This window comes from Nelumbo nucifera, chromosome 1 (genome assembly GCF_055504915.1).
Source record: "Nelumbo nucifera cultivar China Antique chromosome 1, China Antique-T2T, whole genome shotgun sequence".
In the NCBI taxonomy this organism is placed as follows: Eukaryota; Viridiplantae; Streptophyta; class Magnoliopsida; order Proteales; family Nelumbonaceae; genus Nelumbo; species Nelumbo nucifera.
In genome coordinates, this window is record NC_142649.1 from 187,810,080 (window position 1) to 187,882,168 (window position 72,089).

Sequence of the window (72,089 nt, forward strand, 5' to 3'; positions counted from 1 at the left end):
TGAGATTAATGGTAAATACTAAAATCTTTCCTCATTTTTTAAATTGGAGTTAGGCGTCCCCTATGATTGTTATGTTTAATAGGATCATAAAAAAAGCCTTTTTTGCCCTTATTAAAGTGCCATTTGATTGCTCTTTTTAGAGGCCTGAATCTGAAAATGCTACTTTTCAGACCTCACCCCTTGTTTGGTTATATCTCTTAAATGGGTCTGAAACTGATTTTAAGATTTGAAAATCATAGACCTTGGGCCGGTTCTTAATGCGCTCAGACGCGTTTCAGAGCCGGCCCAATGTCCAAAATATCCTTACAATTTTTTGTAAATGACCCAAGTTAACCTAAATATTCAACCTCTCTCTCTCTCTCTCCCGCTCTCTCTCTCTCTCTCTCCCTCCCTCCCTTGTCTTCCCACCAACCCCATTGCCGCTGTAGTAGTGGTGGTTCAGTACTTCGGTGAATAATAATAATGCTTTTATTAATTATTAATTATTTTTATTACTTATTTTAATATTTTTAATTAAATTTACTTATGTTATTTATTAATTATTTTTATTAACTTGTAATTTTTAAAATTTTCATTAATTTTTAAAAATTATTTGTGTAAATTATTAATTATTTTAATATTTTTATAATGATTAATTATTTTTTTAATTTAATCGTTTCATTTATTAATTAATAATTAATAATTTATTATTTTTTATTTGTATTGTTTCAATATTATTTTTAGGTTGAAAATTATTTTTTATGAGATAATGTAAATTGAATTCAACATTTCCAAATTGTATGTTTTAGGGGTAAAATAGTAAAATCAGTAAATTTCAGATGGTAAAGGGCTGATCCAAAACAAACAAATTTATGGATTCAGATCCTCTAAAAGGTAGAAAAGCAACTATGCCTCTTTTCAGAATTCAGACATTTAATATCCTTTTAACTTTTCAAAACTGAATTTTCAGATTTATCAAACACCACCTAAGTTTTTAAGTTTTCAAAATAGTGGAATCTAATGGCAGTGATTGTTGACTCCTCTCAGAAAAAAACAAAGTGATTGATTGTTTATTTGTTTCCATGAAAAAGGTATCCAAAACACATAACCTCTACTTATAGACCTACCATGTTCTCAGCAAAACCGAAAGAGAGAAGGAAATATTAAAGAAAAATAAAGAAAAATAGAACAATCCAAAATAAAAATGAAAACAAAAAAGTTATCAGCTACTTTGGCTATATTTGGTTTGAAAGAAAAGGTAGGGAAACCCATGCAAGGTTTGTAAAGATTTCCCTACCTTTCCTTTCCGTTCTCTACTTTTTCCTTCAAACCAAACAAAGCCTTTATAAATACTTTCAAATCCTCCACCAACACACGATCTGGCGTGAAACTCTCTGTTATTATCTTTAGCTCATCGTAAGAAAATGCAATTAATGGATTAATTTATAACAAAATCACAACGTAGGTCCTCAACAAGGAATAAGAAACATTATTCATTGCTTTTCTATTAAAAAGAAAAGTAAACAGAAAAAAATAATAGAGAAAGGTAAAAAAAAAAATATCTCCATCTAGAATAAGTATCAAAATTATATCCACTTTAAATATGATAAAAATCCAGATTCAAAACCAGGTCTAAGCAATTCCCTCTTATAGATTAAACTTTTAAGTTTTAGAAAGTGAAAATAAAGGAATCCGACGGTCACAGAGAAACAATAAAAGAATAATAAAAAAACCTAGTTTAATTCTGCAAAGAAAACTAAGAGCAGGACTGAGAGAGGAACAACGAAAACAAATACCAAGTATGGAAAGGTTATGAATTCACTTCAATCTAGTGAAAAACGAAACATAAAACATATTGAAATTTCTTCTGGAAAATAGACAGATCATATTGAAATTTCTCAGTTATTTTCTGAGTCATGGTCAAGGGAAAATAAATGGGCAAATTTGGGTTTTTGAAAACTAATTAGCAACATGTGATATCACAAGCTAATTGATCTGGAAGGATTGTGAGAGGAGGGGGAGTTTTTGTTTGATGACATTATCCCATAGGGGATGTCTTAGTCCAATTTTAAAAAAAAATGAATTGAAAGGAAGGTTTCAATTTTTATGAGAAAACTCAAGAGAGGTTTAAGTCTTTTACCCAATTAGTTTTGTGATTCTTAGGTGGCGTTTGATTGAACTATTCAGACGTCTGAAATCTGAAATAGTTGCTTTTCAGACGCTACAGCCGTTTGGATGTGCCTCTTAATATTAGGTCTGAAATGCATTTTCAGATCTTAAAATGAAAGTGTTTGGGCGAGTGCTTAATACGCTTAGAGGCCATTCAGACCTCGGTAAATGATGATATTATCCTCATAAAAATTAAAAATGACAACAATTTGTCTTTCAAATAAAACCCAAAAAATTAGGTCATTCACCCTATTTTCGAATTGAGAAGAAGCTCACCGCCATCCTCTCTGCAAGCAAGCTCCACTGCCATTCTCTGTGAATCTACACTTCGAAACGAATATGCTCTCTTCTTGCTTCAAACTGAAGAACCTTCTCTTCGAACTTTGTCTTTGAACTGAATCTGAAGAAGCTCCCTAAAAAACCCTCACAATCTTTAGTTTTTTCTTTTTTATTGCCATGCTTATTGGATAAACAGGAAAGTTTTATGCTATTCAACCATTCGGATTCCTTTTCTTTGTGGTATATGGATAAATAGGAATGATTTTCGTTTGATTTGCTTTACCCAAATTCCCTGTAAGATTTATCATTAACCAAATGTATGTTGGGGAGAAGAACTAACCCGGATTCGTTTTCTTTGGAGTTTTTTTTTTCTTTTAATTTTGTAGTTTTCTTCAATTTATCGAATATGGGGAACAACCCATCTTTAGATTCCTTGAAGTATGTTGGTCCATCTGGTATAATATTGCAGTGTGAATTGGAATCATCTTCCTCTTGTCTAGATTTGGTGGGAGTGTTCTTGCTGCCCTTTTCCTTCAAAATGGTATATCTGTTGGTCCATCTGGTGCTTTGTTTAGACTTGTTGAAGCAATGCTTTCAGACTTATCACAAACTGGTCTATCTAGGGGTGAGCATTCGGTTTATTCGGTTAAAAACCAAATTGAATAAACCAAAATTTTTAAAATTGAAATAAAAAAATGAAAACCGAATCAAAACTGAATTACAATAAAACTAAAATAACCAAACCAAAATTTTCGGTTTGATTTTTGGTTAAAAACCTAATTTAATTAATATATATATATAATATTATATATTATAACATATAATATATATTGATGTTGCGTGATCTGACTGCTCCCTGTTGGAGGATGATCTAGCTTCCAGTTGGATGGCGAGATAGGTAAATCTGCAAAATAAGACAAGAGAACCCAGGGTGGCTAGCCCGGTGAGGTCGCTCCGATGCTTAAGTTAGTAAGTGGTTGCGAGTTGAAATAGCTTTGAGAATGTAGAGAGCTAGAGAGCTAGAGAGTAGAGAAATCACGCGTACCTCATGCCATCGGGGTTGAAACCTTTATATAGTTGAGTATTCGTGGGGCACACGAAAGAGTTCTGGGATATCCGGGATGTGGAGATGGAGTTTGCTCTGCTTTCGAAGGAACAACATACATGTAAGGCTTATCTCGTTCCTCCTCCGATTCCGGCGGAGTGAGGATAAGTGCTTATTGTGATCCCAGAAAGGTCGGGGTCTGTTAACTTATCGTGATCTCGAGGGATTCGGGAGTCGTTGGAGAGACCTTTGGATTTGGTTACGCGGGAGTCGGTTACGTGTCAATTTGAGTTGTTGGTTCCGAATTGGTACTTTGGCCTTTTAGTTTCGAACTGGCTTGATTACTGAGGTGCCTCGATGCCGAGGTGAAACCTGCATCGAGGTGGCTTTGCTTCGAGGTGATCATTAAGCCGGTGGCCTTAACACCGAGGTGACTGAATACGCGAGTTCCATGGTTGTGAACTGAACTTGTCAAGTTGAGTTGTCATCTCTTGATCAGGTCTTTGTCCACGTGTCCCCTTTTTACTAGGTCGAGCCAAATCACCCTTCATCAATTGCCTCTCACTCCCCAAGCCAAGGGTCCCAACCCGGTGCGGGGAGTTCATGACGAGTCCAGGTGGATTTGGCTCGAGGTCCAGGCGGCTTGTCGGGCGAATTGCTGGTCGGACCTGTTCGGCCACCTGGCTCAACCAGGAATAACCCAGGTTGCGTCTAGTGTACATGCAGACGTCACACGATCTATAAACTCCGCGGACATCAAAACACGCGCTAAACCGATTTCAACCTCGGGGGTCACGCTACCGGTTTTCCTAGGAGCCGTTGGATCACTTCAATCTCGACCGTTGATTCTTGGACACAGTAGCTATAAATAGGGGCCCGAGACTCATTTGCTTCGCCACAAATTTGCTAGCCTTTGGTCTGAGGTCACGCTCAAGTTCCTTAGCTCGGTCTCTTCAGTTCGGTGTCTGCCCGAGGTCGTCTTCCTTCAGTTTGGTTTCTCTTTGGTGAGTCTTCCCTAGCTCTCCTTTTCGATTCCGTGTCTTTTCCATGTATAGCTTTAGTTTCGATAGTCTTTTAGATGGGAGCAGTGGATCCGCTGGGGCCGAGGTGGGTACCTCGGCTCAAGTCGTAGATCTTCATACCGAAGAAGTTACTTTGGGTAAAGATGCGGTCCGCGATCCTCCTGAGGTGGAATCACCCCGGGAGGCGTGAGAGGCCTCAGGTGATCTGACGTCCACCTCACATCGATTTCGGCAGCCAGATAACTTTGGCCCGTTGACAATGACGGCGGACAGGCTCCTGTCCCTAATAGCTCGGTATAGGCTTCTGGGCATCTTAGTCTATAGTATTCCCCTAGGTAACTTTTCTTGGGAGCACGGTCACGACAAAATTGTGATCTTCGAGGAGCAGCTCGTAGCTGGTCTTCGTCTTCCACTTCACCCCATGATTGTCGAAGTCATAAAACTTTTTAACATTACCATAGATCAGCTGCACCCGAACTCCATTCGTAACGTAGTAGGAACCATCTCCCTTTTCCACGACTACAACCTTCCCCTCGATCTTGATATATTCTCTTCTATTCTCTCTATCAAGAAGAACTCCTCCTGTGTTCTGCCCAAACACAGGTGAACTTACTACCTATCTCCTCGTCCGAGCTACAAATTCTTGCACGAGCTCCCAAATAAGGTTCCGACTTGGAAAATGCGCTACTTTGTGGTCCGTAACACTGAGGGTTGGCCTTTCCCGATCCACTGGAGGGCGGCCATCCAAGATCCCAGTGTCAGGCTGGACCTAAAGACAAGGGAAGCGCTCCGATCTTGGGCAGAGTTCGGTCTCAAGTTCGTGGACTACGTGACCGAAGACAAGCTTGTGCAGGCCGGTCTGAGTCCTTGTAGGTTGTCACTTGTTGTGTTATCTTTGTTTATTTCGGTGTTGTTTCTGATCGTTTGCTTTTGTTGCAGCAACCATGAAAATCCCTACGATCGAACTCTTCGGTAGCATGAAGAAGGGAAAGAAGAAGCGAGCTTCCAAAAGAAATCATATTGAGTCTCCGCAGGCTGCCGTTCCAGAGCCTAAGCAACCTCCCATGATCAATCTAGTCGAGGAGGAATCCGACAAGGTCTCCCCGTCCAGCGCGCCCTAGGAGGCAACGTCTTCGGAGCCTGCCCCTGCAGTTGCCGCTTCTTCAGGCGGCGATGAAGTAGATCGGAGCATTCTGACTCTGAAATATAGCCTTCTCAAGAGCCAAAGTGCAGTATACGTCGAGGAGGTTGCTAGCTGGATCGAACAGCCGGTCTCTCAGCTCGGAGCATGAGCGGCTATCCATTGCATGGTGGTAAGTTTTCTGTCTTGATTTCTTCAATTTTGTACTTAACTTCTCTTGTACTAACTCTTGTTCTCTTCTCTTGGTAGGTGGACTCCGCTATACATGCCCTGACTTACCAGTCCGAGGTGCACTTGAAGTGAGCTCTTGCAGCTGAGTCTTCTTCTTGCGAGGCTCACGCCGAGCTAAATTTGGCCCGCAACAAAGTTAACCAGTTAAAGAAGGATGCGCGGGCTAAAAAGGAGTTGATCACACTGCTAATGTCCAAGAAGGAAGAGCTCACGGGGCAGAAAACGGCGCTGAAGAGGGAAGTGGAGAACCTCAAGGCCCACGTAAAGGAGTGGACTGAGATACTCCTTCAAGCTGTCGAGGCGGCCAAAGTCAAGGCCATCAAGGAATACAAGGCCTCAGAGGAGTACCGGAGGGAAATGATCGAGGTGGGGACTGAGAGCTACCGCAAAGGCTTCAAGCTTAGTAGGTGGCTGACCCGACGTGAATTTCCTCAGCTCGACCTTAGTGCCATTACTACTTCGAGGGTCACAGAGGAAATGGCTGCCTAAGTTGCTGAAGATCCGGACTTCGAAGCAGAAAGTGACAACGAGCTGCTCGGTGATTTCGAGGAGACCGGTGCTGATGAGTGTATGGATCCTCTTGCTGAAGCCTCAGACAAGGGTGAAGAGCATCGAGATAAATAGAGGCTTATCTTCTATATTGTATACCCCGGGCCTCTGAGCTCGGTCTATAGTGAATTTCTTCTTTTTTCCTCTTGTACTCGAAGTTTTATATCATTGAAATACACATTTTGACTTATGTTTGTTCAAAAATGTTCCGAGTGTAAATAATTCCCGAACTGACGAAGTAAACCAAGTAGGAGTAGAAATGTATAGGTTACCCCGAACTGTCGAACTGACGAAGTAAATCCACATGTCCCTTTTTTACTAGGTCGGGCCAAATCACTTTTCATCATATATTCCTTATGTGTGGTTGGATGGTGTATTATTGGAGTGTACAAACAATTTTTGTTTTCAGTAAACCCCATCCCATAGATTGTAGTTCAAGGAAAGAAATCAAAACACTTACAGGTATTCCACTTGATGGTTGACTCCACACATCCTCAACCCACACCACTCTCTGTCGGTCCTTCTGAAACTCTAGACTCGGCAGATACAATTCCAGGTATTCCACTTGAGCCTTAGCCTGTTATGTTTTCTGATGATAATGTTTCTGTCCCTAACACCATTGTTGCAGCTGATCTCACTGACCTTGATCTTCCCATTGTACTTCATATGGGGAAGAGAAAGTGTACAACCCACTGCATTTCACACCATCTTTCCTACAGTGCCTTATCACCCTCCTACTGTGCTTTTCTTTCTTCCTTGGATCCTGTGTCTATACCCAGGAATGTTACTGAGGCTCTCTCCAAACCTAAGTGAAAAACAACCATGCAAGATGAGATGGATGTTTTGGTAAAAAACCAAACTTCGGAAATAGTTGATCTTTCCCTAGACAAGGAGACAATCGGATGTTGATGGGTATTCACAGTGAAGTATAAGACTGATGGCAAGATAGAGAGGTACAAGGCAAGGTTGGTAGCAAAAGGGTATACTCAGACCTATGGTGTTGATTATCTGAAAACCTTTACACCAGTAGCCAAGATGAGTTCAGTTTATATCCTTTTATCTCTAGCAGCCACCTATTCATGGCCCTTGTTCTATCTTGATGTCAAAAATGCTTTCCTCAATGGTAACTTACAGGAGGAGGTATATATGAACATTCCAGTAGGCTTTTATGAAAATCTTGGTGAAGGAAAGGTGTGTAGACTCAAAAATTCTCTGTATGGACTGAAACAGTCACCTAGGGCTTGGTTTGACAGGTTCAGAGGGGCACTTATCCGTTTTGGATACACATAGACACTGTCTGATCACACTCTCTTTGTGAAGAGGAGACATTCTTTGGTGTCAATTCTGATTGTGTATGTGGATGATATAGTGGTGACAGGAAATGATCTGAAGGAGATTGATGATCTCAAAAAATCATTGCAGCAAGAATTTGAGATCAAAGATCTTGGTAAGCTCAAATAATTCTTAGGGATTGAAGTTGCATGATCCAAGCATGGGATCTTCATTTCACAGAGAAAGTATGTACTTGACCTACTGCGAGAGACTGGGAAGCTGAGAACCAAACTAGCATACACTCCTATTGATCCAAATCACAAAATTAATGGTGTGAATGGTGAATTGGTAAAGGATGTGGGGAGATATCAAAGAATGGTGGGGTGACTGTTGTATTTGTGTATGACACGACTAGATATTTCTTATGCTGTCAGTGTTGTGAGTCAGTACATGCATGCACCTCGGGTTTAGTAGTAGGAAGCTATTGAGAGAATACTTGCATATCTGAAAAAGCACCCTGGTAGAGACATTCTTTTCTCAAATCATGAGAATCTGAAGCTAGAATCCTATACAGATGTAGACTGGGCAAGAAGCAAGCGGTTGTGGCAAGGTCAAGTGTAGAGGCTGAGTATAGATCCATGGTTCATGGTGTCTCAGAACTTCTTTGGGTTAGATCTCTTTTGAGTGAGATTGGGGTGAAAACTGAGGAACCTATGATGTTATACTGTGACAATCAGGCTGCAATCAATAATGCCCACAATCCAATTCAGCATGATAGGACAAAACACATTGAAGTTGATAAACACTTTATAAGAGAAAGGGTAACAACCGGAGAAGTTTGTTTGCCTTATGTCTCTTCAGAGTTGCAACTGGCTGATGTTCTCGCTAAAGGAGTGGCAAGGAACAAGCTTGAACATGATCTACGCAAGTTGGGAATGTGTGACATTTACTCCCAACTTGAGGGGGAGTGTTGGAGATTAATTCGTTTTATGATGTTTTTCTGAGTAGATGTTTTATGTTAGTTGTTAGATAGGAGGTGAGGACCACAATAGTTATGTGAGTCCAAATTTTATTATGTTTTTGAGTGTTATATATGCTGTTTTATGTTTTGCCGCTCTATAAGGGCATAGTTGTCTTTGTACTGTTCTATTATTTTAGTATAAATAATAAGTGAAGGGGTGGCCAGATTATTGCTCTCTTTTCTTTTCAACTTCTCTTCTTCTCTTCTTCTCCTTCTCTCTTCCTTTTCTCTTCAAGAAACTATTTTCTTCCTTTTCTCTTCTTCTCTGCTAGAGAAGAGCGATTGCATAGCTTCTCTTTGGTTGTACAGGACTTACGATCGATTAATGCTTCACCTCTCCAAACAGTTCTATGAGCTCCCTCTATTGGGCTTCCCAGAGTACCCGTTGTGGGCTCTGAAGGGTTCGAACCCAGGACATTGAGTACTTCCCAATGGCTTATCGTCGCTATCGAGGAGAAGCCTATAATTCTTGAAATTTCAGGGATTGACAAGTTTTGTGGCCCTGTTATGCATTCAGGGATTGACAAGTTTCGTTGAAGAGGAAGTTGAAGGTAGAGGTTTGATTTCATGAAAATTTGAGGGATTTCGCAGCATTCACCTGAATGCATAACAGGGCATCATTTGAAAAATTTTTGTGAGCATCAACTGAAAATTTTTGACCCTTAACTCAAATCCCTCAAAAACCCTTAGTCGCAACATCCACCTGTGAGGGTTCTCTCCACTTCCTCTTCACTGAGCCGATTGATGCTATTCTTGACATGAAGCTTCCCCCCCCCTCTACCGGGGATGCTTCCCCCCTAAACAATTTTCAGCTGATGCTCATGAAAATTGAAGGTAGAGGTTTGATGGGTTCGAGCGGTTCAGGGCCTTGATCATTGGAACATCAGAATCGGAGTCATGGAGCATGAGAATAGTGAATCTCTTGAATGCAGAGAGGGGAACAAAAAAATGAAAATGAAAATGGAGTAGAGAGATGGGGCATCATCGGCAAGTGGTTGCCGATGGGGTTATGGCATGGAGAGAGAGAGAGAGATGGGGTATCATTAGTAGGTATTCTTCCAACGACCGAGAGAACTGATGCCTGAAATCTCCATCAAACTGTCGCTGGCCTTCGATCATCGAGAGGGCTGATTCTTACGTAGATTACAAAAAATATATCTAAAGGGTAAAATAGTATTTTAATATTAAAGGATGTAGGGTACACTTAGTCAATTATGTAAACCTTAAGGGTAGTTTAAGAAATTTACCCTTTTAATAATTGACATTAATTGGTCCACTAAGCCATCCATTACATTTCCCAACCCAAAAGAGCATCAACAACATTCTTTGCATCTGAATACACAATTATCACTCTCTATATTTATTGCTTTGTAAAAATTGATGCCTTGGTTATTTATACACTAAAAATTCATGGTTATTTATACTATATAAAATATATACTTCCATTGGTTTTGCTATACTTTTACTCTTTAGGTTCATATTAGAAGATTACAAATACAAGGTTTTTGTACCATACATATTTATATGTGTATTCTTTGTAAACCAAGCATGAGAAGGGTACAAATATAAATATATACAGTGCAAATACAACCTTTAGAAATACCATTTACAATGTTTTGTAATGAATATATTTGTATTTATATTCTTCCCAAACGGAGACTTACTTGAACACACGCGTAGAATGTGTCCTTACATTAGTTATTATGAAAAGTTGCTTTACCTTAATGGTCGACTCCACCATCACACTACACAACATAGCCTTCCTTAATTTCTAGTCTCTCTCTCTCTCTTTATATATATATATATATATATATATAATATTGAAACCCTAATCTAATATTGAAACCCTACCCATGAATTCGGAGGCATGGGACCAGACCTGTGGAATTGTAGGCACTTTGTGGTATGGGTTAGTGGACCTTTTGTTTGTTCACCTTGCTTTATCCTCACCATTAATCTCCCTATAATGTGTAATATGTAAAACACAAAAAAGAAAATGACTCTTTGATTGTCTTTGATTGTTGGCACCTATTTTAGATTTCTCCTCATTGAGATGGTATTTGGTTTAGTGTCTATTTATTTGAAAAAATGATGCCAATTCATTGCCACATAGGTATTTATTCCAAAATGCTATTAGGTAAGAGTGTTTATAAACAAATGTTTTATTGGTTTGTGTGAGAGCCAATTGTTGGGGAAACACAATTTTTAATATTTCCCTCAACAACCAGTCATTTATTTACTATTCAACTTTTGTGGCTCCTAATGCAATCTAATGGTGCCTAGTTATCAAACAACACCATATAAATGTGTATCAACCACTTCTTGTATTTCAAGGTAAATTCATCTAATTATCAAACAACACTATATAAAATGTTTATCAACCACTTTCCTGTATTTCAAGGTAAATTCATTATAAAATATTTATTAAATAAACAACTATAGTCCCAAACAAAGCCTAAATAACAATCCATCTTGAGCACTATATCATTGAGAATAAACCTCATAGAGACAAAGCTCTAATGTGCCAAATGCCTGAAATCTCCATTCTAAATCTTCAAAGCTTCTAGATAAAAGTTTTCTTGGGCCATATCAAATTATCAATTGTTGTAAAAATAATAAAGATGTAGAATAGAACTTATCGCTAATCGCTTTCCAAATTGAACTTGAAGTGCTATGATGTTGTTGCAGAAACTCGGAATTGGGAATTGCAGGGAGAAGGAGGGTTGAGTCGTGCCACTTGGTCACTCTCCTTAAAACCACATTTACCCCCCTACGGTGCAGTCAGGTGATCGCAAATCGGTCGCTAAGATAAAACAGCCCACAGGCTTCTGGTAGGCGTGCACTCGCTTACTAGACCTCCACGAACCACAGAAGATTGATGCTCAGATTTTAGGGAAGACAGAGAAGAAGATTGTCGGAAATGCTATGTGTAAATTAGGTCGACCAACATCCCTTTTATAGATTGGTCTCAGATCCGAATGGATACAATTGTGTCGTTTCAGACAGGAGTCTCTTCAGAACAGTGCACCTGTTCGAAGAGACACAAGGAGGAGGAAGAGACACGAAAAAAGAAAACATTTAAGTTTAAAACTAAATTTGAAATTGAAGAGACACATGTACATGTACCTACGCCCTGACCCAACCCGTGCGTACACGTACACTAGATCACTAAGGAAGTGGTAACAAACATGATGAAACTGTCATTTAAGACAAATCTAAGATCTCTATAATCTGCTCTTGAGTGGAGCTGATTTAGATCTGATTCCGCTACATCCATATCCAATCCAATTATTGAAATTTCAAATAGAATATCTTATTTAAATTTGATATTCTGAATTTTGGATTAGACTCGTATTTAAACTTGCTTCATTTTATTTTGGATTTCTAAGCCTTGAATTTGCACTCTTCCTAAACTGAGGGATGGAGGTTGTGATTAAAGTTGTTACCATACAAAGGCATCTGCCACGGGTCCAAGTGGTTTGTTGAGTGAAAGAATTGATGCAATAGTTTTGGGTTTAGTATGACTAAAGACTGGAAGAGTACTGATATAGAGCACCAATAAGTATGTAACTATTTTAAAATCCACCATTGATTGTTGATCAATGACTTCTTTGAATTTGACTAAATCTGAATTTCTTACCATTTGGTTTTTTAGTGAATAAGAAATAAAGTTGATCAAACCCATGCATGGGTTTCTTATTCTTTAGTGAATAATTTTGGTTCCCATTGACCAAGAAATCCATGTTCTTTTTTTCAGATTTATGTGGAAGCAGGAAAAGTTTATTATTTTTTTGGGTAGCACTTATGGATAAGTGATATCCATCTCCCAGGCGGGTAAATAACTTTCTGACATGGGGAAAGTTGCCAAAAGTTGAATGGGACAAAAAGGCCCTTTTTAATAATGGACTTTTATCGCTAAAACAGTTATTGTCTTATTTACTTGTGAAATAAAAATGCATGGGCTATCCTGGTAAGTAACTTATCGAAAAGTGAATGTATTTGGGTGGGTTAGGAAGGAGAGTTTTAATGTTTATATTTTCAGGTTCTAGGCAAGGCGGGCTATGTTCTCTTATATTATTTTAATAAAATTTTAAGGTGGTTGCTCCTCTACCTTAAATAAAGATTTTTTCACCCATAACTTTCCCTTTACGCCTTTTTTTCCCTTAAAGTGCTGGTTATAGGACTTGATTCCGCATCAATACTAGAACAACCCAGCTAACACACCAACGAGCCAGCCCTTGGTTGGTTTGAGGCTAGAAAGAAAAATATTATTAAGAAGAAGTATCACCCCTATGTGCAAGATATGTAGAAATTGTGTATCAAATAGTGTAGTTTAACATTGCTTATATTAAAGCTGAAAAAATGTAAATGGTATGATCTTGCCGGTAATGAAAGTTCTACCAAGTAGGGATTTTGTTGCAGCTCTTTATTATTGAAAAAGGAGCTTTCAAATACTTAGACCTATGCACATGAATGGAGTTATTTCATATTTGCCGCTATTTATGGTGGTCTATCATTAAACACATGAATAGATTAAACCGACATAAAACTCATAATAGCTTGTCATGATTTTTCATTTAAAGCATGAAAAGACTTAAGAGCAACTCAAGCATTTTTAATTGTTTTCTAATGGTGTCGGGGTCAAGGTTCTCATCTAACCACTTCCATGGAAAGCATTTAAATAGCGTATGTTTGGTTACTGGGTAGCTGGTTCCACAAATATCTTCAAGTATATTATACTGGCGTATAAATGATTTCATTTACTCAATTGACAAACGACACATGAACCACTTATGCCTACAGGGTGTTCGAGTAATTGCTCAAATTGCATGAAATACAATACTATAATTGCTCAAATAATTTAAAATAGTTAAAAGTGTTTTTAAATTATTTGCCTAATTATACATATTCATGCATGCATACAAATCACTTCTGTTAGGATATGGTTTTGGCCCTAGGCCGAAACCAAGAAATCTCAGTCTTCGATGTATTGTTATGGCTTCATCTTGAATTAAATGAAAGAGAAGTTAAGGTCGGGCCACAACAATAGATCAAAGCCCATGATTCATGGTTTTATCTCAGGGTTAAAACCATATTGGAGCTAAAATAAACTCACATCATACATGTATATGCATATAATATATAAATATTTCTACATGAGGACAATTGCATGGATGCAATCATAATAGAGATGTGTGGTTGCAATTCACGACGGGTGGAGGGTGGATAGGAAAAGTGAGTAAGAAATCCCGTTTGGTTTAGATGGACACTCCACAAAGTGTGCCCCTATATGTACATTTCACCATGCATATTGGAAACATGTCTTGTATGTGGCATGGGTAGATGTTCTTAGTACACGGTTGGGATGTGTTGCGGGGCATGCATTGTGGGGTGCTGATGCAAATTCAATGAGAGGATGGAGCAGGAGTTCGTAAGTGAGCTTCATTAATAATGGGCGATGAAGTAGGTGAAGACTTTGGAGCCAGCAAAACTCCCTCCTATCCCCTACGGGCTCTACCTTCTCCCCTCTAAAATGTATTGTTTGCTTCAAGTTTTGCCTCACTTTGTTGGGATACTGGGATGAGATCCTTGGGGAAAATTGTGAAATCATGGCTTTCAATGTATTGAATAGCCTCACTTAATAGGCCACAATATAGGGCAGTGATTCACGGATTTAACCAAAGGCCAGAGATGTCCAAGATTTTTTTTTTTAATTTTTATTTTTTGTGAAAATGGCTAATCATGAAATATGCGAGATATTCAATAATGGATGATAATATATAAATCAAAAGGACTTAAAAATTGTTTCTCTAAAATACAACTATTTTATTTATTTATTTTTTTTGCAAACTTCCTTTATAAATTAGAGTCCAAAATTGGGGAGTGTTGTTTGATCCAATTCTTTGGACTTTGGACCTGTTGTATTACTTATTTATTTATTTATTTTGTTTTTTTTTGACCAATTGGAAAGACTTAGAACTTGAATAACGGTTTATTGATATTCTTTTTCTTCTTATGATTTGCATCCATAAATTAGCAATTGAATACAATTTATGGTCGTTTGTCCAGATAATATTTACAAATAAGAAACAAATCAATAATGAGCATATTTGTATTGTGATTTGCCTTCAGAAGAATAAATTCGTCAAAGAAGCCAATTTCAAGCATTTGCTGGCCAGGCCAATCGGATCAGAGACCCATACATAAAGAACAATGGACTTAAGAGGCCGTTTGACAAATTTTTTTGGGAAGATCTTTTGGTAGTTCTAACAATCAAAAGACACATTGAATTTTTGTATGAAGATTTGAACAGTACAGAGTTAGTTTTTGCTACTGTGCGTCTTTTTGTGTCTTTCCGAGTGAGAATAAAGCAAGAAAGACACGAAGCTTTTCAAAATCAGCCAATCTTTTTGGTGCACTGACTTTTGGCAGATAGTTCTGTTACAAATCAAACAGAAAAAGACCGTGGCACGGTCTGCCCGACTTGTAAACAGCCAAAAACCGGACGGAAAGACACACCAAAGGGTCCAATCAACAACCAATAAGCCTGAACGGTAGAACCATCGATTCATCAAACCCATTAAAATGGTTTTTTTTAACACTGATTTTTGAAAACTTTATCATATTGGCATCACGGGTTGACTTTTTAAGCTTGATGGATTCTTGTCGTGTTGAACTGGTGAAAAACAATACAATCTTTGGGCCAGGTTTTAAAACAATGAAGCCATTGACACAATAGCAAATGCAGTTAGTAAGATGAGATAAAGGAAAAAACGAAGGGAGTAATGCAAAGATGAAAAGAAAAAAGAAAAGGAGTGTTAATTTCTGACCTTATTGCATAGGATTTCTTGTGTCAAGGAGGGATGGAAGGTATTAAAAGTTCAAAGGTGAAGTACGCTCGAATTGGAAGAAGAGTTCGACTATGGTACTATAAAGACATGATACCGGAAAACTTATAGCCAATCAACCAGTATTATAATAGAGGTGATCAATCAGGTGGTATTTATCAAAATTCATAAGATGCTTTAATTGGTGAAGTTCTTGTACCATATCTTTCTGTTTTCATAGATTTTTCCTTGAAAGAAATATGCATTCACCCCAAATATAAATCAAATGCACATGCACCCTAAAATCCTTAAAAAATAATATGTATCTATAGGTAAAGCTGATGCAAATGTTGTATGCATACGGATTTCTAAATTATAATGTTTTACAATTGAAGTTATTTTATTTATAAGCAATTTGTCAATTGGTTAGTTGGTAAGATCTCCTACTGATTGTAACAACAACTTGGGTTTGAATCTCACATGCACAAGCTGGATTGGGGGGTTTGGATTTCCTCTTCACACCCTCCTTACAGCACTTGCAGCCATGCAGTGGAACTATTCCATGAGGAGGAAATTCAGATTGCTAATATTATATAAGTATTTTGATCATTTTATTTCATTATTAGCAGTAATGCAATATTTTGAGCAACCCACCCAAGAGTAGGGATGTTAATGGACTGGTTTTGGATTGGACCCCATCCAAACCAAAACCAATTTGGACGGATTGGATATATATATATATATATATGCCGTTAACTTTCTATCATACTATTTCTAACAATTGTCTAAAGCCTCCCTTGCCATTAACTTTCCATCATACTTCGTTCTCATGTGACATCACGTGATTGGTATTTTTTTTAAAATTCCTAAACTACCCTTTTACTTCCCATTCCTCTCTGTCCTCTCAATGTCTCCATCTTTCCCTTTCTCTCCTCTCCTCTTTCCTTCCATCTTCCTTTCTCGTCGTAAGGCCTATGTTAATGGATTCCGAGAAATCAATTGCAAATCGACGCTGTGTCGTTCTCAGACTGCCTATTCTCCTCACTTTTCATAAGAAGGAGATGGTTGTGAATTAGGGAGGTCGTTGAAGAGTTCCACCCAGATGGAGAGAGAGAGAGATGGTTGTAAATTAGGGAGACCGCTGAAGAATTTCACCCATAAATACCCAGAAATCCGTATGATATGCGGATGAAATCGCTAATCACTGAGTGAGGATAGGGGAAGCAAAAAAAAAAACGATTTTGTTGCTAATTAATTTCAGGTAAGAAACACAAAAAATGACGTTATCCCTCTCTTTCCCTCACTTGGTTGTGGTATATGATTGGGTGATGTTACATCTCTGCTAGATCTAGCACGGAAAAATCTATTTGTCTTCCGGTTTTGTGATGGCCTCTCACCGATTGGATCTCAATGGGAAACTGTAGCTAGAGCCATCCACGGTGGAGGTTTGCTTCTAATTGTGTTGAGCATTATTGGAGATGTGAAGGCATTGGGCCGTTGTTGCATTGTGTCATGTTAGTTCCATTTTGTGAACAGACTGACGGGGAAAGGGTGCAGATTTAACTACATTGGCAATGACATGTTGGATGGAGGGGTTTTGTTTTTGTCAATACTCTACATTTTACTCACTAAAATTGAGGTTGTGTGTTCGACGACAAGTTATGATCAAATAGTTGGAAATAAAGGGAAGGTAGAGAAGATTTTTGCTCCACGGAAGCTTAGATTCAACTAAGATATGAATCGGGGGGCAGTTCGTGGCTTACTGGTCACGTAATTGGTTTGTTCGTAGAGGCATCGGTCTTTATGCTCCCTAGAGTCCCATTCTCGATTGAACCAAGAGCATGATCGTTGCATATTCATCTCCTCTGCCCCCTCTACAGTCCACAGCTCCAAGCCCATGTGCTCTCCTCCTCCAACAAGTACAAGGGCTCTTTCGACCTCGTCAAACTCCGCTACCACATGGATCGGAGGGGTTGCTGTTGCTGCAAATCTTTTTCGTGATTGAGAATAGGCGGTTTGAGAAATGACACGAATAGGGGGAAGAGAGGAAGAAGAAGGAGAAGAGAGAGAGAGAGAGAGAGAGAGAGAGAGAGAGAGAGAGAGAGAGAGAGAGAGAGAGAGAGAATCTATCTATCTATCTATATATATATATATATATATATATATATATTAAAACTGGTCCTACCATGTCAGCATAGCTCTCCTTTTAGAGAAGCTATTTGTCTATTTTCTCATTTTTTTTAATTTTTAATTTTTTAATTCAATGTCATTATTGAAACAACCAATGAGATGCACTTTCCCAATAACCTAAATAATCTTTTGTACAATTTCTCCTAAACTACCTCCCCCACTATCCTTCACTTTCTCCAAAATTATCTCTAATTAGCGGAGACCCGTGCGATGCATGGGATTTATTAAGAAAAAGGTAAATAATAGAAAGGGACATATAATAAAATACCTCTGATAGTTTCATGGATTTACTAAAATCTACCCTATAGTTAGAATTTTACTAAAACACCACTTATAATTTGCAATGGATTTAATCAATCTTCCATTAGATGATAGTGGAAAATGATAGTGTTGACCCTAATGTTCATTTAAATAAATTTAATAAAAATAAAATACCATTTTTGCCCTTAATAAGACATGGGCAACCACTCTATTGGCTATATTTGGCTAATTTTTTTTTCTATACAAAAAAGTATTAGGGGTGTTTTTGGAATAAAAAATCATGGGCCTAATGGCAAAACAAACACTCCTTAATGAAATGTTGATTAAGTAAATAAGTTATAAAATATATGGGATGTTTTAGTAAAATGAAAACTATAAGATAGGTTTAAATAAATATGTAAAACTATAAGGTGTAGAAATGGCAACAGGGTGGGGATCATATTCTCCGTCCCCGACCCCGATTCTAAAATTAACCCCCATCTCCGGTCCCCGATGGGGATGGGTTCCCGTGGGGACCTGAATCCCCAAAATGTTTTCAGATAATAGTATTTTTTAAAATAAATCAAAATTTTAAATTATAAATAATGTTTTAAATATGTTTTGATATAGATAATATAAATAATATAATAGTATATTTAATATATATATTTATATATATAATCGGGGTCGGGTGGGGCGGGGACCTCAATCCCCATCCTCGACCTCGATCGGGGATTCCTATTAATCCTTGTCCCCACCCCCGCCCCCCTCCCCCCAAAACAATCCCCATCCCTAGCCCCATTAGGTTAGGGAAGTTAGGTCCTCGTCGAGGATGGGGAAAATTGCGATCACTAAAATGTGTGTTCTAATAAATCACCCTAATAGAAACACACAAGAGTATAAAATTGTTTTATATTTTCAACTTTTTAAATAATTAATAATTACTCATATTTTATATACTACTTTTAATAAAATTTTTATAATACAAAAGTAACAATAATTAATTTCAGTTATGTTTATTTATCAAACTGATGAAACCAACCAACCCGATTAACTCGACCCAAGTTGGTCGATTTTCTAGTATTCTAGGTTGGCTTTGGTTAAAAAATTTCCTAATTCGACCAAGTTTGATTAGTTTTACTTTGGCCATTTGTAAACTGACCAAAATCGAGCGGCCTAATCATGGATATATATTAATATTTTATATTTTAAATATAAATTTTAATATGGAAAAGAGGGAAGTTTCCCAAATTTCTTAGTCTAAAATGTTTTATATCATAAATCTAATTTATAAAATTATTATTTAATAATTGCAATATAATTTTTAAAACTAAATTAAAATTTTAAGTTAAATCTTTTGAACAGACTGATCAAACAAAACAATTGACCCAAACCGATACAACTTGAGAGGGTTGGTTTTCACAAAAGGTTAGTCGGTTTCAATTGACCAACTCCCTAACCTGACCAGGTCAATTTGGTTATCCAAATAGCCTATGGCTGAACCAAACCAACTTATCTTCTAAATTATCTCTAATTCCTATTTATCTCCAAAATTATCTCTAATTTAGTAGGGAGTTTTTCTCCTAAATTATCTCTAATTCCTATTTATCATCTCCCATACTTTTTATCTATATCTATCTAAAGAAAGTTTGGATTAAAAAATTAAGAATTATTTAAATATTCTAACAAAATTATATAATAACTTTAAAACTATTTATTAAAAACACAAAAATTATATGTTTACAAAATATATCACGAAATTATGTACTAAAATTTAAATTATTTTTTTACTGCTTATCAATTTAAATAAATAAAATTTAAATTATGTAAATATTTTATAGATTATTTAAATATTTAAATAACTAAATATTTATCATAACTAGATTTAAATAATTAAAATAACGAAATTATATAATAAATTTAAAAAATGTCTTCAAAGTAGAAAAATAATTATAACATAATATTCAAATTATTAATAATTTAATATATTATAAAATTAATAATGAAATGATAATATATATATATATATATATATATATATTAAAACAAAGTGGCCAAGAAATTTTCTTCCTTTTTTGAATTTTTTGTTTTTTTATTCCATGCCATTTTTGAAACAACCAATGGGATGCACTTTCCCAATAACCTAAACATTCTCTTCTCCTAAAATTTATCCAAAACTACCTCCCCCACTTTCTCTAAAATTGTCTCTAATTCCTATTTATCTTCTAAATTATCTCTAATTTCGTAGAGAGTTTTTCTACTAAATTATGTCTAATTCCTATTTATTCTCTCACCTACTGTTTATCTATATCTATCTAAAGAAAGTTTGGATTAAAAAATTTAATAATTATTTAAATATTCTAACAAAATTATATAATAACTTTAAAATATTTACTAAAACACAAAAAGAAAATTATATTTTTACAAAATATATCACAAAATTATGTACTAACGATTTAAATTATGTTTTTCCGGGTTATCACTTTAAATGCTTTTCAAATATTTAATAATATGTGATATCTTTAAATAAATAAAATTCAAATAACAAAAAAATTTAAATATTTTATAAATTATTTAGTTATTTAAATAGCTAAGTATTTATTATAACTATATTTTAAATAGTTAAAATAACGAAATTCATGTAATAATAGTATAAATTATGATTTTGTGGATAATTAAATTCCATAAATAACTAATATTTTACATATAATTTAAGTATTTAATTAACTAGGTATTTTTAATAACAAAATAGTTAACATAATTAGTTTTTAAATACCTAAAATAAAGAAATTATGTAATAAATTAAAAAAAATCTAAAAGTAGAAAACTAATTATAACATAATATTGAAATTAACAATGGTTTAATATTCTTACATAATATTGTAAATAACTAATTTCACTTATATCAAGTAATAATTTTAGAAAATAACTTTCAAAAGAATAATATTTATTAATAATAATTTCAAACTCTTATTCTGTATTTATTATATAATTATATATACTAAAATTAACATTTATTGTATTTCAATCATTATTTATTGTTTTTGTCATAAATTTATTTTCAATGGTATGTATAAATTTATTTTGTTTTTTTATTTAATATAAAACTTTCAATCATTATTGGATATTAAACTACTATTAGTGAAAATTTTAAATTTAATTTATTGTATTTTTGTTATAACTTATTGATTAATATTTATTAGAGACTAAACTATTATTTGAGATTATATTATTTATTGTCTAAGTTAATTTATTTTTAGTACTTATTGTTTTTTTGTAATTATTGTATTTTTTCATTATTGATATATTTTCAATAATTATGTATTTTTTTTTATAAATTTTCAATAATTATTGGAGATTAAACTATTATTGTTTATTAGAAATGAGACTATTACTTTAGCTGAAATTATGAGTGTTCATTTGTTGGTTCGGTTCGGTCATAGGCTATTTGGCCAACCAAATTTCCATGGTCATGTTGGGTAGTTGGTTAACTGAAACCAACTGACCTTTTGTGAAAATTGACCCACTCAATTTGTATCGGTTTGGGTTAATTTTTTGGTTTGGTCATTCGGTTCAAAAGATTTAAACTTAAAAATTAAATTAAATTTTAAAAATTATAGTGCAATTATTAAAAAATAAATTTAAAAATTAGATTTTTGATATAAAACATTTTAGACTAAGAAATTTGGGAAATTTCCCACTTTTTCATATTAAAAATTATATTTAAAATATAAAATATTAATATATATATCCATGGTTAGGTCACTCGATTTTGGTTGGTTTACAAATGGCCAATGAGAAATTGATCCAACTTGGTCGAATTGAGAAATTTTTGAACCAAAGCCGATTAGGTCATTCGATTTTGGTTGGTTTACAAATCAGGTTGGTCGATTTCATCAATTTGCTAAATAAATTTAACTGAAATTAATTATTGTTACTTTTGTAATATAAAAAATTTATTAAAAGCAGTATATAAAAAATATAACACGGTATACTCTTATGTGATTCTATTAGTGTCATTTACTAGAACACATCTTATAGTTTTACATATTTACTTAAACCTACCTTATAGTTTCATTTTATTAAAACATCCCATATATTTTACAACTTATTTACTTAATCGACCTTTCATTAAGGAGTGTTTGTTTTGCCATTAGGCCCATGATTTTTTATTCCAAAAATATCCTTAACACTTTTTTTTGTACAGAAAACAAAATTAACCAAATATAGCCAATAGAGTGGTTGCGCGTCTTATAAAGGGGCAAAAATGGTATTTTTATTTTTATTTTTATTTTTCTTTTGATTAAATTTATTTAAATGAAAATTAGTGTCAACGCTATCATTTTCCACTATCATCTAATGGAAGATTGATTAAATCCATTGCAAATTATAAGTGGTGTTTTAGTAAAATTTTAACTATATGGTAGATTTTAGTAAATCCATGAAATTATAAGGGGTATTTTCGTAAATGCCTCTTTCCACTATTTAGCTTTTGTTTAATAAATCCCATGCATTGCACGAGACCTCGCTAGTATAAATATATTAAGCTGAAATGTGTACGTAAGAAGGCTTGAAGACGAAGGAAATGGAATCTAATAGTACTTTTTGCCTTTTCTTCATAGAAATTACAAGAATGCCACTCTACCAACTCTCTCTTTTGCTTTTTTTTTTCTTTCAAATTACAAGGATACCATTCTCTCCTACCAACTCTCTCTCTCTCTCTCTCTCTCTCTCTCTTGCTTTTTTCTTTCAAATTATAAGAATGCCACACTCTCTCTCTGATCCATGGTTTTTAGAACCGAACCGGTAAGGGCACCGTTTTTCGGTTCGGTGGTTCAAACGTCTAGGTCGAACGGTTCGACCCGTGATGTCATAAATAAATAAAAAAAATTAAAAAATACTTATATATAATAAAAATACCATAGAAATTTAAATAAAATACGAAAAATATAGGAAAAAGAATAATACGTGAAAAAATACAAATAATAGAATACATAAAATTTTCCAAAAAATGTAGAAAATTTTCCAAAAATATAGAAAAAATTCCAAAAAATTCCAACTGTAGTACTTAGACCCTTTGGCCTACCCGTAGCATCCATGCCAGAAGATATGTAGTCTAATAACCAAAAACCCAAGGCCCTAATGCAAGGCAGCTTGGATCCATCTTGCCTTGGGGTAGTCTAATAATCTGTAGTTCTGTACAGATCTGTATTTCGAAAAGATCTACAGTTTTGTACATTCTTCAATAAAGGGGTAGTCTAATAAATATTAGTAATATACTTATAGCTGTAACCAAACACCACAACCTACATATATATGAAGGTCTTTAAGGACATAATTGCTACTGACTAATTGTCAAGAACTCATTAAATATATTTTGTATGTTCAAGAAGAGGGTTGAACAACCACCTTGTCTCCTTTTTGCTTCAGATTTTGCAAAGAATTTCATCAATTCATGAGTCATTACAAACACAGGTTCTTCCTCTTCTTCTTCTTCTTCTTCTTCTTCTTCTTTTTCTTCCATCAAGTCCTTTTCCCCCTACTTATTAGAAAATACCCATTATAATAACCTTACCATTAGTTAGATAAATAAAATTTTTAATTAACAAAAAAAAGTTATAACTTATAATTGAGAAACAAAATCATTCCTTGAGAAATACCCTTATAACAGCTCAATGCACCTTACCATTAGCTATTCCAGGCTTCCAACTTCTATTTTCTTTGAGTTTCTGACAAGCCCTTTTAACTTGTATTCCAAATATACAAAGAAAAAGGTAAGAAAAAACTTTTACCAGGCCATAAGCAATGCAAAGTATAAAAGGAGTACTTTCTTCCACCTTATGGAAAGGGACCCCTTTAGATGGTCAAGTGTTTCAGAGTTTCCTCTGGACTTCCTGTTCAAAAACACTAAGAAGACAAGAAAAGAAATTTTGCAAAAGATTCCATTCATAATGCTATAACATCGTGCATTCTTAATTCATCAAACATAATACTTAGATACTCAAAAATAAAAAGATCATAAACACAAGTAACAAAAAGATCAAAAACCAAGTTCACCAAGTATTAAAAACAAATCAAAACTTCAAGTTCAAGATAGAGTTTGGTTCACTAATCTAATCATCCAAATTCTCCGGATATGTTGGCCCCACTTCTCAATGGTACCAACTACCAACCAAAGCCAGGTGGTATTTCACCATCATCTTCATCTTCATCTTTGGGAGGTTGTGTTTCATCTACATCTCCAACTTGGGTGTTGGCTGCATTTTCTTCCATGATTCCCCATTGTTCAATGAAAAATTCATCATCATCTAAAAAATGAAAATAGAAAATTAGAACTCAAAAAATAGCTAAAATAATCAAGTATGGAAATGTCATTTGAGATAATATCAATCATAGTTACCATCAGTCCTAACTCTTTTTCTTGATGGTGATTCTATTATTGGAAATGTTGTTTCATCAGCTTTAGACATAGCATCCTTTTCATTACCATCAAGTAATGGAGGATCCTCATCATCGTATACTATCCAATCCTCCACAACATCAACATGTTCATGCCCAATTGGGTCAAGACTTTCAGCTTTTCTCCTACAAATCAATAAACGATACATTAGATGCAATGCAAGCATTAAAAAAAAATCATGAAACATAAAAGTTAAAACACTTACCCATCCATCACATGCAGGTTGCAATGAACATATACTAGGGATCCGTACAACAATCATTTTCAAATTTGGAGTGTCACAACCAAATTTCGACCACCATTCACCTATATACAATGAAATAGAGTTAATTTAATTTATAAAATAAAATTGAAAAATGAAATAATAAACATGTTATAAGAAAAAAATATTTATTACCTGGAAGCGTTGACTTAAATGTCTTCACTGAGAAAGGTCTTCCAAAATTACCACGACAATTTTCAAAAAGATTAAGCTCTTTGTTCAGCTTTATCTCCACATTATCTGATTTGATTGCAAGTTTTCAATGGCATCAAAACAGTAGACATAACGATCGGGGATTTAATTTTTGATTTCAGATCATATTGGAAGGCTGGGTTAAAATAATACCCTACAAGATGAAGCCTCTGACCCATTTGTCTATTCCATCTTCTATTAATAATGTCCATGATTGGGCCATATTCAACTTTCTTATAATTAAAAAACTTTTTCAGTGATTCTTTTGCCTTCAACATTACATGATACATATACCCCATTGCAGGCCTAAACTCAGAATCTGCAAGTCTCAATGCACTAACAAGAGGTGATGTGAAACCCACAATCATTTTGCATTGTGCCCAAAATTCAGAATCCAAAACTACTTGTATTACTTCATTCCCCTTTGCATCTTTTGCATACATAGAATCAATAAAACTCCAATCTATCACCAAATTTTGCAAATCATGCATGTGCTTCAAAATGCTATCCAATGCAATGAAATTAGTTGCAAAACGAGTGGCTCCAGGACGTAATATCTCAGTCCAATCAGATCTCTTCCTTAGCATTGAGAGTACAAAAATATGATTGTAAACAAATTTGGTAATTCTAAATGCATGTTGAACCACATTTGCAACATAATCCATTTCTCCAATTTCTTTTAACATCAAGTTTAGACAATGTGATGCACAAGGTGACCAATATATCCATGGAAATTCTGCTTCCAACAGCTACATAATTTGCAGCATTGTCAGTGACCACCTGAACAACATTTTCTACTTTTATCCAATCAATGACTTCCTTAAACAAAAGAAATAAATTCTTTGCACTCTTGAATGTTTCAGAAGTATCTACAGACTTCACAAATGTAGTTCCTGTAGGACAATACACTAAAAAATTAATCAATGTTCGGCTACGTGTATCTGTCCAACCGTCAGCCATTATAGTACAACCATATGTAGCCCAATCATTATGGAGTTTATCAACTGACATTTGCTCCCCATGAATTAAATATTTCAACGAATTGGTCCTACAATTATGATATGAAGGAGCTTTGTACCCTGGACCAATAGTAGCAAGGGCATCCAACATAGGCTGAAAATATCTTGAACGCAAAGCATTCAAGGGAATACAAACATCACACAACCACTTCATAACAACATGGTCCACGTGATTAATTGCTCCCTTAGATGCCAATACACTCTTAATTCCAGGTTGTGCACCTGGAGTGGTCCGTGGAGCAAAATGGCTAGTTATTAGCACTGAAGATGCTTTCCCCTTTCCCGATGATGTAGTTGGGTTTTTCCCTTGATAGGTATCATGTGCACTAGGTGGATCTATTTCTCTAATCTCAATATCATCATTATCATTCCTTCCACATTGTGCTCTAGTGTCAACAAAATTCATTGGTTGCTTTTCACTTTTTTTTTTGTCATTGATTTCATTCAACGATTGCTCAATTTTGAACCTTACATCATGAGGTACTTTACGACAAATTGCAATCTCACCTTTCCTTTGGGCAATATGTTGTTTCATCCTATTAATCCCTCCCCCTTTAAAAGTCTTTTGACAATAAAGACATGTCATTGACTTTGATCCATTAAGAGGGTCAATTTTAAGGGAAACATTCTCCTAAGAAGAATCAGTTTTTCCCCTAACATTTGATGAATTGGGCTCTTGTAATGGAGCTGGATCAGATGTATTAGCATTTGGACTTTGAGATTCCATCATCTTAGTTCAATCAAAGAAACCCAACTCAAAAATAAATCCCTTCATACAAACACAAAATATAAAATTTAAAACCTTGCATTGACTAAAAGAACCAACCAAAATGTAAAATTGCTCCATATAAGCAAAAAATAATTAAGCAAATACTTAAGCAAAAAATTAAGCAAATAATTAACCAAAATGTAAAATCACCCCATTAGAAACGAGAGTAAATTGCTTGCAAAAATTTAAGCAAAACTTTCAACATCTGATCATCATATGAAAATTAAGCAAAATATGCATATAAAAATTAAAAACAAATTTATGCCAGATTAATTAAACAAAGAACTAAGCATCTGATCATCAAATGAAGTTTGAGGTTTCAGCAAGGCATATAATCAACAAGAAACTGATACAAAAATACAAACTGCAATTTTCTGCTAGTAAATCTATCAACTTATCGTCTGTTGCTCCTAATTATAAACTATAAAGTATTCACTAAAAGCCTCTGCCTTGCAGGTCCAAAGCCAAATGATGAACCAAATGAAGAACAAATAGGGGCTAATGAACCAAATGAATAAAAAAATTCAAAAAATCAATTAAATCACAAAAAAAATCAGAAAAAAATGATACCTTCAGGGTTTCACTGTCGAGTGCCGGCAATGGTGGTGTGACATTGGATTCGCCGCCGGTGGGCTCGGGCAGTCTGGCTTGGTCGTAGGCAAGTTGTCATTGCAAGCCTGCAAGTGCTGAGTTTCTAGTGGATTCGCTGCCGCTGAAGCCTGCAAGTCGGGCTTGGGCTCGCCAGTGCAAATGCTGAGTGCTGAGTGCCGCTACCTTGTGCCGCTGCAAGCTCGCCGTCTGCCGCTGCAAGTGCTGGATCTTCTTGCCGTTGGACGCCGCTGCAAGTGCTGGGATGAGGGTTACTTTTCGCCACTACAAGCTCGCCGGTCGCCGCTAGTGTGTATCGCCGAAGGTGATGGCCGCCGCAGGTAGACCTGTTCATGGGCCGGGCCGGGCTTTCACTTGTCACAATTGAAAATATACTAGGCCTGAGCCCGAGCCCGGCCCGACCAACGGGCCTATAACTTGGGCCCGAGCCTGGCCCTGGTAAAAAGCCCGAAACCCGAGCCCGAGCCCGAAGCTCGACCTAATTGAAAAAAAAAACAATTTTCCCTATTCAAATTAGAATTAAAAATTCAGATAGTATTTTTTTTCTATTTAAATGAACAATGGGCCTACAAGATGGTATTTTTCCCTTTCTTTTATATTTTAAAACAAAATTTTACATTCTTAAATCAAAAAATTTATTCAAATGGACATAATCACATAACTAATTTTAAGTTTAACATTAGGTCGGGCCGGGCTATTTGGACAAAACCCGGGCCCGGCTCGAATTTATTGCGGGCCGGGCTTTTTGGCCTGAATTTAAGCCTGCGGGCCTATAAGCATGTTCAAGCCCGTCCGGGGGTCGGGCCGGGCCGTCGGGCCACCCGGCCCATGAACAGGTCTAGCCGTAGGTGATCAGTCGGTAGGGTGTGAGGGTTGAGAGGAGTGAGGAGGGAACTCGGGAAATGGGAAATAACACTAAAGCTAAGGGGAAAATCGAATTAGGATTTGAACTGGTTGGGATATAATGGGTATTTTATTTTTGTTTTTTATTTAAAGCATTAAAAATAAAAATTTAACCCACGAACCGCTGTCCGGGTCGAACGGTTTAGCGGTCCGATCGCCCAGGTCAGTGGTTTTTTTGACTTTTCAACATTTTTTTCAATTTTTCGGTTTCTAGTAAAACCGAACCCGGATGACTGACCGGTTACCAGTTTTTCCGGTTCAACCATCTAGTCCAGTCCGATTTTGAAAATCATGCTCCTACCAACTCTCTCTCTCTCTCTTTCCTGTCATCTCTCTCCTTATAAATTATAAGAATGCCACTCTCTCTCCAATTGAGGGAGACCTCATCTCTGCATCTCGGCTACTAGGGGACCTGCAACCAAAGGTAGTCGAGTTCAAGTCGAGCCGAGCTCGAACTTCAGAGCTCAAGCTCAAGTCTCTAATTCAAATCAAGCTCGAGCTAGACGATACCTCGATCAATGAGGGAGACCTTGGCTCAGCACCTCGGTCACTGAGGGAGATCTTGGTGCAACACCTCGACAACTAAGGGAGACCTCAGCTTGGCACCTTGTCAACTAAGGGAGACCTTCGCTCAACAACTTGCCTGCTAGGGAAAACCTTAGTTCGACACTTTAGCATTTGAGGGAGACCTCGATTTGGCACCTCGGCAATTGAAGGAGATCTTGGCTCAAAACCTTAGCTCAGCACCTCGGCTGCTTGAGAGACTTGTAGCGAAAGGTGGTCGAGCACAATCTTTCGAGCCTTTTACTCGAAACAAGCTCAAGCTCATGCTCAAGTCTTTAATTCGAATCGAGCTCGAGCATTATAGTTTATGAGCGAGTCCCTAGAACACAAGACCCCCCTCCGCTAGTTAATCTAAATTAAAATAAATTTGGACAGATTAAACAGTCCAAACATTGAGTTGAACCAATCCGAAATGGTCTAAAATATTCATTAAATTGGTTTGAACTTGGTCCTTTATAATGGACTCTCATTTGACCGGATAGGATTGGACCAAATCCAGTCCAACTGACACTCCTACCCAAGAGCACCATAACTTTGATATGGTAGACATAATATTCTAAATCAGTTGCCCATGACCACTAATCTTCAATCTAAGAAACAAGCATAAAAAAATGAAAAAAAATGGGGCCAACCTGAACCCAAACCAAACCCAGCCTGATCACTACACGAGACCTTGGCCTAAAGCTTTGGGCATAGTTTAGGCCTAGTTTTATTTGTCAATTTGATTCCTCAAGTGAGGTATTTTATAGATTTAAATAACTACATATATGGGATAAATATATTTCATAAAAGATGGAAAGATCGGTTAGACTCAGGGTTGTGCGAGGCTCGGGTTGGGTTGGGCTTGGCTCGATTTTAGCTTAGACCTACCTAGTACCTTCTCATGCTCCAACTCAAGCTCAATGAGCCCAGCCTTCATTCGAAAAACCCAAGCCCAGCTCGTGCGATGCCTCCGATAGATTGCATTTTGTCTATTTTTAATCGCGAGTTGATCATATTTCTTCATATCCATGTGAATATATTATAATCCAACGTTTTAAAATAAAATGTGTAAATGATGTATGCATTTTCGATGTACTCCAGCAGATCCCGTATACAATTTATTGTGTTCTGTACAAAGATTCCAATCCAAAGCTTTGTGCTATAGATCTGAAATCTGCAATATGGATCCTATTCTATTCCATCATAACGTTTTAGGTTGTTCAGTTCTATACTTCATCAGTTCGGCGCTTTTAGGGTTTTGGCTCTTAGGGTTGCTGCAACGAGCGGAGAGGTAGAGAGGCAACAGCAGCAGCAGTCATGGTTCTGAAGTACGTTCTCCTTCCTTTTCCTTTTCTTTTCTCTTTGTGAAATCAAGTTCCATCCTCCGTTAAAATCATGCTCTGCCTTTCGACTAATCGATTATTCTGATGATTGTTATCTCCCTCTTTCGCTCATATTTTATTTTTGAATTTCTTGTTGGGATGGTTCGGATGAAGTTAGGAATCTGCAGAAACCGATTACATGATATCAAACGTCGTAGGTTTAGGACTGGGTCTTTAATGCGAACTGTATTTCATGAATACATCTTCTAGATATGTACTCAAATGGGGTTTCTTTCTGAACTTTGTATCGTTCATTGGGGATGAGCTTTGAGGTTTATGAATTTTGTGTTTCAGCTATTGATTTTGTCTGGTGCCTTTTTCTCCCAAAGTCTCAATATTTGATAATGTTTAGGATATTATTAGATTCAATCGTTTACCAATCACTTCTATTTTATAATTGCATCCATTACTGTATTAAGATCCTTACAATGGTATCTTCGCTAAAAAACTAGTGGGTCACCACGTAAATCTAGATAATCGAACTGATATAAGAATTTAAGATTCACTCTTAATCGTAATCTTGTGGCGATTTAACGACCTTTTAGATTTAATCATTTGCCAATCACTTATATTTTGAAATTGTGTTTATTTCCATTTCAGTTAAGATTTCCTAATAGATTACCATACCAAAACCTTGATGATGTTTCCTATTGCTGACTGTTTGTGGCTTAACACAGGGATCTGGATAACTGAACTAATTTAAAGTTAATTAAATTCAATCATAACTTTGTGGTGATTTTAGTTATCCTTGATGATGATATCAATAGGTTGTTTGGTTATTATTTTATCCTTAATTGGTTCTGTAAATGCTATCTTTTTAGGCTGTATTTGTTTGTGATACAAACACAGAACCTGGGTTTTTATGCATCCCGGTTCAGATTTTTGAGTGTTTGTTTGAAATACAAAAATGCAACGATTAGGAGAGGAAAAATATATTTTTTGACATTTTCGTAGTGTGAGAGTGCATTACTGTACCTACTTTTTGGCTACAAATTAGTATTTTTTGAATCTTGAGCTGATCTGATTCAATTGGAGAGAGACCATTGTACAGCCTTTTGCATCAATTTAAAACAAACAGGAAGAGAACAAAAATGGGTTAGAATTTAAAACGAACTTTGCATCCTTGAACCGAAAAAAGGTATTTATGCATGGAACATATTTGCGTTTGTATCAATCCATACAAGTAGTTAAATTAGTTATTTATCATTGTAGTCAGAATGTACAAGCACTTGTTTGCAACTCAAACTTAAATTTGGTCTTACCGTTGATGTTATGTCTTCTAATTCTCAAACATCCACATTATCTGTGTTAATTGTCACCAGAGAAGGAAAGGGGCATTGCTAGATCTTCACCATTGCACAAGTTATTACTTGTAAGACTATGGATTTCTGGTATAGCTCTTTTGGGGGTGATCAACTAGTGCAACATTCATGATGCTGCTTTTCAATAACTCTGGATTTTGGTGTTAGTGTTCAATAATGTGGAACTAGCTTCCGAGTTTTGATTTAATGACAAACTACAAGTAACTAGATGAATAATTTAATGGAGCATGGAGCACCATGCAGATTGACACACGAATTACTGTGTGTCCATATGGCTTTCTGGGTTGGTACTTGAGCGCCCATATAGTTAGATGTGATTACAAAGTAAAACGGCACCTATAATTGCTAGATCTTATGTTCTGCACTTGTGGCATTTCAGGACTGAACTCTGCCGCTTCAGCGGTGCGAAGATATACCCTGGTAAGGGTATCAGATTTGTTCGTTCAGATTCGCAGGTAAGATTTTAATGCCATTTTTTGTTTTTTCTCCTCTTCTTTGGTATGTATTGACTAGTGCACTCACTTCATAGTTATTTCTTGTTTTTTTCAGCATGTATTTCTGTGTATGACCAATTTCATACTGAATGACTTTCTTGATCTTTCAACTTAGGTTTTCCTCTTTGCCAATTCAAAGTGCAAGAGGTATTTCCACAACCGACTGAAGCCATCGAAGCTTACCTGGACAGCCATGTACAGGAAGCAGCATAAGAAGGTAACTGTATTATTGAAATGCAAGTTCATTTTTTTTTTTCTCTTGTTAGCAAACTCATCTTTGCTGCTATTCACTTTATTGTTTATTTGGTTCGTTGTAGTTAACCTGAATTCAATTCCTGTTGTACTCACAGGACATTGCTGCTGAGGCTGTAAAGAAGAGGCGTCGGACCACTAAAAAACCCTACTCAAGGTCCATTGTGGGTGCTACCTTGGAGGTGATCCAGAAGAGGAGAACTGAAAAGGCTGAGGTCCGAGATGCTGCGAGGGAGGCTGCCCTGCGGTATGCTTAGTAATCTGCCGTTATTCACTGTTTGCGGTTTTCCCCTAAAATTTCATTCCACTAGTAGCAAATGATCTTGTGCTCAGCACCCAAAGATATTATCTGCCTCTTATAAAAAACAACTGAATATTTCTAACCGTTTTTTTGTTGTTAAGTTCTTTTAATAAAAGAGCAGAACCTGAGCTTAGCTAATGGATTTGGTCGGTTCTGTTCTGTCAGGTAGACTCAACCCATTGACGGCCTTAACCCTGATTCCACAAATAACACCCTTTCTTTTGGGTTGAGGAGTTGTATAAAGAGGGGGGCTTGTGTAGGATAAATATTGCTTCTTTATGAGATTTAGCGTGGGGCCCAAATTCATTGATGGCAACTTTTGGTTTCAGTTAGAACTTTTAGGATGGTATCTCTATCAACACATTTTTTTTTTCTGGTTTCGAATTAGAAGTATCTTAATCTGTTTTGCTTCTTTATGAGATTTAGCATAGGACCCAAATTCATTGATGGCAACTTTTGGTTTCAGTTAGAACTAAAAACGAACCAGTGACTGAACCAGTCAGGGGTCCAGTTACCGGTTCGAACGGTCTGACTGTTCGACTTGATTGGCCAACCCATTCTGACAAAAAAAAAATTATAAAATTTAAAAAATTGGAAAATGGTCAAAATGGTTCAAATGGTTAATCGGCTTGTTCAGCAGTTTGCTGAACAAAATCAACGGTTTTAGAGGAAAAAGGAACTGGTGACCGGTTCCCTTTTATTCCGGTCCGACCGTCCGGTCCGGTTTTGAAAACAGTGATCAACAATTTTTTTTTTTTTGTTTCGAATTAGAAGTATCTTAATCAGTTTTTGAATAGGGTGTTTGCCGTGTGTCTAAGGGCTTCATTTTTTTTATTTGTCAGTAGCAGACTGTAGTAAGCAAGGTGGACATGTGTCAATTCTGAACTATTTTTTATTGCCACTGAATGCCTTTGATATATGCCAGGGAAATCAAGGAGAGGATCAAGAAGACCAAGGATGAAAAGAAGGCAAAGAAAGCAGAAATAATGTCAAAGACGCAGAAGACTCAAAGCAAGGGTACGTTGCCCAAGGGTGCTGGACCCAAGGGCCCCAAACTTGGAGGCGGTGGTGGAAAGCGTTGAACATATTGCAGATCTATCTTTTGAAGGCTTTGTAGGGATTGATAGATTTTGGTAAAATGTTTCTGAGTTCTTGTTGTTCCTTAAATCCTGCAAATTGAATCGAGCTCGAGGTCATGATTCATTTGAGCCTCGAGTTCGAGGCCCCCGACGGATGGGAATTGGTCAACTGGTGATAAAACTCGAAAGGAAGCGGATCCATAACCAAACAAATTAGGGAGAATGACTGTGCAGCCCACCTCAAAAGTTTTAGTTCGATAATGAATCTTGACTGTGGATTGAGTCAAATCATGGGCAGGATGCGGTTTATAGGGGGAGCTCGTTACATGCTTAGACTACATATGTCACAGTATTGATGACATGGGGGATGGCTGAGGGTGGGGCTTTTAAATGGAAATGGACAGAGAAATTAGGGCAAGAAGGTGAAGGGTTTTAACAGCAAATTATGTTGTAAATTAAGTTGAATCATACAAGTGATAACCTGGATTTCTACTAATATGGTCTATCCAAACAGCCTTCCAAACCAAGCTTAAGTTCCGAGGCGCCAGTAAAAGGGATTCGTAGATCATTTAATTGATTTAACAAGATTTCAACTATCGTCTCCTTGGTATTTTGGCGATAGGGATGGGGGCTATTTGAATAGTGCACCCCACACTAATACTCTCTTTTTTGAAGTGGTCGATGTATGATCTTAGACTTTCTTCAATCTTCTGTTTGACGGTCATCAGTGAGACAACACTTTCTTGGGTGTGCTGATTATTGACGAAGCGTGCAAGGAAAATGATGGAAAATTGCACCCATGAGTTGATGGATCAAGGTGGGAGGTTTGAAAACCACCGCCAAGAGGCTCCCTTGAAGGTTGCCTGGAAATTCCGGTATGTCAAGGCGTTCAAATATCCATATAGGATTATGAGCAGCCTGAAACTCTCCAAGTGGTCGTTTTGGTCAGTGTTCCTATCGTACATATCCAAGGTGGGAGTTTTGACGTTTGGAGGTAGAGGTGTTAGTTCGGCCCTCTTTAACTTGCTAGAGCTTTGATTTGATAGCACTGAGCTTAGCTCGGAGTTTGGCAAACATGGGATTGGGCATGACCTGCGTGCCATCCCGGTCTTCACAAACAGGATGGTGCTAGACATGGACTCTAGAGTGTTCGGAGTTTAGACCGTGTGCTTTGCGCTCATCACAGTGGTCGTTCAAGACATCCTGAAGGTCTGAGATGTGAGGGAAAGAGGCTCGACGTTGGCCCTCAGCTTTGAGTGGGCGCTGGGGTGATCGCGGCATCTGCCTTTGTCCCTTGGATTGGCCCTTCGGCGTCGGTAATGCTATTCGAAGGGCTGACGGCTATCTTCCGATTGTTTCGATTCTTCCTCCCTTCATCTAGGTGGTTTGGAGTTATTCTCCCTTTGGCTGGGAGGTCTGGTGATTCGGGAGAGCGAGTTGGTTGGACGACTACTACTAGACTCTGAGGGCTCGGCCGGCTGCGCATGGTTGAGGCTTGGGACCGATTGGCTGGTGGACCCATGCCGGTCTGGATGTGTTGACTCCCCGACGGGGCGGTCACCCTAGGGGCGACCTCTTGCTTGGGGGTAGTTTTGCTCGACTAAGTACTCCAGGCAGTCGAGCACGACCTGAAACTATTCACTAGTGACAAGATTTTGTCTATTTCTTGTTTTTCGTACCATGTTGGTTGGTTGGAGATTGGGGACTTGCTAGTTTGTTAAGTTCTTTTAGGAAACGTCTTAGCAACTTTTCCCATAGACGGCACCAATTGTTGGTGCTCGGATTGGTCGAGGACAACAAGGTAATTCCGTCCCTAGGCTCTTGAGGCTAGCCTAAGGCTTTGAGGGTTCGGAGAGGTTACTGCCGAGGCCGAGGTATGCAGGCCGAGGCAGAGGAGGCCCAAGTACTGCAAAACAGAATACGTCAAAGGCCCCAGGTGAGAACCCAAGGCAGAGTCCATGACAGTTAAGTTAGTATGGGGTACGAAGAGGGGAACTAGAATATAGTTTTGATACCAGTTCCAAATCCAGATGCCGATTGTGTTCCATCCCCTTTATCTGGAGGGGAGCACCCCTATTTATACTTGAACTGCCTGAAGGTCGGTGGTTATGAACGCCTAAGGTGGGTGTCGTACAAGGGCAGTCAGAGAGCTCTGCGGGGACAGGTGGGTGCTCCACGATTGGCTCCATACGAGGGGAGCAAAATAACTTCTGCTGTAGCGGATCTCATTTCTAGGCCTGACGCTCATGAACTGGGCCTCTCAGCCTCGAATGGGCTGAATTGGATCACCCCACATCCGAAGCCGATCTCCAAAATGAGCAAGGCCGTGGAGGGCCTCAGAACAGAGTGGAATCGTCGTGTATGCTGTATGGTGCCGTGAGTCAACACTCAACAGTTGTGGTAGAAGATAAGACTGATGATGATGAGCAATAATAAACACGGCTAATTAACTTGGAAGCAACGGAAAATAATTGCCCAACTGCTTCAACCAACCACTTGCATTTCACTGATGGGTCAGGGTTTTGAGATTCATGAATTGGCACGATACATTATGGGCAGACTCGGCCTGTAGGTCTGTTCGTTTGCTTTGAAATCTAACATGAGTCAGGCCTCAGACTGTGCCAAGCCTCTCTCTTTAGGAATCCATGCTGAGTATCCACTAAAACGTGGGCAGATTGCAAAAATGGGCTGTGCCGATCCGGCATGATCCACATTACACCTCTAATTGAAGGTTTTTTGGATCAACCCACTCCACTTTCTTTTAAAGCCAGAGTCAGAGAATGCCTCAATGTGAGAATGTGAATTGATCATTACTCGTTGAAGGCAGGTTCTACATGTCGTATGTTAATGTGCATCGTATACTTAATATCCGGTTCAATTTAAATTTGATTGATTGATTATTTAAGGTAATAATCAAGCACGTGCAAAGAATGAGAAAATACAATATCTGATGATAGAAGGGATTAAAAAGAAATTTAAACATTAAATGAATTAAGACAAAGTCTGATAAGTAAATGAATTAAGTAATTAATTAGTTTGGGTAAAAGACTTAAACCACCCTTGAGATTAATGGTAAATACTAAAATCTTTCCTCACTTTTTAAATTGGAGTAAGGCGTCCCCTATGATTGTTATGTTTAATAGGATCATAAAAAAAGCCTTTTTTGCCCTTATTAAAGTGCCATTTGATTGTATTTTTTAGAGGTCTGAATCTGAAAATGCTACTTTTCAGACCTCACCCCTTGTTTGGTTGTACCTCTTAAATGGGTCTGAAACTGATTTTAAGATCTGAAAATCATAGACCTTGGGCCGTTTCTTAATGCACTGAAACACGTTTCAGAGCCGGCCCAATGTCCAAAATATCCTTACAATTTTTCGTAAATGACCCAAGCTACCCCCAAACCCAGAAAACCTAAACATTCAACCTCTCTCTCTCTCCCCCTCCCCTATCTTCCCACCACTGGCATCGCCGTTGTCTTCTCTCTCTCTCTCTCTCTGTTTCCCCCTCCCCTATCTTCCCACCACTGGCATCGCCGCTGTCTTCTCTCTCTCTCTCCCTCCCTCCCTTGTCTTCCCACCATCGCCGTCGCCACTATAGTAGTGGTGGTTCGGTACTTCGGTGAATAATAATAATGCTTTTATTAATTATTAATTATAAATTATTTTTATTACTTATTTTAATATTTTTTTATTAAATTTACTTCTGTTATTTATTAATTATTAATTATTTTTATTAACTAGTAATTTTTAATTATTTCATTAATTTTTAAAAATTATTTTAATTTTATTTGTGTAGATTATTAATTATTTTAATATTTTTATAATCATTAACTTTTTTTTTTAATTTTAATCATTTCATTTATTAATTAGTAATTATTAATTTATTATTTATTATTTTTATTGTTTCAATATTATTTTGAGGTTGAAAATTATTTTTTATGAGATAATGTAAATTGAATTCAACATTTCCAAATTATATGTTTTAGGGGTAAAATAGTAAAATCAGTAAAATTCAGATGGTAAAGGGTTGATCCAACACAAACAAATTTATGGATTCAGATCATCTAAAAGGTAGAAAAGCAACTATGCCTCTTTTCAGATTTCAGACTCATTTAATATCCTTTTCACTTTTCAGAACTGAATTTTCGAATTTATGAAACGCAACCTAAGTTTTTAAAATTTCAAAATAGTGGAATCTAATGGCAGTGATTGTTGACTCCTCTGGGAAAAAAACAAAGTGATTGATTGTTTATTTGTTTCCATGAAAAAGGTGTCCAAAACACATAACCTCTACTTATAGACCCACCATGTTCTCAGCAAAACCGAAAGAGAGAAGGAAATATTAAAGAGAAATAAAGAAAAATAGAACAATCCAAAATAAAAATGAAAACAAAAAAGTTATCAGCCATTCTCTTTGACGCTAAAAATTGTTATTCCCATCATTTGGAAGTGTTTATCAGCTACTTTGGGCTATGTTTGGTTTGAAAGAAAAGGTAGGGAAACTCATACAAGGTTTGTAAAGGTTTTCCTACCTTTCCTTTCCGTTCTCTACTTTTTCCTTCAAACCAAACAAAACACAGCCTTTATAAACACTTTCAAATCCTCCACCAACACACGATCTGGCGTGAAATTCTCTGTTATTATCTTTAGCTCTTCGTAAGAAAATGCAATTAATGGATTAACTTACAACAAAATCACAACGTAGGTCCTCAACAAGGAATAAGAAACATTATTCATTGCTTTTCTATTAAAAAGAAAAGTAAACAGAAAAGAATAATAGAGAAAGGTAAAAAAAATTATCTCCATCTAGAATAAGTATCAAAATTTTATCCACTTTAAATATGATAAAAATCCAGAGTCAAAACCAGGTCTAAGCAATGCCCGCTTATAGATTAAACTTTTAAGTTTTAAAAAGTGAGCATAAAGGAATCAGAAGGTCTCAGAAAAACAATAAAAAAACCTAGTTTAATTCTGCAAAGAAAACTAAGAGCAGGACTGAGAGAGGAACAACGAAAACAAATACCAAGTATCCAAAGGTTATGAATTCACTTCAATCTAGTGAAAAACGAAACATAAACCATATTGAAATTTCTTCTGGAAAATAGACAGATCATATCGAAATTTCTCAGTTATTTTCTGAGTCATGGTCAAGGGAGAATTAATGGGAAAATTTGAGATTTTGAAAACTAATTATGGATTGTGAGAGGAGGGGGAGTTTTTGTTTGATGACATTATCCCATAGGGGATGTCTTACTCCAATTAAAAACAAAAAATGAATTGAAAGGAAGGTTTCAATTTTTATGAGAAAACTCAAGAGAGGTTTAAGTCTTTTACCCAATTAGTTTTGTGATTCTTAGGTGGCGTTTGATTGCACTATTCAGACGTTTGAAATCTGAAATAATTGTTTTTCAGACGCCACAGCCGTTTGGATGTGTCCGAAATGCATTTTCAGATCTTAAAATGAAAGTGGTTGGGCGAGTGCTTAATACACTCAGAGGCCATTCAGACCTCGTTAAATGATGATATTATTCTCATAAAAATTAAAAATGACAACAATTTATCCTTCAAATAAAACCCGGTCATTCACCCTATTTTCGAACTGACAAGAAGCTCACTGCCATCTTCTCTGCAAGCAAGCTCCACTACCATTTCTCTGTGAACCTTCACTTCGAACCGAATCTGCTATCTTCTTGCTTCAAACTGAAGAACCTTCTCTTCGAACTTTGTCTTCGAACCGAATCTGAAGAAGCCCCCTCAAAAACCCTCACAATCTTCCGTTTTATTTCTTTTTTATTGCCATGCTTGTTGGATAAACAGGAAAGTTTTATGCTATTCAACCATTCGGATTTATGCTATTCAACCATTTGGATTCGTTTTCTTTGTGGTATATGGATAAACAGGAATGATTTTCATTTGATTTGCTTTATCCAGATTCTCTGTAAGATTTATCATTAACCAAATGTATGTTGGGGAGAAGAACTAACCAGATTCGTTTTCTTTGGAGTTTTTTTTTTTTCTTTTAATTTTGTAGTTTTCTTCAATTTATCGAATATGGGGAACAACCCATCTTTAGATTCCTTGAAGTATGTTGGCAGAAGACAATTGGGCATCTTAAAAATCATCTCATTGAAACTAGTTTAATCTCAGAATTGCATGTTTTTTTAGGAAAAAACTCCCTGTTCCAGTGTTCTGTGGTCATGCAGTTTGTATTGTCGGGTTACTTTACTCATTGTATAGGGAGGGAATAGGACTTTTTCAAAGAACTTGTTAACTGTGTCATACCACCTCGGTTCCACTTATAACATTTTACTTTTGGCCCATTCATTGAAGTAGTATTGCTTTTTACCGGGTCTTGTTGAGTGTCCCAAGCTCTCCAGGGATGAGTAAATGAATGGTGTTAGTTTGGGGAACCAGTTGTTGTGCATAAGGTGTGTATTATTTACTAATGATACCGTTCTTGGTAAATTTTGGGGTAAACATAAGTTTTGCCAGTAGAATTGAATGAACCTATCAACTAATGAGATGTCACTGTATAGTTTTTACCAGTAATAACAGAAAAATGCATGGGATATAGCTGAATCAGTCCATGGGATATTTGGTTGTATCATTAACCAAATGTATGTTGTTGCTTTAGTAGTCATTCCATATTACACAAAATTGTTATTTTATAGGATATTTTGAGATGATTAGAAGTGTGTTTGTGTGCACTTTCATAGAAATCCAAGTGGATCAATGGTCATCAAGTTCAGGTTCACTATGTCTGTCAATGAGTTGCATAGAGTAGGTGCTATTCCTAGTCTATGGGTCATCCACATCTAAGTTGTTCCTTTGAGCTATCTGCAATAAGATACAGACAAGCTTGGTGCTCCCAAAACGTGATGCTTTAGGAAAACACTGGTTGACATTGTCCGCACCACCTTCTACCACCATTGCCAGCAGCCCCTCAATTGCAGTAGTAGAAATACCAGATGCCCAACCAGGGTCAGATGAGCTAAGAGAAGAGATTGAGGGGAAAGCATTCCACATCAAAAGCTTCTGTGAAATCCTTTCCTCTAAGCTGGTTGGTTACCAACAAGATCTAGAAATGTTTTGAATGCTGACAACTGGAGTTGGATCTCAACAGCTGAACTTCGATTTTACTCTATCCCTATTTCCCTGACAACGGGAGTAGAAGTCTGTACATTTTTAGAGCCCATTCTATAAAATTTTGGACCTTAGCTCCAGCTTCTGCCTTCTTCATTTCCATGGCATTCCTGGAGGTGTTCATGTAACCTTTGGGCCCATGATAGTTACTGTTTCTGCTAAACTCATTGTTTGGCTCTGACAGGCAGACGATTAAATTTTAATCATTTTGTTATTTTTACTAGTGAATAATTATTTTTTATTAATTTAATTACGTTATTTATTAATTATTAATTATTTTTCGTAGTTAATCTGTATTTAATTATTTTTTTATTCGCGTTGGTTCAATATTATTATAACTAGTAATTGCACTATTAAATTTTAATCATTTTATTATTTTTTTAATAGTGAGTAATTATTTTTATTATTTTAATCACATTATTTATTATTTTTTAATTACTTTTCGTAATTATTATGTATTTAATTATTTTTATTCGGGTTAGTTCAATATTGTTATAACTATTAATTGCACTATTAAATCTTAATTATTTTAATAGTGAGTAATTATTTTTTATTAATTTAATTACAATAATTATTAATTATTAATTATTTTTCGTAATTATTATATATTTTATTAATTTTTTTGTACAATTTTAGTATTTTTTTGAATTTGATAAATTATTTTATATGGAATAGTACAGATTGAGTTCAAATATACCAAATAGCCTATTCTAGGGGTAAAATAGTAAAAACAAGGTATTTCAAATGTTAAGAGTTTGGTCCAACACAAACAAGAAAGTATTCAAAACCTCTGAAAAGTAGAAAAGCATTAATGTCTCTTTTCATATTTCAGACAGTTTTAATATCTTTCTAACTTTTGAGACTTCAGATTTCAGATTTATCAAACGCCACCTTAGTTAAAGTGAAATTAAGTAGATTAATTAACTTAAGTAAGTTTATTAAGACTGTATTTGGCATTCCTTATTTCAAGGACTTATCTCCTTTTTTGCAATTAAAACGCCTTTATTTATTTATTTTTTTTCGCTTCATGGGGCTACACAATAGGGGGTAGCCCATCCCCTTTCCCTTAACCGATTGTGACAGCTGTAGTTTGTTAGGTAGACACCTATCAAATTGCTAGAACTCTTAAAGTTGTTAAGTTGTTTAACTCTTGTCTATATATACTTATCACCCTCAAATAAATGAATATACATTTTTTTTTGCCTAATCCCTTTTTGCACATGGTATTAGAGCACTAGGTCATAAACCTAGATTTTCATCTCTGACTGGCAATCTCTCATCATTCTTTGCCTTTCTCGCTGGTCAAAATGACTATAGAATTAGGTAACCTTGATGATAACAACTTATTCACAGATCCAGTTTCATTGTATTTTCTCCATCCATCGGATAATCCTGGTGCAATACTGGTGCCATTCTACAAAATGGAGAGAACTATCTGAGTTGAATATGTGCAATGATCAACGCTCTTAACACCAAAAATAAGATCGGTTTTGTGGACAAAACGATAAGCAAGCTGAACCTCTCCAGACCGATAGAATTGAGAGCTTGGTCCAAATCTAATTGCATGGTAGTCTTGTGGTTGTTCAATGCCTTGGCACGAGAGTTGTACAAAAGTGTTGTTTATACTGAAACCGCACGAGAAATTTGGCTCGACTTGGAATAGAGATTCTTACAGGGTAATGCTCCTCGCATTTTTCATTTGAAACCCGAATTGGTTGTTCCATGTCAGGAAAATCTCTCAGTATCGTCATACTATACCAAACTGAAGGGAATTTGGGATGAACTCTCTCTTTATACTCCAGCCTTAGTCTGCACTAGTTGCGGAGCGAAAGATTTCATCGTAGAAAAAGAAAAAAAAAGTTTATCAATTCTTAATGGGCCTCAATGATCATTTCAACACCATATGATCTAATATTCTGAGCATGGAACCATTACCACTGGTCACCAAGGTCTATGGATTAATTGCTCAGGAAGAGAACCATCAATTGTTCTCCACTTCTTACTCTCGGACCATCAAAGCTATTGCATTCCTTTCCTCTAGTTTGAAGAATTCCTCCACAAAATAGAAGGAACAATCCAAGATTCATTGTAACCATTGCAAGAAACAAGGCCACATCAAGGGACGATACTATGAATTGTTCAGATACTCTCCAGGATGGGAAAATGGCAAATCGCAAGCAAATAATGCAAATAACGATCAAAACATCAAACACTCTACGAACCAAATGTCCTCTGTTTCTGCCCCTAGGATTGGTAATGGTGCATCCCCTATTCCTGGACTATCACTTGAACAATATCATCTACTCATCACCTTCCTAAGTGCGAGTAAGCAGTCAACCTCTGCCTCCAATTTTGCTGGTAAGTCTTCAGATCCATGCTCAATCTTAATTACCTTTGGCTACTTGATAGCGGTGCCTCAGATCACATGGCTCCTAGTACAGACATTTATGATTAAAGTCAATCTAGAATGATTGGAAGGGCAGTTCATTTGCTTGATAGTACCAAATTAATCACCGAGTCTCATGGCTCTATGAGTTTAGCACCCGAGGTTCAATTGAAAGATGTTTTACTCATTCTTGGCTTCAAGTGCAAGTTACTATCAACCATCAATATTACTTCTCAACTGAATTGTGTGGCAATATATTTGTTCCACCTTTTGTGCTATTTGGGTTTATTTGATGACCATTCTCGTGCTACTTGGGTTTATTTGATGATCTGTAAATCTGATGCATACATGCATCTAGTTATGTTTTGTAACCTTGTTCAATCTCAGTTCCAATCTCATGTGAAATGCATATTTTAATGAATTCTATTCAGGGCCTATGCAATGCTATTTTAATGAATATGGGAATCTCCATCAATGTTCTTGCGTAGACACTCCTCAATAGAATGGAGTGGCGAAACGAAAACATCGACACCTCCTTGAAGTTGTTTGAGCACTAAAATTTCAAGCTGGTCTCCCCATACGGTTCTGGGGAGCATGTGTTCTCACTGCCGCCTACATCATTAATTACCTTCCTAGTTCGATTTTGAAGGGTAAAACACCATAAGATCTTCATGACATATGGTGTTAGCCTATGTCGACGATTTGATGCTAACTGGTGACGATCTTCACGACATTAATAGTCTTAAGACATATCTCAACAATTATTTTCCTATTAAGGATCTTGGAGCCCTCCTTTACTTCCTTGGTGTTGAAGTTATTATTACATTTGAAGGCATTTTTTCTTAATCATCGAAAATATCTCAGAGAAATCCTTAAGGATACGGGCATGACGCTTTGTTGTCCTAGCCCATTTCCCATGGAGCAACACCACCATTTACAACCAGCACTGGTCCTCCCATTAAGGATCCAACACAATATCGACACCTTGTGGGCAAGTTGTTGTATCTAACCATTACAAGGCCCGACTTCAGCTATTTGGTCAAAACCCTTAGCCAGTTTATGTTTGATCCTCGACAGCCACACCTTGATGTAGGAATGCATGTTTTGCGCTATCTCTGAGTATTGTTAATTGTTGTTGGTATAGTTGGTATGTGTTCATGACTATATAGTTTTTAATTCCACCATGCCTAACACTACTTTGGTAGAATAATGCAGTGCGAATTGGAATCATCTTCCTCTTGTCTAGATTTGGTGGGAGTGTTCTCACTGCCTTTTTCCTTCAAAATGGTATTTCTGTTGGTCCATCTGGTGCTTTGTTTAGACTTGTTGAAACAATGCTTTCAGAGCTTATCACAAATACTGGTCTATCTAGGGGTGAACATTCGGTTTATTCGGTTAAAAACCAAATTGAATAAACCAAAATTTTTAAAACTGAAATAAAAAAATGAAAACCGAACCAAAACCGAATTACAATAAAACTAAAATAACCGAACTAAAATTTTTGGTTTGACTTTTGGTTAAAAACCGAATTTAATTTATATATATATATATAATATTATATATTATAACATATAATATACATTATGAAATTGAATTTCATTATAATACATTATATATAATATTAATATATAAATATATAGCATATTATATATTAATTGTTATATATTATATATTATATAATAAATTTTAGTTAACTCGGTTTTTTTGATTAACCAAATTTCTAATTCTAAAATCCAAAACCAAAAAATAAAATTCCTAAGAACCGAATTAATCAAATCAAATTACCTAGAAATTGAAAAACCAAAACCAAAATTTTCGGTTTTAACCGAATAATGCTCACCCTAGTTCTATGTATATATCCCAAGAAAATGAGAGCTTTTGGAGTTTCCGATCTAGAGCATTAATTGCACTCTACATATACACTTTCAAAAGACCCAAAACCATAGCATTGATTTCTTTAAACGTATACTGATCTAAGATTTAATTTATTTAAATCCACCGAATGAAGTTCAATATATATTACATCACAAAAGACAAAAGAAGAGAAACTCTGCCCTTTCACGGAATTAGGCGAGTATCTCACCGCTTCATTCATAGCTTTCTGAATTTGAGAACACGCTTTGTTGCTATTCTAGACCTTGCTTCTGTTTTTGAACCACCAAATACGATAAGCAATAACAGAAAGCCAAATTAAAAGGTCTCTTTGGTCATTTCCATTCCCAAGGGGCTAACGCTGAGAAAACGGTCTCAAAGAATGAGTTAGCCACCAAATAAACCTATAGGAGAGGCAAACGAAATTGCTCGTGCAAATGGGCATAGAAAGAAAAGGTGAAGGGGCACATTCATTTTTCAGATTTACAAACAAGGAAACCCTAAGATTTAGACGCCGTTAGAGGAACTACTTATGCCTAGGAATCACTACGAGGGCGCAAACTTTTTGAATTAAAGACAGGAGCTCAGAATTTAAAACAGAAATACTTTTTTTCCTCTTAACTTTTAATGAAGACGCAATTATGATAATAGGCAAAAATAATAAAGGGCAGCCTAATTTACATGGCATTCCTCTTAATTTTTAATTTTTGATGGTGCGCAATCCGGCCGGTCTTATCTGTCAATGACCTTGCCTCTGGACGGAATTGCGGGGAACCTGAAAAGGAGAAGATGAGAAAGCTCCAGGGGGAACCCGGTGTGGAGGCTCCGAAGCTCAAGTTAGAATCCTTCAAAGGCAAGATAAAACCAGATAGCGCAAAGTTTGCATACCTTGTTCTTGGGGGTAGGGGGCCTTTTATAGCCACCTCGTGCACTCACTCCTAAGTTTCTGTCAGGTCGGGTACGATTACCTCTGGTTTCCTGCCAATTCGGGTGTCATCCCCTCTGCTGGTCAGAACCGCCACTGCTCCCTTTTGTTGGAGCCGTCTCTGCGACTGGCGATGACGGTGGCAGGTGGCGGTGGTAGGTGACCGTTGAAGTGCGGTTGTCAAGTGTCAGATCCCAAGTCAGTCAGATGCGCCGCTCCTTGGATAGGGACCTCCTCGGTGTCAGGTATGGTACGTTTGTTCAGTTCGGCGTCTCGGAGGCGAAGTGCTGGAGTGGCGAACGAGGTGAAGTCTTGAGTTTGGATAGGGGAGTGTCCCGAACTGCCACGAGACGGGCCAGTTCGGGTCACTGCCTTGTTTGGCTCAGGGCCTAAGGGAGAGTTCGGGCTCCTCGTAGGGAGGTCGGGCTCCTCGTAGGGAGTTCGAGCTCTTAGTAGGGAGTTCGAGCTCTTTGTAGGGAGTTCAGGCTCCTCGAAAAGAGTTCGGACTATTGGTTTCTTCCCTTTGGTGCTTGCGCCCTGGGTACGCTATTTTAAGTGCCGAGCTATTTGCTTTTGCCATGTGGAGTGATTGCGAGGTCGGGCCAAATCTTCCTTCATCAATTGCCCCCACTCCTCGCGCTAAGGGTCTTGCCCTGGTGCGGGGAGTTCGCAAGGTGTCAGGTGGATTTGCCCTGTACCTTGAATCTTGGTTCTGAGGGCGCGAGGTGTGTTGTCAAGGATCCTTGGTTTTCTTCGAGTGCCAAAAAGGCGAGAAACGTGCTGACATGCCTGAACGCCGATAGATGCGACGGCGCACGCTTTATTTTGAAATTTCAAAAAGCGCGCCACTTGGGAGACGCGACAGCAGGCGTCTTTTCAAATTTGAAAATGTGCCGCTGCCGCTTTTATTATGAGGAGACGTGTGCTGGCGTTCCGTTAGTTTCGAAAAGACGTGCGCCGGCACTCCGTCATTTTCAGGAAGACGTTTACCTCGATGGAGTATCATCCAAATGGCGAAAAGACTGCAATATCTAGTTTATGCCGATCTACCAAACGTCTGATTTTCATTTTACACTCTCATAAACCCATTGGTGTTAAACAAATGCAGCCTAAGGAATTGATCCATCAACCTCTAAATTTTCATCAAGCATCCTCTTGTGAGAGAGGCTGACTTGAATACCGGATTTAGGCTATGTTTGAGAATGCTTTGACCACTGTGGCATTGTCTCTGTCAACAACACCAACGCCCATAAATGAGCATCAAATCGTAACTTACACCTACCCTAAATGTTGGGCCTAAAAATTCTTTCCTGGGCTGAACCGTCATTCTCCCAAAGCCATTAGACAGTGAATGTCTATAACCAACAAAAGCCGTTATGACGCACCGTCAATAAGAAGGTACAAAACAACAAAAACCCCAAGAATGGCAACTGGCGTCGCCCGAACTTGAACCGGAGACCTTTAGTGTGTTAGACTGACGTGATAGCCAACTACACCACGACACCAATTCATACGGAGTTCCTACTTCCTTTTCCTTGATGGTGTTTGATTATACAAATAATTCAACACAAGAAGACCGGAAATTTTAAATCATGCCCGGTGGGACTTGAACTCACAATCGCTTAATTAGAAGTCAGACGCCTTATCCATTAGAACACGAGTACCACGTTATTAGTTGTTCTACTTTAACTTGAGGCTATATTTTTTTTATCTTTCGAACATAAACCGACCCGGTGACCGAACCAGTCAGGGGTCCGGTTACCGGGTCAAACGGTCTGATCGTTCGAATCGAATACTCGGCCTGTTCTAACAAAAAAATAAAAAATGGGCAAAACCGTTCGAACGATTTGGGGGGAAATATGGTTTTTGGGGAAAATGGAATTGATCACCTAACCGATTCCCTGTTTTTTTGGGCAACCGTCTGGTCCAGTCCAATTTTGAAAACCATGCTTCCTAATGTTTTTTTTCTACTTCCCCCATTAATTAACAAGGTATCAATAGATTAGGTTTGAGTTGAAAAACCGTCTAAATCAAAATCAATTTGAACAGACTGGATTGACGAATAACACATATTTAATTGGACCCGTTCAAACTTAATGATCCATAATATTTATTAGATTGAATTGAACTGGACCTTATCCATTTATAATGGATTTATATTGAATTAGGTCAGATTCAACCAATATCCAGTCCATTGACATAAGATAATAGTACAAATTTCAGTAGACCAGGTTTGGATCATATCCAGTCTAAATTAAATCCAATTTGAAAAGTTTGAATAGTCCAGACATTGAATTGTACCAATCCGGAATAATCCAAAGTATTCATCAGATTGGATTGGATCTGGTCCACATTACAGAATGGATTGAACCAATATCTGCTCGCTGCTCCATTGACAGCCCTATCCATTAATATAGGCGTTTTAAACAATTTTAGATATTCCTTATGTGTGGTTGGATGGTGTATTATTTGGAGTGTACACACAATTTTTGTTAATAGCACATTGATATTCCTTATGTGTGGTTGGATGGTGTATTATTGGAGTGTACAAACAATTTTTGTTTTCAGTAAACCCCATCCCATAGATTGTAGTTCAAGGAAAGAAATCAAAACACTTACAGGTATTCCACTTGATGGTTGACTCCACACATCCTCAACCCACACCACTCTCTGTCGGTCCTTCTGAAACTCTAGACTCGGCAGATACAATTCCAGGTATTCCACTTGAGCCTTAGCCTGTTATGTTTTCTGATGATAATGTTTCTGTCCCTAACACCATTGTTGCAGCTGATCTCACTGACCTTGATCTTCCCATTGTACTTCATATGGGGAAGAGAAAGTGTACAACCCACTGCATTTCACACCATCTTTCCTACAGTGCCTTATCACCCTCCTACTGTGCTTTTCTTTCTTCCTTGGATCCTGTGTCTATACCCAGGAATGTTACTGAGGCTCTCTCCAAACCTAAGTGAAAAACAACCATGCAAGATGAGATGGATGTTTTGGTAAAAAACCAAACTTCGGAAATAGTTGATCTTTCCCTAGACAAGGAGACAATCGGATGTTGATGGGTATTCACAGTGAAGTATAAGACTGATGGCAAGATAGAGAGGTACAAGGCAAGGTTGGTAGCAAAAGGGTATACTCAGACCTATGGTGTTGATTATCTGAAAACCTTTACACCAGTAGCCAAGATGAGTTCAGTTTATATCCTTTTATCTCTAGCAGCCACCTATTCATGGCCCTTGTTCTATCTTGATGTCAAAAATGCTTTCCTCAATGGTAACTTACAGGAGGAGGTATATATGAACATTCCAGTAGGCTTTTATGAAAATCTTGGTGAAGGAAAGGTGTGTAGACTCAAAAATTCTCTGTATGGACTGAAACAGTCACCTAGGGCTTGGTTTGACAGGTTCAGAGGGGCACTTATCCGTTTTGGATACACATAGACACTGTCTGATCACACTCTCTTTGTGAAGAGGAGACATTCTTTGGTGTCAATTCTGATTGTGTATGTGGATGATATAGTGGTGACAGGAAATGATCTGAAGGAGATTGATGATCTCAAAAAATCATTGCAGCAAGAATTTGAGATCAAAGATCTTGGTAAGCTCAAATAATTCTTAGGGATTGAAGTTGCATGATCCAAGCATGGGATCTTCATTTCACAGAGAAAGTATGTACTTGACCTACTACGAGAGACTGGGAAGCTGAGAACCAAACTAGCATACACTCCTATTGATCCAAATCACAAAATTAATGGTGTGAATGGTGAATTGGTAAAGGATGTGGGGAGATATCAAAGAATGGTGGGGTGACTGTTGTATTTGTGTATGACACGACTAGATATTTCTTATGCTGTCAGTGTTGTGAGTCAGTACATGCATGCACCTCGGGTTTAGTAGTAGGAAGCTATTGAGAGAATACTTGCATATCTGAAAAAGCACCCTGGTAGAGACATTCTTTTCTCAAATCATGAGAATCTGAAGCTAGAATCCTATACAGATGTAGACTGGGCAAGAAGCAAGCGGTTGTGGCAAGGTCAAGTGTAGAGGCTGAGTATAGATCCATGGTTCATGGTGTCTCAGAACTTCTTTGGGTTAGATCTCTTTTGAGTGAGATTGGGGTGAAAACTGAGGAACCTATGATGTTATACTGTGACAATCAGGCTGCAATCAATAATGCCCACAATCCAATTCAGCATGATAGGACAAAATACATTGAAGTTGATAAACACTTTATAAGAGAAAGGGTAACAACCGGAGAAGTTTGTTTGCCTTATGTCTCTTCAGAGTTGCAACTGGCTGATGTTCTCGCTAAAGGAGTGGCAAGGAACAAGCTTGAACATGATCTACGCAAGTTGGGAATGTGTGACATTTACTCCCAACTTGAGGGGGAGTGTTGGAGATTAATTCGTTTTATGATGTTTTTCTGAGTAGATGTTTTATGTTAGTTGTTAGATAGGAGGTGAGGACCACAATAGTTATGTGAGTCCAAATTTTATTATGTTTTTGAGTGTTATATATGCTGTTTTATGTTTTGCCGCTCTATAAGGGCATAGTTGTCTTTGTACTGTTCTATTATTTTAGTATAAATAATAAGTGAAGGGGTGGCCAGATTATTGCTCTCTTTTCTTTTCAACTTCTCTTCTTCTCTTCTTCTCCTTCTCTCTTCCTTTTCTCTTCAAGAAACTATTTTCTTCCTTTTCTCTTCTTCTCTGCTAGAGAAGAGCGATTGCATAGCTTCTCTTTGGTTGTACAGGACTTACGATCGATTGCATAGCTTCTCTTTGGTTCATGGCCTCTCTTCCGGAGGCTATCGCTGCAATGGTTCGACTGGTCTGCTGCTAGATTCGGGGGCATACTTTCCGTGCTCCCCTTGCCGACCTGCCTTATTGTTATTATTGTCATGCTGTACAAAATTCCTTAAGTATCCACGACGGATGAGTCCCTCTATCTCGTCCCGGAGATTATTACACTGTTCGGTACTATGACCATGGTCTCTATGGAAACTACAGTACAAATTCTTATTTCTTTCGTTTGGATTTCCCTTTAGGCGAGGTGGCCACTTTACGTTTGGGGCATCCTTGATTGTCATTAAGATCTCGGTCTGCCTCGTGTTTAATGGCGTGTAATCCGTCCGAACTGCTAGGGGAGCTCGGAACGACTGGTTCGGCTTCCTCTGTTCTCATGAACTTATCTGTGAGCTTGAGGAATTCGGCCACGGTGGCGGGCTAGTTAGCTACTATGTGCCATTTGAACTCTTTGTGCGTTACTCTTCTCTTGGCCGCTGCGAGCTGCACCGCGGGGTCTAACCGCGGTATCTGTAAGCATGCTTCATTGAACCGCTTGATGTAGCCCCGGATGGATTCTCCTTCCCTCTGGACTACTCCGAAGATGCTTTCCTCTGTTCTGGAGCACCGCTTGCTGGGGACAAAGTGTGCGGTGAAGACCTGTAGGAACTGGGCCCAGCATCTTATCGACTCGGGGGCCAGGTTCTTGTACCAAGTGCGGGCAACCCCCTGAAGGTGGTGGTGAAGGCCACGCACATGCACGATTCACTGGCCCTGGCGAGGTGCATTTGGGACTGAAAAGCGTCAACATGGTCGTTGGGGTCGAAGGACCCATCATACTTGTCCAAAGGTGGGAGCTTGAAATCTCTGGGCAAGGGGACTGCCAGGAGTTTTGATGCGAGGGGGAAGGAACTGAGAGAATCGGGGCAGCTCCTACCTCGTCCAAGCTCGTCTCTTCCTTGCCTCTGATCTCTGGTAGGACACGGGTGGCAGTTCGGCGACTTCACCGACGCCTTCGTTGTTGAGTGGGCCTGGTACTAGCGCTGTTGGCCTTTGTGTTGCCGAGCTCGATGGGCCCGGAATGCTGGTAGTCTGCTGCCAGGGCGCCGAATCGGTTTTCCGTGAGCGGGAACTCGGGCCTGGAGCGCCGAGGTGCCGACCTTGCGGGCGAGGTTCCTGACCTGCCTGCGAGCTGCGAGGCGGGGGTGATTTTTCTCTCTTTTCGGCTTGGGGACGAGGCCTGGCTGTTAGGGGGGTTCTGGGGCCTAGGGACGAGGCCTGGTGGGGGCGTCCATCTTGTGGGGAGGCCTTAACCGGCCTCGGAGTAGGGTGCCGAGGTAGAAGTAGTGGTTGGTTCAACGGCAGTTGGGGAAACTACTATTGATAGTGATACTGGGAGATGTTGTGCAATACTTGGTGCTGCTGGAGCTGGTGCTGCTGGAACTGTTGCATTTGGGCTTGCATTGCCCGCATGCACTGCATCAGGTCATCCAACCGGTTTTGGCTGGTTGCTAGGGGGACGGTAGTTGGTTCAATAAAGGTTTTCTCGATAGGGGGAGGAAAGGGGATGCTCATGGCAGGAAGGTTTACGGGCGCCACTGCTTGTGGCGCATTCAAGCTGGGGATCCCATCCACCGAAAGGGGGATGGTGAACTGTCCGACGCACACCACGGGGACTTGAAGTTGTTCCCCGGTGGTGTTTGTCTCCGTGCCACATCCGGCGTTGCTGGAAGAAGCCATGAGTGTTGGGTTTTTTGAAGAAAAGAGGTTATGAGAGTTTGAAGGGAGGCTTTTTGAAGCATTCCCACAGACGGCGCCAATTGATGGTGCGCAATCCAGCCGGTCTTATCTGTCAATGACCTTGCCTTTGGACGGAATTGCGGGGAACTTGAAACGGAGAAGATGAGGAAGCTCCGGGGGAACCCGGTGTTGAGGCTCCGAAGCTCAAGTTAGAATCCTTCAGAGTCAAGATAAAATCAGATAGCGCAAAGTTTGCATACCTTGTTCTTGGGGGTAGGGGGCCTTTTATAGCCACCTCGTGCACTCACTTTTAAGTTTCTGTCAGGTCGGGTACGATTATCTCTGGTCTCCTGCCAGTTCGGGTGTCATCCCCTCTGCTGGTCAGAACCGCCACTGCTCCCTTTTGTCGGAGCCGTCTCTACGACTGGCGATGACGGTGGCAGGTGGCGGTGGTAGGTGACCGTTGATGTGCGGCTGTCAAGCGTCAAATCCTAAGTCAGTCAGATGCATCGCCCCTTGGATATGGACCTCCTCGGTGTCAGGTATGGTACGTTTGTTCAATTCGGCATCTCGGAGGTGAAGTGCTGGAGTGGCGAACGAAGTGAAGTCTTGAGTTCGGATAGGGGAGTGTCCCGAACTGCCACGAGGCGGGCCAGTTCGGGTCACTGCCTTGTGTGGCTCAGGGCCTAAGGGAGAGTTCGGGCTCCTCGTAGGGAGGTCGGGCTCCTCGTAGGGAGTTCGAGCTCTTAGTAGGGAGTTCAGTTTCCTCGAAAAGAGTTCGAACTGCTGGTTTCTTCCCTTTGGTGCTTGCGCCCTGGGTATACTGTTTAAGTGCCGAGCTATTTACTTTTGCCATGTGGAGTGATTGCGAGGTCGGGCCAAATCTTCCTTCGTCAACTTTGATTAATTTTGACTTCTTCTTCATTGTGTGATTACTACAAATGACCATCATTAAAAAAACCGAGAAACTGAATTGGTTGAAAGCCTTCTAGCTCTCTGAACTAGGAATATGGAGGTTGTCGGTGAACGAACTTCCAACATCTAGCATAAACTGGAGGAAGAGGATGATATTAAAGATTGGTTATCAAATCCATTGCGAGTTAAGCATGGAACCTATCGGAGGAGGACGCCCGCTCCCGAAATACTACAAGGAGATTGACTTTGGGCCTTCTGGTATACATGCCGTGAAGATGTCTCGGCATGCCTACAAGCAAGGATCTGAGGCGGAAATGGGTTCTAGAACGGGTTCTGCAAAGTACTTGGTTGCCACCTCCCCTTTCATGGACTTCATCTCTCTAATTTTCAGCTTTGGAAATCACCTTCTCGCTGATGAATCCCCTTCCCTTCACTTGAAGCAGATCTAGGAGTTGCAAATGAATGCCCTTCCCTCCGCTCAAAGAAGATTTGGGAGTGTATCGCCCAAATCTGGGAGTTGTAAATGAATCCCCTTCCCTCCACTCGAAGCAAATCTGGGAGTGTATCGCCCAAATCTGAGAGTTGCAGATGAATCCCCTTCCCTCCGCTCAAAACAGATCAGAGAGTGTATCGCCAGGAGTTGCAGATGAATCCCCTTACACTACTCGGGCACCCTCGCAACATCAACCACCACCCTCACCAATCCTCCTCCTCACAATGCTACCCAGTTCAAAATGTTTTATACGACACTTGGGTGGGTCCGTTCAATGATGGGTCTCCATCTTTCTTATTAATTCTGGTTCCGGAGCAATGTGAAACAAGGGAGGGGAGAGAGAAGAAGGGGAGAGAGAGAGAGAGGCCGGAGGTGGAGGGATCCGCTGCTGCAACTCCTTTCAGTGGCGGTGATGAAACAGGGGAGAGAACGAAGGGGAAGGAGAGAGAGAAAAAGACAGTGAAGGGTAAAATTGGTTTTTAGAAAAAAATAAATGTCATGTGTGTATAGATTTTGACAGAATATTAAAGGATGATAATGGTAGGGATATAGCTAGTCAATTGTAAGAAACAATAAGGGTACTTTAAGACAAAATTGAAACAGTAGGTGTATATAGTTAGTCAATTTCCTAACTTTAGGGGTAGTTTAAGAAATTTGCCCTTTACTAAAACACCCCCTATAGTTTGCAACCTATTTACTTAATTGACCTTTCATTAAGAATTATTGGTTTTGCCATCTAAAAATAGTAATATGATCACCTAAACTAAGTGGAAAATGTTCAATGGCATGGACCCATGGTTTTTTATTCCAAAAGTACCTCTAAACTGAGTGGAAAATGTTCAAGGGTATGGATCCATTATTATTTATTCCAAAAGTACCCCTAACACTTTTTTATATGAAAAATAAAATTGACCAAATAAAAAAAAATAGAGTGATTGTTTGTATTTTATCAGGGTAAAATGGTATTTTTGTTTTTAATTTATTTTGATTAAATTTATTTGAATAGATGTTAGGGTTAAAATTGTCATTTTCCACTATCAATTAAGTAAATTACTTACAAACTATAGGGGATGTTTTAGTAAAACACAATCTATAGAATAGGTATAGTAAATTTATGGAACTATAGAGAGTATTTTTAATAAATGATCTTATTTTGTAATATACTACTATACCCTAATTGCAATCCAATTGGATTTGAATCCGATGGATAAGATCCTGTTGGAAATTTATCCGATTGGATTCGATCCATTTGCGGTTTTGCACCCGAAATGAAACGCGCCTCTTTCAAAACACATGGGCCCCATTCCTTTCTAAATACTTTTTTGGTTTCACATTCCTTCCCAATTATGTATATACGTTTCTATTTTTTTTTGAAAGATTCATTATATTAAACAAAAGCAAAAAAACAAAAAAAAACCAAGTCTTCCACTTTAGGTATCCCTTCCTGAAAATATGTTAGATAGAAAGAAGATTGACAATGATTTTTTGCTATCTGGGATACCTTGTGGGCTGGAAAGTTATATTTTTTATTTACATAACTTATATTAACATGTCTATATTCAGAAATTAGAGAATTGATCCTTGACAAAAGCCAATGACAGGACCAGGCTATGGGCGCCTTCAAATTGATTGCATTGATGACCTGTTGAGCATCTGAATATATACAAATATCATTGACTCCCTGAGAGATTTCTGATAGTGCCTACAAGATAGCATATACCAGGCTATTACGTTTCTAATTTCTACCTTCAATATCATCAAAGTAGAGAATGTGTTGGTCATTTTCTATTTTTCTCATTTTCATAAAAAAAATCCTATTTTTCACCTCTATCTTTCCCATTGTTTTTGGAAATTGGATTTCTTTTCTATCCGAGTGCTCATCTCGCACTCAAATCCGCCGTAGACATCGAGATTTCTCTCTCTCTTTCTTTCTCTGCTGGTTTACATTCACCACCTATTAAAAATCCACCAAGGAATTCCCTTAAGCCACTTCTCTTCTTCGATTCTCCTCAGTCTGTTTGACAAGCAGACACACACAAAATACTCTTCATATATCTATCCTTATTGTTTAACTAATTGACTAAGTGTATCCTTACTATATGAAAATTGACTGACACTACCCCTACTATTTCTGACACTAGATTTCTGGTTGATGCTTGTGTGAAATCCAAACATAAGGCATATCAATATGTCGTTGCTTGCACTCATTCTGCAGATTTTTGGGTAAGCTATATACATCAGTTTGAGCTTGAGTATTGTTCGTGTATTTTTCTTTTTTAATTTTTGGATACTGAATATGTTTTATATTTGGAGAATGATGGTTCAGCCAAGGGTCAGAATTTGTAGGCTCAAAGTATATTTGGGGTAGGTGCCAGCTCGAAATTGATGCAAATTCACAGGCGGGTATGAGTGCATAGAGTGTGGGTTTTTGACCTTTTGAATGTTTATAAGTCTACAGTGGAAATCAAAAATCTGCATTGAGCATGTCCGTACTTCTCCGTTTATATTTTGGGAATTGCAGATTTGTTGTGGGGTTGGTAATGCTGTTTAGAGGAGAGAACAACAACAAAAGCTGCAGCTGGTGTCATAACCTAAACTCCATCTCCACCTCAAGATGGGATTGTGGAAATTGATTCATTGTAGAACTTTCATATTCTTTTCTTCATTTTGGGTTTCTCCTTTTCTCTTAGTTTTTTTCTTGTTTTTTTTACCTTTGGTTTGATTTCATCTATGTATATGCCTAGTCATAGATTTTCTTAGATCAGGCTGCCCTTTTACTATCTTAATATCACGAATTCATTACTGTATTGTGTTACTTTTTCTGTGATGTATATATAATATTCTTTGATTTTAATTGTTTTTGAGTCATTGCCACCATTGCTAGATTTAGAGGCTGTTTGTAAAGTTTCTTGAAAGATCTTCTGGAAGCTCTAACAGTCAAAAGGCGTATAGCAAGTTTTTGCATTAAGATCTTGATAGCTTGAAAACTAATGGTGCGCGATCTGAAAGCTCCTACCTGGAAGGTCGGCTGGATGCTGGTTGCTCAGCGAGTTGGTTCTAACTACAAGAAGGTGGATCAGAGAACCCGAGGTTGCTAACCCGACGAGGTCACTCTGATGCTTAAGTTAGTATTGCACTCTGATTGCGAGCTGAAATCTTAAATGTAAGTAAGTTAGAGAGCAAATAATTACGCGTACCTTGTGCTATGGGGGTTAATGCCCTTATATAGTTGAGCTGCCGTGAGCCCCAAAGGGCCTCTCCGGGACCTTCGGACTGGGAGGTAGGAGTCCGTTCCGTTTCGGAAGGTTGCCAACGTGCTAGCTAATAAGGCTTATCGTGTCCATCTGATTCGGGCAAAACGAGGATAAGGCCTACGGGCGGTGTGATCCTGAAAGGCTTAGGGACAGCTAGTGAGCTTCTAGAATCTATTATGTGTCACCTAGGCGTATGCGGTCACCATGGTCTTCGGGCTTCGGTACTATCTGAGGTGATTGAAGTACCCAAGGTGCCCTAGTTTGCCGAGGTGGTGGAAAGTGCTGAGTCATTGTTTGGTTGGAAGGTTGCATCCACGTGCCCTCTGTTTATCAGGTCAGGCCAAATCACCCCTCATCAATTGCCCACCCACTCCTCGTGCCAAGGGTCCTAACCCGGTGCAGGGAGTTCATGACAAGCCTAGGTGGACTTGGCCCAAGTTCTCTTGGTCGGGAGCGTGGTTCTTCGGTTGAACCACATTGACTCACTTGGCTCGACCAAGATAACCCAAATCACATACTGGGGACGCGCGGACATCACGTGATTTATAGGCTTCGCGAACGCCAAACTGTGCGCTCAACTAGTTTCAATCTCGGTAAACGTGTAGATGGATTCCATGTGAGCCATCGAATTGTGTAGATCTCGATTGTCGTACCCCGGGCATGGTGGTTATAAGTAGGGGCCTAGGGGATCCATTTTTCTCGCCACATATCGCGTATTCAAGTCATTAAGGTTGCGCATTTGTCTCCAGGTTGGTGCTAATTGCCCCTGTGTCCGAGGTCATCCATTCTTTTCAACTTCTTGGTGAGTTCGTCTTGTCTTTGTTTCCATTTCTTGCTCGTCTTTTTCCAATTAGTTTGGCATGTCTAGTGTTAGCACAGGTAGCCTCTTTGACTTGAGTGAAGAGTCCGCCGGAGTCGAGGTGGGGACCTCGGCACAGGCTGAATAGTCGAATCCCGTCGAGGTGAGTGCTTTGGTACGTGGTTCGGTCTCCAACCCGTCCGAGGTAGGCATACCTCGACAAGAACAAGAGGCTTCCGGGAAGGGGGCCTCCACCTTGCGGTGCACTCGGGGGCCAGATAGCTTCGGCACTTCGAAATGACAGCTGATAGGCCGCTAGCCCTAGTTGCTCGCTACAGTCTCCTCGACAACCTGGTGTATAGCATTCCCCTAGGAAGGTATCCTTGGGACCATGACCACAATGACATCATGGTATTCGAGGAGCAGCTCACGGCCAGGTTGTGCTTCCCATTTCACCCCTTTATCATTGAGGTCGTCAAGTTTTTTGACATCGCCATAGATCAACTCCACCCCAACTTGATCTCCACCATTGTAGGTACCATCTCCCTCTTCCTTGACTATAATAGGCCTTTGAACCTCAACATCTTTAGTTCGATCTACTCCATGAAAAATAATTTTGCTTGTGTCCTCCCGAAGCATAGGCATAGCTACTACATGTCCCCCCCAACCTGGTTACAAGATCTTGCATGACTTTCCCAATAAAGTCCCAACCTGGAAGAAGCGCTACTTCGTGGTTCATAATACCGTAGGGTGTCCATTTCCAACTCATTGGAGACCTGCCATTTAGGACCGAGACATCAAGTTAGACAAGGAGACAAATGCGGAAATCCGCTCTTGGGCGAAGCTCAGATTGAAGCTAGAAGACTTCTTGTCCTAACAAACGATCATAAAAGTAGGGTTGAGTCCTCCTGTTAGGTTGCCACCTTGGTGCACACACTTATCTTTTTGTTTTGAATTCGCCCTTAACTGCCTTTGCTAACTTCACTATTACTTTCCGCATGAGCTATGGAGGATATCCCCGCAGGTGAGCTTTTCGGGAAGCATGAAGAAGGGGAAGATGTGGGCATCCAAGAAGGCCTGTTCTCACGAGACTGCTGCCCCGCCTACCGCCGATGCTGCTATCATTGAGGACACTCCGGTGATCAACTTAGTCGAGGAAGACCGCGGTAAGGATTTCCCGCCTCGCCTGCCTAAAGAGATCCCGACATCTGAGATCCAAGCTGCCCGTGGAGCCAGCTCATCAGGAGAGGGCTCCGGAGTGCCGCCAAGCATCATGGGCCCAAAATGCTGCCTCTTCAAGAGCAAGGAAGCGGTCTACTCAGTAGAGGTCACTCAGCTTTCTGAGCTCTTGATCGAGGAACTCGGGCATAAGGCCACTAGTCACTGCATGGTGTTACGTATGAAGAGAGCTCTTGATCGAGGAACTCGAACAATGCTTTTCCTCATTCTTTTTAATACTTAACATTTATTTTCTCCTTTTCGGTAGGTGAACTCCATGATTCACGCTCTAGTTCGGAAATCCGATGTACATATGAAGAGAGCCCTACAAGCTGAAGACTCCTTTATGAGCACTCAGCCTGAGTTGAACAAGGCCCTTGGTCAAATCCATAAGCTGGAGAAAGACACACGGGCTCAGTAGGATCTGATCGAGCTGCTGATGGGGGAAAAAGAAGGATCTAGAAAAGGAGGAGGATCTTCAAGCTCTTCTGCAAGAGCGTGAGGCTATCTTTAGTGATGCGATCAAGGAGGCTGTAAGTAAAGTCGTCGAGGCCTCCAAGAGTTTGTAGGAATTCCGCGAGCTAATGATAAAGACCAGCACGATCACTTACCGGAAGGGCTTCAAACTTAGTAGGTGGTGGGTGCCGAACCCAACCAAAGATAAATAGTCTTGCTCTGGGTTAATAATTTGCAGATAGTGATGAGCAAGGTCGTTCTCCACAGGGATTGGTGGATTTATTTCCAAGTAGATGGATTAAGGGGGATTTGTAAAGCTAAGGAAAACACATAAATAACAGAAAATAACAGAAAACAAAAGATTAAATCGATGGGAGAAAACTTCTGATTGAAGGGACAAGTTCAGCTTTGATTCGTAGCATTGATCCTTGATTTAAAGATAGATTCATATGTTTATGAATAAATTGGTTATAACTACAAGCTCTAACAGCCAGCCTCTACTCTTATTATTCGACAACCAAAACAAGCTCTTTGATTGCTTCCCTTATTAATAGGCAGTCCTAAACAAGCTCTTAGGATTTAACCTATTAATAGCATTAAGAGGGGAGAGACCCAATTCTGGTCAGCGATCTCACAAGCTCGGACCGTTTAAACCAGATCATGCATTTTCCTAACATAGATCGAAATATTTTTTGCAATAAATTTATGTTAGTTGCCACCATGATCGAACCTACCAATCATATACGAAACCGGAGGTTCAATCGGCCATAGATTATTTTCATTGAATGAGCAAGGGGCCCTTCTTGCTTAATCAACAAAAATAATCCTCACAGTTAATTCGCAGAAAACATATGAATACCCATAAACAATGAACTGAAATGAAAATCAATTAGATCTCACAATGCTTACAGAATCAAGGCTTCCCTAACCCTTCAACCAGAAATAAAAACTTACAGACACTTTATGATGAAATCACAGCTTCTAGATGAGAAAGGGGGGCGAACTCTTGCTTCTTCCTCCTTGGTTGCTGATTTCTCTCTCTGAAGACTGAAACTCTCTTGGAGGAATTGATGCCTTGGGTGCTGGTCTGTCCCCCCTTTATATAGATTTGGGGAGAGGGCTGCTCTCCAACTCCCTTAAGAAGATTATCCTCAAACTAGAAAGTCCTAGCTAACTCTTATCTCTTATCTTTCTAGGATTACAATTTGAAAATTTAAATCTGATAAAACTCTTTTATTGAGATTACATTCAACTTCTATTCTAATGGGACTCTTGGGTCTTGAATTCGAACTAGGCTTCTTTAACAATTCGGGCTTGCTTCAAGACTCTTCTGCGAAATGGGCTTCAGCTTGTGAAATGGGCCTTGCTACTAAAATTTCTCCGACTTTGGACCCGATTTCTTCTTCGATGCGGACCGTATCTGTAAAAATATAAAACATAGAAGTTGTGGGCATTTTCCTTATCTTTCTATTGCTTCTTGAATTGTCCAAATAGGAGTCTAGAATCGAGAGTTATGCCCAGATCACTGATCGGTGCCGAAACTGTGTAAAATCATCCGATTAGCCTTGTTTTCTTCCAATCGCCTTCTTGCTTGCCCTGAAACGAAATACAAGAGTAATGAGTCCAATTAAGTACCAATTAAGTGTAAAATACTGAATATTGAGGGATAAAGATATGACAAATTTTATTCTCATCAGTAGGTGGATGATGTGGCGTGAGTTCCCCGAGCTCAACCTTAAGGCTATTACCATGATTGGGGTTACTAATGAAATGGCCAATGAGGCGGTGAAGGACCCCGAGTCCAAAGAGGGGAGTGACGACAACGAATTCGGTGAAGAGACAACGGAAGAGACAGCTGTAGATATCGTTGTAGGGTATGCTATGGAGACCGATCTGCCCGGGGATGTTGCTGGTGGGGGCGAGGAGCCTCAGGAGTAACTTTACTTGCCTCTTTTCTTGGACCTCCCGTAAATACTTGATGTCCCGAGCCTTGGAGCTCGGTTAACTAGCTGTAACTTTCCTTTTCATGTATTACTTTTTTTTTGAATGTACTAAGACTTCATTTTGAATGAATAGAATCTTTTTGCTCTCCTCCCTATGCAAAAATCTTGATGTTGCAAAAAATTTTTCTGTGTGGATTATTCCAAAGTACCGAGCTGGTGAGCTCGGCGTTAGTAAGGATAATCCAATGTCAATGTACACCGAAGTGAGCATACAATGTAGGGTATATGCCCGACCTGCCTATACCAAAGAGGCGATTGTGTCTTAGATTGCCCATGATGAAGCGACTAGGTCTTAGGTTTCCCATGCTGAAGTGACTAGGTCTTAAGTTGCCTATGCCGAAGCGACTAGGTCTTAAGTTACGTTGAGTTCAATTGCTCAGTCGTCGTGGCCCTCAGGCTCTGGGAGTGACTCATAGTCCACTCCTTGATTCGTAATTTGGTTAGCTTGATGATCTTCTAGACTTAGTTAATATTTGACGGATATCTAACTTTTGAGCTCATAGGTAGTACTTCTTCAGGTTGTCAACATTCCATGCTCAGGTATCGACCTCCCTTTCATCGCCTCTAGCTTGTACGTGCCTTCTCTGAACACTCATCTCACCCTGTACGGACCCTCCTAATTCGGACCTATCTTGCCTATGCTGGGCTCAGGTACCATCACCTTATTGTGCACCAGGTCGCCAACTCGAAACTGCCGTTTCTTGACCGGGGCGTTATAGTACCGAGCTACACGCTGCTGGTAGGCCACAATCCGAATATAGGCCAGGTCGCATACTTCTTCGATCAGGTTTAGGTTAGTTCGGAACTTGTCATCATTTGCATCCTCGTCGTACGCATCAAGCCTCAAAGTCGGTACTTCAATCTTGATGGGGATCACAACCTCTATTCCGTATGTCAAGTTGAAAGGTGTTTCCCTAATTGCAGTCTTGATAGTAGTTCAGTAGGCCCAAAGAACACTAGGCAGCTCGTCCACCCACAACGCCTTAGCTCGCGTCAAGCAAACTTTTAGTTCGCGGATGGTTGCCCTATTCGTCACCTCGGCCTGTCTATTCGCTTGAGGGTGTGCAACCGAAGTTAAATTCTGTTGGATCCCCATTTCAGCGCACCAGCTTTGGAATTTGATGTCTTTGAACTGCTTCTCGTTGTTTGAAATCATCACCTTGGGTAGCCGAAGCGGCACACTATGTTTTTCTAGAAGAAATTCTACACGTTTTGAGTTGTAATTGTTGCCAGCGGCTCAGGTTGTAATTGTAAAGTAGTCAACTGTCACGACCAAGAATCTTCTCTGCCCAATTGCCGGCGGGAATGGTTCGAGAATATCTATTCCCCACTACACAAACGACTACGGGCTAGTCAGGTACTTTAGATCGGCAACAGGTTAATGAAGGATGTTGGCATGCCTCTAACAATTATCTTATTTCGTGACGAGCTCGAGTGTGTCTGCTTTAATGGTGGGCCAGTAATGCCCCTGTCTTAGTGCCTTTTGGGCTAGTGCTCAACCCCCCAAGTGTCCTCTGCAAAGTCCTTCGTGGATATCATGGAGCACGCGATCTGCTTCTAAAGGTCGCAGGCAACGTAGGTAGGGGAATGTGAAAGACCTCATGTACAGTCGCCCGTCGATAATAACGTACCGAGCTGATTGACGCTCTACCTCCGAGCTACATTACGATCTGTTGGTAGGGTCTAGTGGAGTAGATAATCAATAAGTGGATCTATCCAACTCAGTTCCGCTTGCAACATGGGAGCGACCTCTTCTGTCCCCCCGAAAATGCTTGGCTGAGGCAGGTCTTCTATGTACATTGTTCGCATTGTGTTATCACTAGTGCTCGTCAACTACGATAGGGCGTCAACTTCAACGTTCTTGGATCTCGAAATCTGTCAGATGAACTAAGAGAGGAAGGTCAGCAAGAGATCTCTCACTTTAGCTAGATAGGCTGCCAAAGTTGGGTCTTGAGCTTCGTAGTCACCGTTGATTTGGTTTACCACTTTCCTTCGCCAATCTCAACTTGACTATCAATGTTTTGTACTCCATCTCATTGTTTGATGCCTCGAATCTGAACCAAAGAGCATACTCCAGCTTCACCTCTCTTAGCCTATACAGTATCAATCCAGCACCGCTTCCTCACTAATTAGACGAGTCGTCTACGTGGAGGATCCAGGGCTCCTTGTCCCAGGTCAAACTTTCTCTGATCGGGACTGGTGTCGTGCTGGTGGAGGCCTCCAACTTGCCAACTAGCTCAGTCACTTCTGGGGCCGGCATGATGAATGTACATTCTGCTACGAATCCGCCAAGACTTGGGCTTTGATCGTTGGACGTGGCTCAAACCAGATGTCATACTCACTCAACTCGATGGCTTACTTCGTCAATCTCCCTGACACCTCGGGCTTCAATAAAACGTGTCTCAATGGTTTCTTGGTGAGAACGATGATCATGTGGGCTTGGAAGTATGGGCATAATTTCTGAGCCGCTACTACCAACGCGTACACTAGCTTTTCGATATCGGGGTATTTGGATTCTACAGCCTGCAAGACTTTACACACATAGTAGACGGGCCACTGGACCCGGTCTACTTCTCTTATTAGTACTGAGCTGACCACCTCATCACTCATAGAAAGGTATAGTTTTAGCTCACCACCTTCCTCAGGTTGGGTCAAAACCGGTGCAGTACTTAGGTTTTTTTTTAGCTCATTAAATGCGAGCCGGCATTCTTCGGTCCATGCAAAGTCTTCGTTATTTTTAATTGCCTTGAAAAAGGGGAGGCATCGACCTGCTGATTTAGACATAAACCGGTTTAGGGCGGCTACCCGGGGAGTTAGCCTTTGGACTTCCTTTATCTTTTGGGGTGCTTTCATATCTAGTATGCCCTTGATTTTGTCCAGGTTGGCCTCGATGCCACGTAGGTTCACTATGTAGCCAAGGAATTTGCCCAATGTGACCCCGTAGACACACTTGTTCGGGTTGAGCTTCATGTTAAATTTTCTTAGAATTTGAAAAATGGAATCTAAATCATCAACTAAGGAATTTGAAAACTAGATCTTCACGACCATGTCATCAACATAACATTCCAATTTATTGCTGATCAGTGGCTCAAAAATTTTGTTTACAAGGCACTAGAAGGTCGCTCCAGCATTTTTTAATCCGAAGGGCATAACTTTATAACAGTACAGCCCTAGCTTGGTTACAAATGCAGTCTTGTCCTGGTTGGCTACGCCCATCCTAATCTAGATTTTTTCAGAGTAGGCATCCATGAAGCTCAACAACTCGTGCCCCGAGGTCGCATCTACCAGGCGGTCTATTCTAGGAAGGGGGAAGCAATCATTTGGACAGGCTCTGTTGACGTCGGTGTAGTCAACGCACATGCGCCACTTTCCATTGGCCTTCTTCACCATCACGGGATTGGCCACCTAGCTTAGGTAATGGACCTCCCTAGCGAAGTCTGCTGCGAGGAGCTTCCCGACCTCCTCGTCAACTACCCTTCGTCACTCCGGGGCGAGGTTTCATTTTCTTTGTCTAAATGGCCTAATAGTTGCAACCAAAGTGGTTCACTTAGCAGAGTGCCGATCCGGAGGGTCTTTATCCACTCGGCTTTGGAAACCGGTACATGGATTGTCTCCTCTATCGGGGCAGCTCACTCCTCTGTAGACTTAGATGGTAGCTCTAGTTCGACGTCGTCCGCCAACTTTGCCTTACTCTTCAGCGCGGCCACATAACACTTACGAGATTCGAGTTGATCGCCTCATACCACCTCTACTCCACAAATCATTGGGAACTTCATTGCCAAATAGTTGGTCGATACCACTACACGTAAGGCATGCAGGATGGGCCTACCTATGATCATGTTGTAGGGGCACGGAGTCGTGACCACCAAGAACGTGTGCTTGAAGCACACTAAATTGGGCCATGTCCCTATTGCAACTGGTACTGTGACTCGGCCGAGGGGCTGACCACCTCGCCACTGAACCCCACCAGGGGCGAATCTGTTGGCTTTATGTCACCCTGCTTCAATTGCAACTTGTCAAAAGCTTCCTTGAACAGGATGTCGGATGAACTCCCTGAATCCACTAGTATCCGCTTTACCTCAAAGTCGTTAATTACAAGCTTGATGATGAGGGCATCATTTTGTGGATACTGGATCGCACGTGCATCGTCCTCGGTGAAGTAAATTGGCTCTTCCACCAGAGGTCGCTTCGGTGGATTCTCTACTTCTTGCTCTAACTCTCGAATCGTGGTCTTCCCTGTTGTTGTGGTACACCCCGCAACAATGAACCTGTTGGTGATCATGTTGATCACCCCGCAGATCAATCTATCTTCAAGTGGTTGTTCTTGCCGAGGTGGCTGGTCGTTTCTTCTACTTGACTCCAAGACTTCCCTTCTTTGGTCAGCTTATCGGTCTGACGAGTCCCTGCTCTCATGCTGAATGTACTTCTTCAAATACTCGCGGTGGATCAGCTCTTCAATCTCATCGTGGAAGTTCCATCAGTTCTCAATGTTTTGTCTGATGTCACGATGAAAGTGACAGTAGACATTTAGGTTCCTGGTTGTTGGGTCTCCCCGCAACCTAGGTGGCCACTTGACAAACGAAGAATCCTTGATCGCCATCAGGATCTCAGCTCAGTTTGCATTGAGGGGGGTGTAGGATGTTCTTTCAACAGGAGGGGTCCTAGACCGCCGACTTGACCTAGAACCCCGAGATGGTGACTTACTTCTCTGACGGGGAGACTTGCTTCTCCTCAGTGACTTACTTTTCTTCTGCCTGTACTTGCTGCTACTTGCTCCTTCATCTTCGCTCTCCCTCTTCTCGCCTTGTTGGATCTCTACCTTTGGGCCAAGAGCTTCTTCTATGCCCATGAATCTCTCGGCATAGTTGAGGAACTCCACGATTGTCCTTGGAAGATGTACTCCGAGGTACCATGCGAACTCCTTGTGCTTAACTCCATTTCGCACCGCAGTGAGGCACACAGCCAGGTCGAGGTTTGGTATTTGCAAACACTCTTCATTGAAGTGCTTGATGTATTTTCGAATTGATTCATTTTCCCTCTGGACCACGTTCAGAAGGCTCTCTTGTGACTTTGGGCACTTCTTACTAGTGACGAAATGAACAATAAACATGTTGCCGAACTGAGCCCAACTTTTGATCGAGCCTGGTGCTATGATTCTATACCACTACTTGGCTAATCCTCTGAAGGTAGTGGAAAAGGCCATGCACATGCACGCCTCGTCTGCTCCAGCAAGGTACATCTGAGATTGAAATGCGTCGACGTGGTCATTAGGATCGAACTTCCCATTGTACATCTCTAGTGTTGGTATCTTGAAGTCTTTTGGCCTTGGGGCTGCTAGTATCTCATGTGATAGGGGGAGGGCCGGCTCAATAATGCAGGAGCCGGTTGTGCAGCTACCGAGCTCACTTCCTCCCTCACCCTACTTGGTTCCAATGGCTGTCTACTTCTCGGTGGTGGGCTGTTCCTAGCTGATGATTGGCGCATCTTGCGACGTCATCGCTTCTTAGCTGCCTCTACATTGGTACTATTGACCTCGGTGTTATCTGGCACTTTGACCCTGGTTCGTTCTCGCTTCCGAACACTGTCACGAGGTGGGAGTGGATTCCTACCTCCGACGTCTTCTTGGCCGCAAGCTCGCTGTTGACTATTATGGGGAGCCAAGGGGCCTCATCGTGAGTCCATGCCTCATACTCCGAGTTGGTGGTCATTGACTTGTGATTCGCGATTCTCAGGCCGCGAATGTTGTTGTTGATTGGTCCTCATATGCTAACTGACTCTGGGCTTGTCCTTAGGGTTTCCTCTCTAAGAAGGTGGGGGTGTACGCTAACCGTCAACTCTACCCCGAGGTGGTGTCCGGTCCTGGGGAGGGACTGAACTTGTGAGTTTCCCACACTCTGAGGAGGAGTTCAGTGTACACCCTACTACTGCTGCTACTGATTATGTGACCGGTGTTGGTTCTAATTATGGTGTTGATTTTGATGCTAATTTTGATGTTGGTTCGGTTGTAGTGGTGGAAACTGTTGTTGGTACTGTTGGAACTGGTGCATTTGTTATATTTGTAGTTGCATGGTTCAGACACTCTGGACCAGCTCGTCGAGCTATTGGTGCCTGGCCCCAGGAGGTACCACAGAGGACTCCAGCATGGAGAAAGTAGCGCTTACCTGGGGTAGGGGAACATTCAATGGCTGGGTCCGCTATTGAGTCTGCTGTGTTGAGATAGTGGGGATCCCCGAGACAGTGAGGGGAATAGTGAACTGGTCGATGTAGACCATGGGGAACTCTTGGCTAGATGCGATCTGCTCTTGTCCCTAGAGACGGTCATGTTGGTGCTCTTTTTGATGTTGCATGGAGAAGCCATTGAATGAATGAAATAGTGAGGTAGAAAACTTGGCTTTACTATCGTGTTCCCATAGACGGCGCCAATTGATGGTGTGCAATCTGAAAGATCCTAGCTAGAAGGTCGCCTAGATGCTGGTCGCTTAGCAAACTGGCTCTAACTGCAAGAAGGTGGATCAAAGAACCCGGGGTGGCTAACCCGGTGAGGTCGCTCCGATGCTTAAGTTAGTATTGCACTCTGATTGCAAGCTGAAAGCTTAAATGTAAGTAAGCTAGTGAGCAAATAATCGCATGTACCTTGTGCTATGGGGGTTAATGCCCTTATATAGTTGAGCTGTTGTGAGCCCCAAGGGGCCTCTCCAAGATCTTCGGACCGGGTGGTAAAAGTCCATTCCGTTTCGAAAGGTGGCCAACGTGCTAGCTGATCAGGCTTATCGTGTCCATCCGATTCGGGTGGAATGAGGATAAGGTCTACGGTTACGTGGTGTGATCTTGAAAGGATCGGAGACAGCTGGCGAGCTTCTAGAATCCGTTATGTGTCACCTTGGCATATGTAGTCACCGAGGTCTCCGATCTTTAGCACTATCCAAGGTGACCAAAGTACTCGAGGTGCCCTGGTTTGCCGAGGTGGTGGGAAGTGTTGAGTCATTGTCTAGCTGGCAGGTCGCGTCTACGTGTCCTCTGTTTATCAGGTCGGGCCAAATCACCCCTCATCAAAGACCATTTGGTTAAATCGTGTCTTTCAGTGCGTCTTTTTGCATGAAGATGAGTTAAAAAAAAAAACGAAAAGTTTCATTTGGAGTTTCCCGAAAATTGTCTAAAACGGGCTTTGCACGTCTTTTTGGTGCAACAAGGCCTTAGATTGGAGTCCGGATCTTCTACTAACATTTTGCCACCAAAAGATGTATTCAATTGCTGAGAGATACTGCATTCTCCCACTATAGGTGCTCCTTCTTTGCTATCCTTCTTAACTCCATCTAGTGATATTTGGGCTTAGCCCCTTTCCACTGTTCAGTGCTATCCCACCCCCCTATTAGGAATGGGATGGGCGGCCTCTCACTAAGCCATTGGATTTCTATTCAACTAACAATGGAACCTTGTCGTGGATTTGCTTTCTTGCTAAACTTGAAGGACAAACAACAGTTGGTTTATTCTCTTGCCTTCTACTCCACAAGCAACTTTTTGGGTCATAAGTTAATCTTTGTAGTAAAAGATTGTTTGAGTAATGGATTCATCATTCACCTATGGGTGTAAATGAATCGAATTTGAATTGAATAAGGCATTTGAATCTGATTAAAAAATCCGATATTCGAATTCAATTTGATATCCGATGGATATTGAAATTTAATATCCAAATTCGAATTTGATTAAATATTCAAATATTCGATTTAATTAGAATTCAACCAAGTAATTATTTTATGTAATTAATAAATATTATATTTAAATAAAGTATATAAATTATTTATATAATTTAATTATTTTATATATTATATATAAGAATTAAATAATCGATCAAATTCAGATATTTATCAAATCGAATCAGCTCATATTTGAATTCTAATCCAATTAACTATTCGATATGAATAGAATATCCGAATTTGATCGATTAGATATTCAAATTATTTGAATTCGATTCAATTATGTTGAATCTCGAATTTAAAGTCGAATTTTTGAATATCATTAACACCCCTACTACCCACAAGAATAAACCATTATGTCTTGCCACTTAAGACTGTATTCGGATGGAGTGTAGTTAAACATGGAAAGTTGAATCTGTCACCGGCTTCATTACTTGTGGCATTCTCTCCCTCTCTCTTTATGACAGATTCATCATCTACTTCGTACCTTATTCCAAAGCCAAATGAAACCGTTTTGGCACCGGATATGAGCGAATGATGTCAATTGATCTCAGATTTGATGACAAACCATGTAAGCTGAAGTCTCAGATCTGTGTTTTTTAACAAAAGCAGTTGGATGGATAATAAGACAAACCCAACGGCTGGAAGCCTAAGAAAATAAGGAATTGATCCATCAACCTCCAAATTTTCATCAAGCATCTTCTTGTGAGAGAGGCTGACTTGAATATACGGGATTTAGGCGATGTTCGGGAGTGCTTTGGCCACTGTGGCACTGTCTCTGTCGAACTACCATTCGGATCGTGGAGCCCCTGAGACCCATTAGACAGTGAACGATCGTCGATCGGTCGCGCAGACAGCACAAATCAATTGCTTTGTAGTGATGTTACGAAAAACCGTTAGGACGAAGCGTCAACACTCAATAAGAAGGTACAACAAAAATTTAGGGAGCCAAAGCTGGCGTCGCCCGGACTCGAACCGGAGACCTTCAGTGTGTTAGACTGACGTGATAACCAACTACACCACGACACCAATTCATACGGAGTTCCTACTTTTTTATTCTTGATTGAAAGTTAATCATACAAATAGTTCTGCCCAAAAAGACCGAGATATTTTAAATCATACCCGATGGGACTCGAACCCACAATCGCCTGATTAGAAGTCAGACGCCTTATCCATTAGGCCACGGGTACCACGTTGTTATTTCTGCTCATTTATATATTTGAAGATATATATATTTTTTATAACTTCCTAATGTTATTCCCGGTTGAAAATTTCTGGATTTTTTTTTCCCAAAAGGTGATGCGTTGTTATTTGTCCCTCCTTTGAACTTTTATGCTTTTTTTCTACTTCCCCATTAATTATCAAGGTATCAATAGACTAGGTTTGAGTTTAAAAACCGTCTAAATCAAAACCAATTTAAACAAATTGGATTGATGAATAACACATATTTAATTGGACCAGTTCAAATTAAATGGTCTAAAATATTTATTGAATTGAATTAGACTTTGTCCATTTGTAATGGATTTATATTGAATTAGGTTAGATTCAACCAATATCCAGTTCATTAATATAAGATAATAGTACAAATGGCAACATACCAGGTTTGGATAGTCCAGACATCGCATTGTACCAATCCAATATCTGCTCGCTGCTCCACTGACAGTCCTATCCATTAACATGGAGGCATTTTAAACAATTTTAGATATTCCTCATGTGTGATTGGATGGTGTATTATTGGAGTGTACACAGAATTTTTGTTTTCAGTAAACCCCATCCCATAGAGTGTAGTTCAAGGAAAGAAATCAAAACACTTTTGTAGGGCAGGGATCTATGTCTATATAGTAAAACAATGATATATACAACAGATGCCCGCTTTGTTCTCCTAAATCCCCTCTAAATTTTATTCCTTTTTAGATTTTTTTTTCCATTTTTTTCAAACCTCACTCCACAGCATCTTTCGCGGGGAGAATTTCACCTTCCAAGTACACAACATTCTTGTTGAAGTATGAACATCTTCTATTCGACATAAAACCTATTTGTTCTTTTGAAGTTTTGACGTTTACTGTCCGGTTGATCCCAGTATCCCACACCAGTAAGTTTTTTTCCTCATTTGATCTAAAATAGAGAGTCCAGGGAGCAGGAGATATATCTCATCCCATTCTACGCATAGAGGCTTCCTCTTTCTAAGTTTTGGCATCCAAGAAATCATGAGGAAAAAGGATTTGAATAATTTTGTTAAAGACATTCTACTGTGTTGATTGACCATATATCAGATGGTTGGGATTATTGGTGAGCTTATGTTGTTTTTGACTGTCCGATTGATATGTGTGGTCAATGAATAAAGAGTCGGTGTGGGATTTTGATCGGTTGAACCATGGAAGGGTGGGTTCAGATTATTTTTGATTGATGAATAATCTGGGTTGTTAATTCTCTTGGGTTGTCTTAGGGTCACCTCTTGTCACCTATAATGTAGGGTTTCCCATCATCTTCAGACAAGAGATGATTCATGTGTAATTCCCATTCAAAAGATAAAGGTAAGGAGATAGGAGCAGCTAGCTACAAGTCTACGATGGGTGCAAGTATGTAATAATTACTTTAGGCTGCGTTTGGTTGCAGTGCAAATACAATTTTGCACGCTGTAAATGATGTCTTGTCCGGTTCAAGTGAATACAAAATTAGAATCGGATTTCGATTTTTTTGTGCTCTTCTGGTTTGGCATTTAACAATACAGAGTATGATGCAGTTTTGTGAGTATTTGGTTTATAACATGAAAACAATCCGAAGAGTGACTGCATTGCCAACTGCCCAGGAGGTGTCGCAGGCCTCCGTGTTGCCAAGGACATTG

The 72,089-nt window shown here is 39.2% G+C and overlaps 2 protein-coding genes and 2 non-coding genes across 4 annotated transcripts; 1 reads left to right on the forward strand and 3 right to left on the reverse strand.

Annotated features, from left to right (window-relative positions):
- Positions 1-25,506: 25,506 nt before the first annotated feature.
- Positions 25,507-26,433, reverse strand: LOC104596282 (uncharacterized). Its single transcript, XM_010257362.1, has one exon. It carries the CDS (start codon positions 26,431-26,433, stop codon positions 25,507-25,509), a length of 927 nt encoding a protein of 308 aa, XP_010255664.1.
- A 3,513-nt stretch (positions 26,434-29,946) lies between these two features.
- On the forward strand, positions 29,947-33,778 carry LOC104596156 (large ribosomal subunit protein eL24). Its single transcript, XM_010257201.3, has 5 exons — positions 29,947-30,053; positions 31,809-31,884; positions 32,039-32,140; positions 32,274-32,422; positions 33,402-33,778. The coding sequence occupies exons 1-5, from the start codon at positions 30,043-30,045 to the stop codon at positions 33,556-33,558; spliced, it is 495 nt and encodes a 164-aa protein (XP_010255503.1). The 5' UTR covers positions 29,947-30,042; the 3' UTR covers positions 33,559-33,778.
- A 36,421-nt stretch (positions 33,779-70,199) lies between these two features.
- TRNAV-AAC (transfer RNA valine (anticodon AAC)) lies at positions 70,200-70,273 on the reverse strand. The gene has a single exon. It is a non-coding gene; the product is annotated as a tRNA-Val (tRNA).
- An 88-nt stretch (positions 70,274-70,361) lies between these two features.
- Positions 70,362-70,434, reverse strand: TRNAR-UCU (transfer RNA arginine (anticodon UCU)). The gene has a single exon. It is a non-coding gene; the product is annotated as a tRNA-Arg (tRNA).
- Between the last annotated feature and the right edge of the window lie 1,655 nt (positions 70,435-72,089).

What these genes read in the sequence shown, in the direction of transcription:
- LOC104596282 (XM_010257362.1), bottom strand. Translation starts at nt 26,433, where the DNA reads ATGAAACAACATATTGCCCAAAGGAAAGGTGAGATTGCAATTTGTCGT.
- LOC104596156 (XM_010257201.3), top strand. An exon ending in ACAGGAAGCAGCATAAGAAG is followed by an intron (nt 32,141 to 32,273) that starts GTAACTGTATTA and finishes TTGTACTCACAG; the next exon opens with GACATTGCTGCTGAGGCTGT. An exon ending in GCGAGGGAGGCTGCCCTGCG is followed by an intron (nt 32,423 to 33,401) that starts GTATGCTTAGTA and finishes GATATATGCCAG; the next exon opens with GGAAATCAAGGAGAGGATCA.